The sequence below is a fragment of the Ailuropoda melanoleuca genome, chromosome 10, assembly GCF_002007445.2.
Source record: "Ailuropoda melanoleuca isolate Jingjing chromosome 10, ASM200744v2, whole genome shotgun sequence".
NCBI classification, from domain to species: Eukaryota; Metazoa; Chordata; class Mammalia; order Carnivora; family Ursidae; genus Ailuropoda; species Ailuropoda melanoleuca.
This window is the reverse complement of record NC_048227.1, coordinates 100817107-100889195: the sequence shown is the minus strand read 5'-3', so window position 1 is coordinate 100889195 and position 72089 is coordinate 100817107. Positions and strand designations below refer to the sequence as shown.

Below are 72089 nucleotides of genomic sequence, written 5' to 3'. Positions count from 1 at the left end.
ATTCTTCTCCTTGACCATCTCATTGATCCTCCACTCTTGTGCCCAGGTGCTGGCCTGAGGCCTACACATTAATCACCTGTGAGTAATCAAAGCACCTCCTCTCAGACTGAGATAGGTCCTACCTTTCTCCATTACTTCAAAACCTGCTTTTCTTCCCGTGTTTCTCTGAATCATCCAGATTTAAAATCTCCATCCATTTATTTAGCAAACATTTTTGTGCACCTGGTATGTGCCAGACGCTGTTCTAGACACTGGGAATGCAATTATGAACAGGCAAACCAATTACAGTGGGGGGAGAAAGATAGCAAAATCAGTTAACGAGAAGGTAGATGGTGATGTAATAAAGAGTGATTGGAGAGGCTACTTTGTTTAGGGGTGTCAGAATGGTCTTCAGAGCCCCCAAATCATATAACTTAGGTAGGCTGTGGGGAAGAACCTGCAAAATAATTGCAGTATTTATCTGGAAAAGTAAACTAACAGAAATAGCTAAAAAAAGTTTGAGGCAGAAGAGTAATGCTGTCAAAATATAAAACTACAGCATTTAAGACAGTGTGGTGGTAGTACAAGACAGAACAATGGAACGGAATAAACATCCTGGACACAAAACAAAAATGTGTGTATAAGTGTAGGCATACATATACATGTATTTATAAGGTAGAGACACAAAGTATTGGGAATAGGAAGTAGTACTCAATAAGTGGTGAAAAAAATGGTCTTCAGGAAGATTTCTGAATTAAAAAATAACTTCTATGTACCAGCAATAACTAACTAGAAATTTTAATTTAAAAAGAAGGTACTATTAGTACCAGTATTCAAAACCAAAGGTATCTAGAAATAGATCAAACCGAAGCTGTACAGTTCTCTAGGAAGAAAATTATAATGTTCTATTGAAACACATAACGGAAGACCCAAGTAAATGAAGAGATGCACCAAATTCATGGGTGGGAAGACTCAGTATCATAAAGGTGTCAGTTTTCCTCAATTCTACAAATTCAGTGCAATTCCAATTAAAATTGTATATGATTTTTCATCGAACTTGACATGCTGAACCTAAAATACGTATGGAAAGCAAAAGGACTAAGAATCAGTAAATCAGTTTAGAAAAAAAAATAAAATGAAGTCCCTTCCTCCCAGATATCAAAACTTAATATGAAGCTGTAATAATTAAGACTACTTAATTGTTAAGTGTTAATTGCTAGGATTGGTGCAGGGTTAGAAAAGTGGTCAGATGGAATAGAATGGAAAGCCTAGAAACACACCCACCTAAATATGGGAGCTTAGCATACCACTGAGTGGTATTCTAAAACAGGGGGAAGCATACTCTGTTCACTAAATGATGTTGAAATACGTGGTATCCATATAGAATAAAGACTACATTAGATTCCTGTTACTGTGCATTCACAACAGTGGCTTCCAGGTGGATTAAAGACTTCAGTGTGAACGACATCTATATAATATTAGAAAAATATATAGGAGGCTATATTGTTTCCAGGAAATATTTTTTTTCACCTAACATAAAATTTACCATTTTAGCCACTTTTAGGTGTATAGTTTGGTGGCATTTATGTTCTTGTGAAGCTATCACTACTGTCTCCAGAACTTTTTCATCACTCTGGAAAGGATTTCTTAGGTTACAAAAAACACATTGAGGGTGCTTTTGCACTGTTCCAGGTGAGAGATGGTGGTGATTTCAACTAGATGTGTAACGGTAAAGATGAAGAAAGGTAGATGGATTTGGGATATGTAGATGGCAGAGAGCAGGAATTGTTTTGACAATTGGTTTGAACAGGGTGAAGGGAAAAAAGGAATCAGAAGCAACATCCAGGTGTTGTGCTTGAGCTACAAAATAGATCAGTTATCATTTTTCACCAAAAACCGTTTGCCATTTAGTTGCAGTGGGGAGGATGAATGGAGGAAGACTTTAGGGAGAAAAAAAAGAGTTCTGATTTGGATAGTTAAGTTTGAAAGACCTGTTGGACATCCAAGTGGAAATGTTCCAGTAGCTGTTGGATAGATGAGTCTGGAAAGATTGTGGCTGAAGGTACAACTTCAGGATCACTGGCATATAGATAGTTAAAACTGTGATGTATTAGAGTTAGGTTTGGCTGCATTACAAAGAAAGTAGATGATAGTAATGGCTTAACGCTGCATATGATACCATAGGTAGGCAGGCCATAGCTGGTGTGGCAGCAGCTCCATGATCATCAGGGACTTGGGCTCCTCTTTCTTGCTGTTCTGCCTTCTTTAGCATGCTACCTCATGGTTGAGATGGTTGCTTTAATTCCAGCTGCCTCCTGCTCATAGCAAGAGGGAAAACAGAAGGGTAAAGAAAAGCACATACTCTTTTAAGGACACTTCTCAGAAGTTGCATGTGACACATCCACTTAGAGCCCATTTTAATCAGTGGTCACACTTAAATAGAGGGAAAGATAAGTAATGTAGTCTTTATTCAGTTATCTGTATGGCCAGCTACAATTCAGGTGTTTTATTAATAAGAATGAAGAGGAAATCATTTCAGTTTGGTTTCTTCTCCAACCAGGGCAATGAAGCTACCATTGTGAAAGCTTTGGTGACTTTCCTGTTGTGAAATTTAATGGAATTTTTGAGTATTTGTTTCACTTGGTATGCATAATCTCTCCCTTTTTACTTTCTATGTCCTCAGAATTTCTCCTCTCTTCTCTACTTAAAATTAGTATTTCATATTTAATGCAATCACAATCATAATCCCAAAAGCTCCGTAAAAGTAGAAATTGACAAGCTGACTTTAAAATTATATGAATGTGCCAAAGACCTGGAATAGTCAATCTTGAAAAGGAAGAACAAAACCAGAGAATTTGTACTACCTAGCTTAGAGATTTATTATAGAACTCTAGTAATGAAGACAGTTATGGTATTTATATAATAATAAACAAATAGATCAATGAAATGGAATAGAGTCCAGAGATATGCCCATACTTATATAGGCAATTGATTTTCAAACAAAGCACAAATCAGTTTAGTGAGGAAAGTAAAATGTTTTCCGCAAATAATTCTGGAACTATTAGATATCCATGTGGGGGAAAATGAATGCATTTCACCCAACACACAAAAATTAATTTGAGATGGATCAAAGACCTAAAAGTAACAGGTAAAACAAACTTACAGGAGAATTTCTGTGACTTTGAGGTAGGCAGCAATATCTGAGACAGGACACAGAATGCAATAACAATAAAAGAAAAAATTTGATAAAAGAGACATTATGAAAATAAAACTGTTCATCAAAAGGTACCTTTAACAAAGTGAGTAGATAAGTCACAGAAGAAGAGATGATATTTGCAGTATATATGTACATATATCTGATGAATTTGTTTCCAGAATAAAGAGCTGATAACTCATTTAAAACGCCAACAATCCAAATTAAAAATGAGTAAAAGAACAGACACTTCACACAAAAATAAACATAAATGGCTAACATGAATATGAAAAAGTGCTCAGCATTGTTAGTTTTCAGGGCATTGCAAATTTAAGACACAAGGAGATACTACCATGTACCCACTTAAATGCCTAAAACCAAAAAGGCTGACAGCATCAAATATTGGTGAGGATGTGGAACAACTGGAACTCTCATACTCCATCATTGGTTGCAGTGTAAAATGGTACAGTCATATCGGAAAAATATCTGGCAGTGTCTTATAAAATATTCCAAACCAGAAACCGAGAACCAGGGGCGCCTGGGTGGCGNCATTGCAAATTTAAGACACAAGGAGATACTACCATGTACCCACTTAAATGCCTAAAACCAAAAAGGCTGACAGCATCAAATATTGGTGAGGATGTGGAACAACTGGAACTCTCATACTCCATCATTGGTTGCAGTGTAAAATGGTACAGTCATATCGGAAAAATATCTGGCAGTGTCTTATAAAATATTCCAAACCAGAAACCGAGAACCATAACCATCTCCTCTCTGTGATTCATGACTCTCCACCTTTTTCAAATGGTTATTAGATTCTGTTCTTTTAATTGTACGTAAATCTGTTTCTTCATCATTCTCAGAGCCACTGCTTTAAATCGAGTACATGTTTCTTCTTGGTTATCATTAAAAGCCTCCCTAATAGTTTTTCCCACTGCTGCTTTGGCTTTCCTCCAACCTATTTTCAATCTTGTCAAGTTAAAAAAAAATTTTTTTTTTACCATGTTACTCCATTTCTTAAGGTTAATCTCCCAACAGCTTCCCATAACTCAAGGTAAACTTCAGACTCCTTAACTTAGCTACAAAAGACTTTGATGATCTGACTAGCCCCTGCCTTCAATACTCCTCTTTTAGTAATCAACAGAATGAGCTGACATAAAATCAGTAAGGAGAAAACCTGAAAAACACTATCAACCAATTTGACCTAATAGGCATATGTATAGCCCTTTGTCCAACAACAACAGAATATACATTCTTTTCAAGTGCATGTGGAATATTCACCAAGACAGACCATGTTCTGTGCCATAAAACAAACCAAGTTTTAAAAGAATTGAAAACATACAAAGCCTGTTCTCCAACCACAATGGAATTAAGCTAAAGATCAACAGATGTATCTGGAAATTACCAAAAATTTGGAAATTAACACTTCTAAATATTCTGTGGGTCAAAAAGGAAGTCACAATATAATTTAAAAATATAGTTTTTAAAGATTTTATTTATTTATTTATTTGATAGAGCGTGAGTGGGGGGAGGGATGAGGGAGAGGGTAAAGACAAGCAGACTCCCCTCTGAGTTGGGATTCCTAACATGGGGTTCGATCCCGGGACCCTGAGATCGTGACCTGAGCAAAGTCCAGATGCTCAACCGACCAAGCCACCCAGGCATCCCAGAAAATATTTCTAAGTGAATGAAGGAAGATAATAGTATATCCAAATTTGAAGGATGCAGCCAGAGCAGTACTTGGGAAATTTTTAGTGTTAAATACTGACAGAAAAGAAGAAACCTTAAATCAGTTATTTAAGCTTCAATTTTAAGAAGCTTGAGAAGGAAGAGTTATTTGAAATGAAAGCAAGCAGGGGGCAGAGACTAATAAAATAAAGGTAAGGGCACAAATCAAAGAGGTTGATAATAGAAAAACAACAAGGTAATTCAATGAAACTAAAAGCTGCATCTTTGAAATTATGAATAGAATTGATAAACCTTTAGCCACACAGGCTGAGAAAAAAGAAGACACAAATTGCCAAAATCAGGAATGAAAGAGAAGGCCTCACTTTAGATCCTAAGACCTTAAAAAGATAATACAGGAATATTACTTACAACCTTTTAAGGAACAAAGAATACCAGTTCTAGATAAACTTTTTCAGAATATAGAAGAAGATGGAATACTTGCTAACTTATTTTATAAGACCAGCATTACCCTGATGGGAAAACTAAAGATCTCACCAAAAAAACTAGAGATTAATATCTCTTATGAACATAGACACATAACTCCCTAACAAAATACTAGCAGATCAAATTAAAAATATCTAATATATCATGACTTCAATTTATTCTGGAAATATTAATGTAATGTATTAATAGACTACAGAAAAATCACATGTTCACCTTAATAGATGCACAAAATACTTTGTCAAAATTCAACAATTTGGGAACAGAAGGGAATGTCCTCAAACAGGTAAAGGACAGCTACAAAAAGTCTACAGCTACCATCATCCTTAACAATGAAAGACTGGGTGCTTTTCTCTTAAGATCAGGAACAGTATAAGGATAACTGTTCTCACTACTCCTGTTCAGTATTTTACTGGAGGTCCTACCCCATGAAATAAAGCAAGATTAAGAAATAGAAGGCATATAGATTGGAGAGGAAGAAATTGAACTGTTTCTATTCATAGGCAACATAATTGGGTATGTAGAAATCCTAAATAGTCACCCCCCCCCAAAAAAGTCCCAGAATTAATGAGTTTAGTTTAGAAAGGTCACAGGATATAAGGAAATACACAGAATCAATCATTTTCATATACTAGCAAAGAAAATTGGAATTTGAAATTAAAAAAAAAATTCCTGAAAGTATTATTTATAGTTGTACCAAAACCCAGGAAATACTTAGGTGTAAAATTTTTTAAATACCTGGCAATGTTTCTATGCTGGAAATTTCCAAACATAGGTGAAAAAAAATAAAAGATGATGAAACAAATAGAGAGGTAATCCATGTTCATGGATTGGAAGACTCAGTATGTATCACAAACTCAGGAGTTTTTTTTTTTTTAAGAGATAAACTGATTCTAAAATTTATATGGAAAGGCAAACAAACTAGCATAGCCAAAATAGCTTTGTTAAAGAACAACCAAATTCAGAGATATTACTTAATTTTAAGATTACTGTAAATCTACAATTATCAGGACAGTGTGGCATTGAAAAAGATTGTGTCAAATAGAGATTAATAGTATGTAGTAGTAGACACATATGCACATGGTCAATTATTTTTGGGGGGCAATTAAATGAGGAAATGGTAGTCTTTTCAACAAATGATTCTGAAACAATTGCATATTTGTATGCAAGAAAAGGAAAAAGAAAAAAAAAAAGGAACCCTGATCAATACTTTTCACCCTATACAAAACTTAACTTAGAATGAATCATAGATCTAAATGTAAAAACCTGAAACTAGAAATCTTGTAGAGAAAGATATAGAAAAATATCTTGGTGACTCTGGGTTAGGCAAGATTTCTGTTATACAACAGCGAAAGCATGATCCATAAAGTAAAATATCGATTAATTTGACTTCATCAAAATTGAGAACTTTTGCTTTTTTTTTATTTTTAAAGATTTTAGTCATTCGAGGGGCGCCTGGGTGGCACAGCAGTTAAGCATCTGCCTTCGGCCCAGGGCGTGATCCCGGGGTCCTGGTATTGAGTCCCACATCAGGCTCCTCTGCTATGAGCCTGCTTCTTCCTCCCCCACTCCCCCTGCTTGTGTTCCCTCTCTTGCTGGCTGTCTCTATCTCTGTCAAATAAATAAATAAAAATCTTAAAAAAAAAAAAAGATTTTAGTCATTCGAGAGCGTGGGAAACAGCACAAGTAGGGGGAGAGGCAGAGGGAGAGGGAGAAGCAGACTCCCCGCTGAGCTGGGAGCCTGATGTGGGACTTGATCCCAGGACCTGAAGATCATGACCTGAGCCGAAGGCAGACGCTTAACCATCTGAGCCACCCAGGCACCCCAGAGAACTTTTGCTTTCTAAAAACACAGTTAAGAAAATGAAAAGACAAGCCATAGATTGGAAGAAAATATTTGCAAATTATATATCTGACGAATATCTTTTACCCAGAATATATAAAGTATTCCCAAAACTCAGTAAGAAAACAAACAACCTTATTAAAAATAGACAAAAGATTTTAACAGACTCTTCACCAAAGAATAAATAGAGATGGCAGATATAAAATATGGAAAGAGCCCAGATGTCCATTGACAGATGAATGGATAAAGAAGATGTGGCACATACATGCAATGGAATATTACTCAGCCATCAGAAAAGAATGAAATCTTGCCATGTGCAACAAGGTGGATGGAATTAGAGAGTATAATGCTAAGCAAAATAAGTCAGAGAAAGACATGATTTCATTAATATGTAGAATTTAAGAAACAAACATATGAACATAGGGGAAGGGAAGGAAAAATAAAATAAAAACGGAGGCAACCCATAAGAGACCCTTAACTATAGGAAACAAACTGAGGGTTGCTGGAGGAGAGTTGGGTGAGGGGATGGAGTAATTGGGTGATGGGCATTAAGGAGGGCACTTGATGTAATGAGCACTGGGTGTAATATGCAACTGATGAATCACTAAATTCTAACCACGAAGCTAGTAATATACTATGTGTTAACTAAATTCAATTTAAGTAAAAATCTTTAAAAAAGGAAAAAATAGAGATGGCAGATAAACATATGAAAAGATGCTCAATATTATTGGTTATTGAGAGGATGTGAGTTAAATCTATAATGAACTATTACTACACACCTGTTAGAATGGGTAAAATAAAAGCAGCTGACTACATCAAGTATGAATTAAGTTGCAGAATAACTAGAACTCTAATAATTTACTGGTGGGAATATAAAATGGTATATACAGTTTGGAAAACTTTGGCAGTTTCTTACAAAGTTAAAATACATTTACCTTTTGACTCACATCTGGGTTATTACCCAAGTGAAATGAAAATTTATGTTCATATAGAAAACCGTGTGTGCAATGTATAATAGCTGAAACAACCCAAATATCCCTCAGCTGGGGAATGTATAAGCAAACTAGTAATGTCCATATAATAGAATAGTACTAGCCAATAAAAAGAATGGATTACTGATAACACAGATAATTTGCAATTGCCATTTACTAAGTGAAGGAAATCAGACTCAGGCTACATGCTATATGTTTTTATTTATATGAGATTCTTGCAAAGGTAAAACTAGGGTCAGGAAAACAAATCAGTGGTTTCCAAAACTGGTATGGAAGAGCTTTGACTACAAAAGGAGACAAAAATGTTTGGGTTGATAAAGAGTGTTAGATTTTGATTTGATCGCATTTGTCAAAACTTTGGAACTGTACATTTAAAAGGTAAATATTACCATATCTAAATCACCTTAAAATGAAAAAAAATGTGTATGAACAAAAATTTTTATCACTTTTTCCTCTGAAACTGAGAGATAATCTGTAGTACTCTTGATAACTTAGTGCCACTAATTTTCTAGAGACCAAAATTTTAAGAGATACTGATTTAGACAGCGGGGAATTAGTGAAAGATTTGAAGCAAGGGGAAAATGTGCTTAGATTTAAGAAGTTACTTTTACTTCCAGGCAGCACCCTTTGCTTCTTTCATATACATGAAAACTTTAGTTAAAATGTAATGGAAGAACTTGGAATTGTGAGAAGGAAGAGAAGAGGAAACTCAGATGAAAGTCATAGCACTGAGGGAAGGTTGAAGAATTTACAGGATTATCAGACACTGATGGAGAACTTAATTACTTGGACCTAACATGCATGTAGAGTTAAAGGCGATATCTAAAGGCATACACTGGGGCGCCTGGGTGGCTCAGTCGTTAAAGCATCTGCCTTCAGCTCAGGTCATGATCCCGGGGTCCTGGGATTGAGCCCCTCATCAGGCTCCCTGCTCAGCGGAAAGCCTGCTTCTCCCTCTCCCACTCCCCCTGCTTGTGCTCCCCCCCCCGCCCCGGTCAAATAAATAAATAAAACCTTAAAAAAAAAAAAAAAGCATATACCTTCAAGGAGATAGGGACTAGAAAATGTCTTCCCATTAGCTATAGAAATAACATTGGAAACTTCCTTTTTACCCGGAATATGAAGAGTGGAAATAGCAACTCTAATTCTACATGACTTATGCTTGTGAGGTTTGGATTGACAGTATCCTCATAGTGCTGGGAACCCAAGTTGAGGAAACTGTAAATTAGTAATACCTGTTATATTTTGGCTGAGAAAATTTGAAACCATGCTATAGCTCAGAGCATAGGAAATATTCCTACTGAAGATGAGCTCTTAATAGAAGATTACAAAGAACTTAAGCAAACAAACCACCAAGAAGGGTAACCAGCCCTAATTATCAGAACTAATGATTCCAACAGACAAACTTTAAATATGTTTAAAGCATAAGGGAAGGTTTAGAAACCATGTGTATCAGTTAGCTATTTGCTGCATTTTAAACTACCCCAAAGCCTAATAGCTAAAACAACCAGTTTATTATTGCTTACAAGGCTAAAGGTTAGACATTGGATTTTTAGGGTCAGCTAGGAGTGAATGAGTCTGGGATGCCTCAGTGCCTGGCCATTGATGCTGTCAGTTGGCACTGGTGGCTGGACTAATGGGGATTTTGGGCAACGTTTCTCTCGTCATCCAGCAAACTAACCTGGGCATCTTCACATGGTGGTCAAAGGTTCCCAAGAACAGCAAAGACAGAAACCTCCGTGCAAGTGCTTCTCAAGTCTCTGCTTGCATCATTTTTCTATGGTCTTATAGCCAAAGTCAGGTATAAGCCAGTCCAGAGTCAGTATGAGAGGGTACAACCAAAAAACATGGAAATAGGGAAAGGAATAACTTATGGCCATTTAAAAAACTTGAAGACAGAAACAGAATAGAGTGTCAAAAGAGCAGGCACATATGAAGGTGAGCCAATTAGAAATTTTAGAAATAAAAAGTTATTGAAATACTCAGTGGATAGATTGAATGGCAAGCTAAATACAGCTAAAAAACAAAGAATTGGTGAATTGGAAGATAGATTTGGGGCTCTTTCTTAATCCATAGTGCATGTCAGAGATATAGAAAAAGGAAGAAAACATAGAAGAAACTGAGATTTAGAGAACAGACTAAGAAAGTCTCACATACATATACTAGGAGGCCAGAAGGAAAAAATTGAAAGGGGGGGGGGTCAAAGTGATAACTTGTCACCAGTACTGCAGAATTGAAGAAAATTACGTGTTCTGAGATTGAAGGAACACACCAGATCTTGAGCAGGATATAAAAGCAAACCCGTACCCAGACATAAAGTAGAGTTTAAGAACGTCAAAATCAGATTGTAAAACTACCAGATGGAATATGATAATCATGATCATGATGAATAACATTTACTGAGCATTTATCTTGAAGTAGGCACTATTCTATGTGCTTTACATGTGTAACTCATATAATATTGATAACAACCTTTTCAAGTAGTCCTATAGGAAAGTGAGACACAGAGGTTAACTAGCCCTCAATACCTGGATATATTCTTGCTTTGTAGGTGTGGGGGAAGAAGTTGAGGGAGTTCCTAGTTTTAACTTTCTCAGTCAAATAAGAGACAAGATAATTTGGGTGGAGGCGGGAAGGAGGCTTAGAAGGGTATGTGGGTCATTTAGAGCCATCATTGTGGGGATGAGGAGAGAACTGATGAAGAACAGCAGAAACGATTCTGAGAGCCACTCCCAATTTGTCTTTTATTCTCCCTGAACCACTCCCTGAGCGTCTCCCCTGACCCCTCCTCTGCTCCCCATTTTAGGTGTCAGTGCGTAGGAACAAAGAAAGCACATGTTTCAGGTTAGGGTTACAGGCTACTAGAAAGAGGAGGGGTCTAGGGGCCCCTGGGTGGTGTAGTCCGTTGAAGCATCTGACTCTTGGTTTCTGCTCAGGTCTGATCTCAGGGTCATGGGATCAGGCCCACATCAGGCTTGGTGCTCAGTATGGAGTCTCCTTGAGTTTTGCTCTCTCTCTCTCAAATAAATAAATAAATCTTAAAAAAGAAAAGGAAGAGGAGGGGTCTAGTACTTTGAGAAAGGAGCCAGAGAATGATGTGTGGGGAGGGAAGGACAGCTACGAGCCTGGCTGGCTGCTCACTCCCAGACGAGTAAGGGATGGAAGGTTAGTTGGGGCTAGAGAGCAGAGAAATCATCAAGACTCTGAGGGAACTGAGAGAGTTAGAAATGGAGCAGGTTATTCTGCAAGAGAACTGCAAGGGCCAGTGATGTCATCTGAGGAAACCCAGAAGGAAATAAGATGAAGACATATTTCCAGTAGACTTAGATTTATTCCCAGGATTTAGTAGGAAGGAAGCCTGCTGGGGTGGGGGTGGTGGTGGGGTATGTTTAGGGTAACAATGTGAAGCTTTTTAGGCCAGGGAAGTAGTAGTAAAGAGTATTTGCATAATATTTTAGAGTTGATTGCTGTCAGAATTTCAGGATTGAAAGAAGCGATAGGTATTTTTCTCTGCATTTTTGTTTTACTTAAATTGTCATGTAGTAATTAAAATGCAAATCTGTACACAAACTCAAAATAATTTACATTGCATTCTGCCCTGGTTTTATGAGCATCTACTTCATTGCAGTCTTTATATAATTTTTATGGTGTCCTTATGTCTCAGTGAGGAAGTAGTAGCAACCCATTAAACAAGTGAGAAAATAAGAAACAATGATCTTTAAAATAGTGACCTTTACAAGTTTACCTCTTGCCTAAACCAGTTTGCTTAGTCATCAGTGGATGTGCTGGAATTACAAGAAAAAATGTAAAAGCTTTTTATTTTTGTGTTATCTCTATCTCTCTCTTTTTTTTTAAGTAGGCACCACACCCAATGTGGAGCCCAACGTGGGACTTGAACTCCCGACCCTGAGATACAGACTGAGCTGAGATCAAGAGTCGGATGCTTAACTGACTGAGCCACCCAGGTGCCCCTATTTTGTGCTCTCTCTAACAGATATTTCTTGCATGTATACACCAGATAATTTCCCCCTTATCCCTATAAAGCTGCTAGAACTTGTTGAAGCAAAAGACCTTTTCTCACATGAATCCCTCAATACGCTTTTCTTCTTTTCCTTTATAGCAAAAACAAAAGAAAAAAGCCTTTTCCAAAGACAATCTGATATGATTCTAGAATACTGAGTTGTTCTAGAAACCATTGCATCATATTTCTATCATCTTTACTCAGTCGATGAAGTAGTTGAGCAACAGTTCTCCTTCTTTGATAGGATGCCAACAGTTAACAAAGATCTTAAACCATGTTGGGTACCATCGTGAAGGAGCTAGAGGAGAGCTAAATACTTCCATGGGTTCTAAGTATGTCTTCCATTTTGAGCACGTTTCATTTCTGTAGGGCCTTCAGTCATCAAAGGTAAATATATCTATTTTTGTATGCATATATATATATATTTAAAAGATACTGAAAAATTTTAAAATTCGTATATTGACATTCTGATTAATAATCAGTGTTTTCTGCTTCCTAACAGTCATTGTTCACAGTTGGACTCAGGGTGAAGAAAAATAATCAAAGTACTAACAAAATTCTATTCTAGTATGTCTTTTTTAAGGATGAAATTTCTTTTTTAATGGAAAAGGTTTTTTCCTGGTCTTGAAAAATCTAACTCTATAGGCAAACCACTGTGATTGTGGCATATTCTTATAGTTAAATGTTTTTAATTAGCTGTCAAGTTAAATTTGTTTTAATTGTTCTAAATACACAGAATGTCCCTGGCTGCTTATTGTGTCATCTGTTGCAGAAGAATAAGAACCTTAACTCCTCTGCCCAAAAGTACCACATACTGGAGAGATATCAGTGAGTACAGTTTAAACAGTATTTCTTAAAGAAACATTGCTAGAATTGTGGCTGAGTTTTCCAGGTGGTCCACAAAAACTTTCTTTATCTATGATAAATCTCAGATTTGTTTCTGTCTTTTCTATATCATTGGTGCACCCCAAATTTGTAGACCCAGAGCCATGGGAATCTCTTGGGAATCTTTTTCCTCCCCCGTTTCCTGTCAGATTCAGACTCCTTTCAAACTCAAGTATCAATATGTTCTCGTTCGTTATTAAGTTTCTGCAAAACAGGGTGCCAGGCACAAGTATTAAGTTCTGGGAATCAGCAGTGGGCAAGGATGTTGTGCTTGCCCTATGGGAGTTTAGGATCTAGGGCTGGTCTACTGTCTTTATTTACCTTATTTATTACTAATCTTTATTTGTAAAAGAGAAGATAGGCCTAGATTATCTTTCATTCATTTGGCAAATTATTTATTTACTATCTACTATGTGCCAGGTACTATTCTAGGCCCTGAGGATACAATGTGGATTAAGACCAAGTCCCTGTTTTCATGGAGCTTCTGTTGTTAAGATAGATCTTTTTTTAAGGATAGATCCTTTTTATGTAGAAAATTCTGTGATTTTTATTTTAAATATAAAAAGAGGGGTTGGGACAGAGAAGGGAGCTTATCTTCTCTCATCATTCCTAAAGAACAAAGAGTAGTGAATTTACTTTAGAATTTACTTTAGAAATTAGAAATTTAGAATTTAGAAAATTTAGAAAAATCTGTGATTTTTATTTTAAATATAAAAAGAGGGGTTGGGACAGAGAAGGGAGCTTTTCTTCTCTCATCATTCCTAAAGAACAAAGAGTAGTGAATTTACTTTAGAATTTACTTTAGAAATTAGAAATTTAGAATTTAGAAAATTTAGAAAAATCTGTGATTTTTATTTTAAATATAAAAAGAGGGGTTGGGACAGAGAAGGGAGCTTTTCTTCTCTCATCATTCCTAAAGAACAAAGAGTAGTGAATTTACTTTAGAATTTACTTTAGAAATTAGAAATTTAGAATTTAGAAAATTTAGAAAAATCTGTGATTTTTATTTTAAATATAAAAAGAGGGGTTGGGACAGAGAAGGGAGCTTTTCTTCTCTCATCATTCCTAAAGAACAAAGAGTAGTGAATTTACTTTAGAATTTACTTTAGAAATTAGAAATTTAGAATTTAGAAAATTTAGAAAAATCTGTGATTTTTATTTTAAATATAAAAAGAGGGGTTGGGACAGAGAAGGGAGCTTTTCTTCTCTCATCATTCCTAAAGAACAAAGAGTAGTGAATTTACTTTAGGATGGGAGAAAGGCTGTGAGACTGTACTCTGTTCCCAGGACCCAGAGAAAAAGAAAGATAGCAGGTGGTACCAGTAGTGAAGGAAACAAGCTGTTCCCGGGGCCCACAGGGTTGGGCGGGGGGCTCGGGGGTGGGGAGGGCAGGAAGCCATCTTAGAATGAAAAACATCGTAGAGGAGTCCCACAGTCAGGAAGCTCTGTCACAACTTCTGATCTCATCGTTGCAGACCTCCTAGAACTGTCCCCTTCCCAGTTCTGGAACCACTACTAAGGTCTTGGACTTTGGGAGGAATGTCCATCTCCCTTGCCTGATGTCTAGAGAAGTTGGTCGAGGAGAGTTCTTTATCTCTCCGTGGGGAGAATGAATGTGTTCTCAGTAGCCTAAGTTGAAACTTTGACAACAGGCTACCTCTACACATCTAACAAATTAAAGTTTATGTAGGTTTTGCAGGCAGGTAGCAGTACCTGACGATTATGGGTAATGTATCTGTAAAGGTTGTGTTCAGTGCATGTAATAAAAACTTGACTGCAGTTGCTTAAGTTAGTAAAGTTTTCATTTTTCTTATATAACAGGGAGTCAAGATAGAGACAGTTCAGAGCAGGAACATGGTTTAGTAATCCTCCTGTCTTCCTGTTCCATTATCTTTATTGTCCTCACAGTCACAAGATGGTTGCTGAATCTCTTAGCAAGAAGGCAGAAAGGCCAAGAATCATCTTATGAAGCTTTGTCTTTTTATTTGGGGAGGGATCTCTACTTACAGACTTCCGTCTGTATCCGACGGGCTACAACTATGTTGCATGGCCAGCCCTAGCTGCAAGAGTCAGGAATTTGAATATTTCCAGATAGTAATTAGGTTGTGTTAGTAAGGATTAAGGGGCTTATGTGTATCAAATAGGTAGCTAGATGTGTCTTCCCCAGGAGATTTTTTTTATATTAAAAAAAAAGTTTTCCAAGTTCCAAACAAAAAATTTTATAAGTAAACTTGTAGGATGTAACCAGTATTTTTAATGGGGCTATATACATATGGCACTTAAGCATCAACTATACTGTAATTACTTTGGGGAAAGTCATTTTGTGTCCCTGCTTCACAAACATAATCCCCGCAGTATCATCCTAGTAGTGTTAGAGAGAATTCTCCCCGTTCCCTTATTTAATTGGTTGAGAACTGGAAGGAGTCAGATGGCACTTTAGCTTCAAGGCTGTCGCATTCAGTGGAAGCTCTGTAGGCCTGGCAGCCTTACTGGTGCAGTAGCGCTGGCGTCTCTGCTGATTTGCTGGAGATGATGGGATAAGAGCTACAAGAAGGGGAGAATAGTAGGAAGTGAGAATGAGTATGGAATACGGAGTATATTTTTGTACCCAGTGCTTATTGGTTCGTTTGTCTACACTGGCGATAGGAAGCCTTGTGTTGGTAGTAATTGATCATAATCATGGGAAAATATCAGTAAGTTCTTATCCAATTATATAATATAGGTAGAGACACTGTTGCCTATTTCCTGTCACATTTTAAAAATGAAACTCATCACATTTGCTTTTTTCCTTTCTTTTTGAAGGAAATTTAATAAAGTTTACTGGATCACTTATTTTAGGGTAAGTGTCAACTATGAAATATTAATTGGCTTCTTTATACTACTATTTGAAATCCCAATGGAAGTGATTTACGGTAGCATGGGGTGGCAGATAGGTATAGATTTTGGAATTTGGTGGATTAATCAGTGGTTTTTCCATTCAGTGTTGTCTCAATCCAGTTACTTAACTATCTGAGAAGTGTTTTATCTTAGGTCCAGGGGTACAATGGGGATGGTACCCACCAGGTACCATTGCTCTGAGGAAAGCCCTTGACCCATACAGAGCAGGCGCTCACTAATTAGCTTTCACGTATCTAAAATCACATCTTGTGTTGGGTTCTAAAGTGGGTCAGAAAGGTAAAAAATGACTGTAGCCAAAATTATTTTTGAAAACCCCTTAAACCACCATAGAGCACTCATGAAAGGGGATTGAGGCTGACTGAGAAAACCAGCAGCTTGACATCTTCCCTTCCATGCTCTTCAGAGGCGTGTGCTCAGTGAATGGAGTGACCTTCTTCCCTTTCTTTGGAATGGGGGTATATACGTTAATATGTGTCTANTAATATATGTCTAATACTGTTCTACTGTATTTGTTAATACTCTTTTTCACTATTATACATATGACATCATATGTATATACACACATATGTATGTATGTATATATGTGTATATACATATATAACTCTTAGATGCTGAAATGATAAAGGAGATGCATTTGGCATTTTATTCAAATACATACATTTCTCCATGACACTAATGTAAGACAAAAGGTAGTTAGATGACTTTTCCCTTTGAATCATTCCAGGGAAAAGATATAGTCACGTCTATTTGTCTGTTTCACAGTTATATTCAGGAATATAGTGAAAATTAATCACATAATTTCTAGTGAAGAATTTTATCTTTCATGGAAAGCACAGTAGAAGTATTGAATGCATTTGCTCTTTCTGGGTGCTCAGTTCTCGGAGAGGGGAGGATTCTTTGGAGCCTTCTATTTCTCTGGTGCTGGCTAGTGTCTGTCCCTTCTATCTTATCTGCTTTAACTTTGGGGTGTAAATCAAAGGTGAGGAGAATGCTTAGTATAACTGATGTAACTAAGTCCTGAATCCAGACGGGGCAGCCTTTGTGTCTGGATTTAGGGAGTGTGTAGGTCAGTCTGATCAGGAAAAAAACCCTTCGTTTTGAGAACATAACAACGTTGTATTTTACATCTAAAAATTGACTTTAGACGTAGCTCTGAGGAGAGGAGAAATATGCTGGTGATGATGGGAGTACAAATTGGCTAAACTTTTTAGAAAACAGTTTGGTAGTATCGAATAAAGTTGAATAGTATGTATACTGTCAGAAAGTCTGTAATTCTCCTTCTTAGATGAGTATCCTAGAGGAACATATACATGTGTGTACCGTGTAGATGTATAAGGTGTGTAACAGGATTGTTTGTAATAGGCTCAAACTAGAAATTACCTGAATACCCATCTGTGGTAGAATGGGTAAGTTGTGGTATATCCATGCAACCGCTGAGTCACATAGCATATGAAAATACCAGTGTATGAACTGATACATGCGGCATGAACGAATCTCACAAACGAGGCTGAGCAAGAGAATGCATACCGTGTGATTCCATCGCGGTGAAGTCCATAGACAGAACTAAGCTCGGTGGTGTAAGGATGCATGTATAGATGGCAGACTGTCAAGAGAGACAAGGACATTATTGTAATAAAAATCAAAATAATAATTAGCTATAGAGAGGAGAGAGGGTCAGGATCAGGAAGGGACACACTGTGGGGTCTGGGGTACTGTTAACGTTCTGTTTTTTGCCTGGATGTTGTTGTTGTTATTCGTTAAACGGAAATGTGTGCACGCATTTATACGTGTGTATATAAATAAAGCATATGTTATATGCGTACATTTTATTATATTATGTGTGTGTATATATTATGTTTCCCCGTAAGAAGAATGAAAGATTCCGTGACAAAAGGCTTCATAAAAAAGACTGGCTCAGTCAACAGGGTATATGTTGAGGAAATTTTTGTTCATTATGGAATGCAAATTGATAGTGTATATAAAACTTTTCGTTCAGAAAACATTTTATTTCACTCAGTGTTTACTAAGTACTTATTTTTCCCATCCTTTTTTTTGGGAAATTTTGCCCTTTAACCTTTTCTCACCTCTTGTAGGAAATATTAACTCTCGATCCATAGGCTCGAGAGCTCTGCCTTCGTATGGGTTGAGCCATTGAATTTATGTGATATTCAGTAATCTGATGAGCTCCATAACCAATATAATTCTGTTATTCTGTCATGTACAAAAAAAATAGTAGCTCTTGTGTTACCTTTAGATCATGTATTTATGATGAATTTTTTGTTTCTTTTTAAGCGGTTCTTTATTTCTTACATATGAAGTTCTGGCCCTGAAGAAATCTTTGACGTTAGATACTCAAGTAGTAGAAAAAGAAAAAATGAAGTCATATATATATGTGCACACGGTTTCTTTAGATAAAAGAGAAAATTATGGTAAGTTTATGGTAAAGTAATCCCATGTCTGTGAAAAATGAAAGCTAGTTATTAAATTGAGTATTTAAAACACAGTTAACAAGGCAGGTTCAGCTCATGCTAAAAGTCAACAAACCCTGTGAGAACCAAGTTCTTAAGTAATTGAAGACCAAATTTTGGACTACCATATTTAATTCAGGTTTGCAACTCTCCTGTAACTAAGTGAAGGGAAGACTAGCTGGCTATTTTTGTCTCAACTTGGAATTCCACACCTTAGTGATATGATTTTGTCACTTCGCTCAGATATATTTTTGCTTCAAGGGATTTATTCACGCAAACTAAAATCATGACATGGATTCATAAATCTGAATACCAACTTATTAACAGAGGGAGAAAAATCTGTCACAGAGACCGGAAAACCTGTCTTTACTAGTCAGAACATTCCTCTTCTCTATTTAGGTCACAGGGAAACCTAGTTAGTAACCAGACAGTTGCTTGATGAGCATGAACTTTTAGAGCAGAGGCGTATCTTTTCGTCAAGGTATGGGTAGCCTGGTGAGTCACTACCCTTGACTTACAGCTGCCTGTTCCTACACTGTTGGCCAGAGTGACCTTGCCTGTTACAACATGACGTTCTCTGAGTGGGGCAGGCTCTACTCTTCCCTTTCTACAGCTGTATGAATCCCCATCTGTCCTGTTTGTATTTATTGTCTCGCCTGGTGTGTTACAATTTCAATTACACAGATAATTTTTATAGTTTACGATTTATCCATATAGCAAAGCTTCATCTCCATAGTAAGGCATCTCCAAATTTCAGTTTGAGAAGGGCTGTTGTTCAGGGACATTCTGAATGTAGCTGATCCTGTGTTGCATATGAGGATTTTGTTAGCTTTAGTTAGATGGTATTTTTGTGTTTGTTTAGTTTTTTAATTTTTTCCTGATTTGGTGAGCAATCTTATTTTGGGATCTAGAGCTCTGTGTTCACATAATGGTTTTAGTTGTTTTGATAGTGACACTAAAAGAAAAAATGCTATTTTATGTTTTTTGAAAAAATTTAGAGTTCATATGTTTTTCTTTAAAGAAGTGGAGCATAGCGTTGAGAATATATACTTGGTTTTATCTAAATTTATAATCATCTTAGGAATCACCTACCAGGCAAGAAAAGAGCTTCACAAAGCATTAAGAAAAGTATTGGCAACATCAGCTAAAATACTGCGGGGCCCATTTGCTGGTAAGTATCACATATTTAACTTGGAGTCTTTATCAGTGATCTGAAAGTCATTTGATGATCAACTTGAGATCTTTTTTCCCCATTTCTTATACTGACATTTATTATAGCTATGGAAAATCGAGTGATATTATTCCTTGGGCTATATTTAATTTTAAGGGTGATTTTAATTTTGATGCCTTGGACAGTTTTCTTCCTTCCACTTTGTGGATGTATTGTTGTTAGATAGTTGTAAATAAATATTGAAACTAAATATACCCTTTTTTCATGGTGAATGTTTTAAAATTTAAAATTTGTTAGAAAATCACTCCCGTGCTTTCTCATAATGAAAATATTGCATCAATGATGTGGATTTAACAATCAAACAAATCTACAGTGTAGAGCTAGCTATGAAAGAGCTTACACGATCTCTTCAAAAAGTTGCCATCGTGAAAAAGAAAGATGAGAAAATTTTCAAGAATTAAAAAATACTAAAGAGACTTAATCAAATCCTGCTTTTAAAGAACAGCTCTGAAGGTATTTTTTGAACACTTGGAGAAATTTGAATATGGAGTTAGATTGGATTTTAGATGGTTGTAGAAGATTTTTGTTCGTGTTCGTGGGTGTTATAATGGCATTGTGTGTATGTAGGAGAATGCAGGCTTATTCTTAGGAGATGCAGGTTGACTAAGAAAGGGTCAAATGTTACATCTGCAACTTCCTTTCATGTGGTTTAGAAAAAAACACATATCCAGGGGCGCCTGGCTGGCTCAGATGCTTAAGCGTCTGCCTTCGGCTCAGGCCATGATCTCCAGGTCCTGAGATCGAGTCCCACATCAGGCTCCCAGCTCAGTGGCGAGTCTGCTTCTCCCTCTGCCTCCCCCCTGCTTGTGCTCTGTCTCTCTCTCAGATAAATAAATAAAACCTTCAAAAAAAAATACATAGCCATATAGATTAAGCAAATATGGAAAAATAATAAAATTTATTAAATATAGTTGTAAACAGGGGCGCCTGGGTGGCTCAGTCGTTATGCGTCTGCCTTCGGCTCAGGGCATGATCCCAGCGTTATGGGATCAAGCCCCACATCAGGCTCCTCCACTGGGAGCCTGCTTCTCCCTCTCGCACTCCCCCTGCTTGTGTTCCCTCTCTCGCTGTGTCTCTCTCTGTCAAATAAGTAAAAAAATCTTGAAAAAAATATATAGTTGTAAACATATGAATGTTGATGTATTATTCTTTTAATTCTTCCACATGATCGATATTTTTCATAGTGAAAAGTTTTTTAGGGGAAAGGAGCAACCAAAAAAAAGACCCTGTTGTGAAAGCAACATAGTATATAAAATAAAAGCACATGATAACATACATAATAAATATTAACAAAATAATATGACAGAACTAAGAACAAATCTATCAGTCATTACCAATACCTGGAAATGGATTTCAGTCTCTTATTGTAGATTTCAAGTACTTATAAATTACCATCTTAAATAAGTGGGAGGATAACGTGTTGTTTTAACTGTGCACACTGCTTATGTTGTCTTGTTCTTTTTTTCTTTTCGCAAAGACGCCTTTAGTACAGTTGATGTAGAGGATCACGAATGTGCTGTGTGGCTGCTCCTGAGGAAGAGCCGGTCGGGGCACAGAGCAGCACGACTGCAGGCCGTGCAGGAGATGTCGGAGACCCATCACTGGCAGGGTAATGCGGCCCTCGGAGCACCTGCCGTTCCGCCGGCTCGCTCCTGACTGCTGATAGCAAGGGGGGAGAGGAGATGTCAGGAAAGGAAAATAGTTCAGGAAATCTGAATATTAAAATTTTAAAAAAGAAACTCTACTGATAGAGAATGTAGAAAACTGCTGGCCTGGTAGCCAGATGTGTTTGATAAGAACGGGCTCAAACCTGAGGAAGATGTATTTGTGTAACTTTCTACCAGAACGAAGTTTTACTTATGAGAGAAACTCTTGGTGCTGATAGTGATAGCCTAATACCGTATTTGCATTTTCTTTTGGTTCCTGTTTAACGAAATACATTTTTAATTGCTTGCTGCACCATACAGTTAAACTTGTTCTCACTTTGACAATTTACTTGGCTCTAATACTGAGTCAAATGTACCTGATTTGTGTGTGTTTATTGTTTTTAAAGGAAGATTTAAAACATTTAATTGTATTTAAAAATTGCAAGTTCTACAGTAACAGTACATAAGCAAGAGTTCAGATCTACTGTGATTATAGTACAAGGACTGAAGTATACTTTATCAGTAAGTAGAGTCAACTTATAAAAAGGGAGAAAGAAAGAAGAATATTTTCAGAGAAAAGTATCAGAATAAGATCTCTGCCTCCATACAAGTTGATTGGTGGCTATAATTATAATAACTTATTATATATATATAGTTATATAACTTATAAGCTTGCTCACTGTGAGTGAAGACTTAGAATAAAAATCTTTTTTTTTAAATTTTTTTTATTTTATTTATTTTTTTGAGATAGAGACAGCCAGCGAGAGAGGGAACACAAGCAGGGGGAGTAGGAGAGGAAGAAGCAGGCTCACAGCAGAAGAGCCCGATGTGGGGCTCGATCCCAGAACGCCGGGATCACGCCCTGAGCTGAAGGCAGACGCCTAACCGCTGTGCCACCCAGGCGCCCCTAGAATAAAAATCTCTTAAAAAATCTACCTTCCAGGGGCGCCTGGGTGGTTCAGTCAGTTAAGCGTCTGCCTTCAGCTCAGGGCATGATCTCAGGGTCCTGGGATTGAGCCCTGCCTAGGGCTCCCTGCTCCGCGGGGAATCTGCTTCTCCCTCTCTCTCTCTGCCCCTCCCCCCACCGCTTCTGCACACACACACCCTGTCTCTCAAAATAAATAAATAAAATCTTGGAAAAAAAAAAAAATCTACCTTCCAGGACTCCATTTCAGACTTAGTATATCAGAAAAATCAGAGTTGGAGCCCAGGCATGTAGATTTTGGGAAAGTTCCCTACTTGATCTTAAAGAACTCACCCAGGTTATGAACTGCCATTATTAAAAATAATGTCTGCTTCGGTGGTTGTAATTTTATTTTTGATACATAGCTTAGTCCATTTGGGCTGCTATAACAGAATACTGCAGACTGGGTGGCTTATAAACAATAGAAATTTATTTCTTGCAGTTCTGTAGGCTGGGAAATCCAAGATCATAGTGCCGGCAGACTTAATGTCTGGTGAGGACCTACTTCCTGGTTCATAGATGACCAGCTTTTCACTGTGTGTCCTTGTGTGGCAGAGGGGACAAGGGATCTCTCTGGGTCTTGTTTGTAAGGACAATAATCCCAGTCACGGGGTTTCCAAAGTTTCCCATCTCCAGATACCATGATATCAGGAATTCGGTTTCAACATATGAATCTGGGGGGGTGGGCACAGTCATTCAGAGCAATACATAAAGGCTGGACTGGTTAAATCATGAAGGCTAAAACAAAGTACCACCATCTGGAACCTCAGATTATTCACAGACATCATGGGAAGCAAAGCACCACCTGGTACCAGGGACAGTAGATCTCAGTGCAACCTCAGGTTTTTTAAGTAGTGATCAAAACAATTTTTAAACACTAGAATTATTACAAAGAAAAGGAGAAGTTAAATTGGTTCTGACCTATCAATTTTCACATTTGAAGTTCAGTTCTTCAAATAGGTTGGTGAGACCATGATGTACCTGCATATATGTCGAGGAGAATTATGAGATCAGGCGTGGAAATGGATATCTGGTTTACCGGTATTGTAAAGGCAGTTGTAATTATGAAAAGAGACTTGGGAAATTTTGAATCACAAACTTGTAGTTTAAAAATTAAATTGTCCGTTTAATTCTTGAAACAGCTATAAGCTAATTTGGGTGCTAACAACATACTTTTACAATAGATTACCAGTATAGGATAATTGCTCAAGCCTGTGATCTGAGAACTCTCATTGGTTTGGCACGAAGCAAAGAGAGTGATCTTCGCTTTTTTCTTCCACCACCTCCTTTGCCATCTTTAAAAGAAGTAAGTAAATACAATAGTCCAGTGAGTGTAAAGTATATTAATACATCATCTTCACTGTGGGTACAAAGTAACCATTCAAAAAGCAGTCTGTTGGCTACTTTTCACAAGCAGGTAGACTAGATGTAAACCTGAAATTGTAGTTTCTATACAAAGATTTCTTGATTTATCAGGAGATGTTGTTTCTCTTGTGTTATTTTCCCCTTTTGGTCATTGGGAGTCTCTGTACAGCAGAGGGTAACTTCACAGCCAGTCAACATTGGTGAATTGGCCCCTAGTTCTAGTACTGCTGTAGATGAGTTTTTGTCAGCTCTCCTGACATTTTGGGCCAGATAATTCTTTGGTGTGGAAGGTTGTTCTGCACATTGTAGGATATCTAGCAGCATCCCTGGTGCACTCACTGGATGCCAGTAGCAGTCCCCTCAGTTGTAACAACCAAAACTATCTCCAGATACTGCCGAGTGTTTCTTGGGGTGCAAAAAGCCCCGGGAGAACCACTACGTGTGGATATTAATATATCCTTCTGCATAGGTTTTTACTAACCACTACACGTAGATATTAATGTGTTACTCCACGTAGATGTTAATCACCAACCACTGATAGGTATTAGGGTGTGCTTTTGAGCACCTTTCCGAGGCGCTCCTAGAAAATGAAAATCTGAAAACTTGGAATCAATTATTGAAAAATAGAAAAATGAATATGCTAGATGGAAGTTATTAGAGAAGATCAGATAGTAATGAGTTCTGGATTTATAGAAGCAAGATTTCATTAGAGTATAACAATCCATTTTGAGTCAAAGCCCTAAACTTTGCAATAGGGCTTTCAGACTGAGGTACGGAACTCAACAGTAAGTGCCTCTCTATGTATTTCAGTGGGCAACAGTTTTCAAGACTAAAAACACTGGTTTATCTTTGCTTTTTTGTTTTGGCCTTGATTCTTTGGGTACTTTTGTTGTACTCAGTTGTTGAGCTTAATTATGAAGAATTTATTTCCTTTTTATTACAGGATTCTTCCATTGAAGAGGAGCTCAGACAGTTGCTGGCTTCTTTACCTCAAACGGAGCTAGATGAGTGTATCCAGTATTTTACATCTTTGGCTCTGAGTGAAAGCAGTCAAAGTCTAGCTGCTCAGAAGGTTAGCTCATTTATTCATTCAGTAAATATTTTGGAGTCCCCGCCCACCCTTTCTAGGATACTGTGCCAGGGGCTAGCATGTGGAACCCTAGACTGGTCATCCGGGAACAGAATAAGCATGTTGGCTCCTTTTTGTGTGCCAGACACTGTTAGGGATGGGGGGAGACAGGTAAACAAAATCGCAGAATGTATAAGAGATATCGGTTACTCCGAGAGCCCTTCACTCTGCTTATGAGGTCATGTAAGGCTCCATGGAGGTAAGTCTGAAGTTACATCTTGAAGAATGAATAGATAGTAATTTACAAGGTTTTAAATATCATCTGTATGCTACTGACGCCTAAAGTGATGTCTCTAATCCTACATTCTAACCCAAGTCCTAGATTTGAGTATTCAACCTCCTACTTGTTGTTTCTTTCTTTCTTTTTTTTTTTTTTTAAGATTTTATTTATTCATTTGACAAAGAGAGAGACAGCCAATGAGAGAGGGAACACAAGCAGGGGGAGTGGGAGAGGAAGAAGCAGGCTCATAGCGGAGGAGCCTGATGTGGGGCTCGATCCCATAATGCCGGATCATGCCCTGAGCTGAAGGCAGACGCTTAATGACTGAGCCACCCAGGCACCCCCTACTTGTTGTTTCTGCTCGGATGTCTAATTGATGTCCTAAACTCAGCATGTTGACCCTACCCTTTCTCCACTAAGCTCTTCTTCCTTTAGCTTTTCCATCTCTGTAAATGGCACAGCATCCACCTAGTTGCTTAAGCTAACAGCTAGGAACTCTTGTTATTCTTTCCTTCTACATTCAGCCAGTCTGCAGTTCCTGCAAGCTGTCCCTTCAAATACAGCCTGAGTCCGTTTGCCTCACTATCTGCACTGTAACCACCTCGCCCTCGCTGCCATCATCTCTTTCTCATACTGTCCTGTTCTTTCATCTTGGCTCTGTTCTTGCTGTCACTTTTTGAATAATTTTTAAGTCTCTTTCATTGTCTTCTATTATTTCAGTTTATTGAGGTGTTAGTTACTGTTTGGAGTTGCATTGACTCTCTTATATTAGATTGTGGGTTAACGTGGCTTATGTATTTTTACTGTGAGTTTGCCGAACAGATCGTTTACTGTGGGAGTCCAAAGCACCCTGGATTGTAAATCTGTCCTCACAGAGCAGCTTTTGTATTTACCCCCAGGGGTCTCACTGTTACTGGACTAGTTTGATATTAATTCCCTGGTTTAGGATCTCTGTGGTACATAGGGAGTATACATTCAGACACATCTGTAGATGGCATAGTCTTAGGGTTGGTTTCTCATCCAAAGCCCCAAGCAGAAACAGGCTTTTCTCATTACTTTTGTGGGCTGGTGGGCAGAGTTTTCCAGACTCTGTTAGAGAGAGGGCAAACTTTCCAGGGCCTTGCCTTTATATAGGTATCTCAAATTTAATTCCCATTGAATGTGAGACTCAAAACCACATCGCTTGTGCTGAACAAGTGGTAAAATCCCATCCAAGGAGCCTGCGGGCATTTTACGTTAGCCGCCCCGTGCTCACCGCTTCTGCTGAAGGTTCTGTCTTCAGTTCTGTCACCTGAGGACTCTCCTTGATTTCTTCTTCCTGTTTTCTTTAGAACTTGGCTATGTTTTAAAATAGCTTGTATTACATTTCATTAGACATTTCTAGATGTTTGTAGATGGGGGGATTCACTAGAAGCCATGTTCACCATCTTGCTGGATCCAGAAAGCTTCCTTATCACATCTCCTCATCTCAGACACCACAGTAGCTTCCTTACTTGTCTCTCCAGTTGTATGCCTTCACAGCAGCCAGAGTGATTAAAAACAAACAAAAACATGAATTAGATCTGCTCATGCTCCTGCGTTAAGCCTTCCAAATGGCTTCCCATTACATGATAAGTCTGAGCCCTTCACTTTTTATGATCAAGGCATGGACTGGGCCATTGTTTATCAGGGTGGCTCCCCTTGGGATAGTGACGAAATTGACAGGAAGGCGCCAGTAGGCAGTTATAGGATGTAGTGGCAAATGGTGTGTGAACAAGGAGACCAAACACAGGTCAGAAGGTCATGGGTCAGCATGCCCAGGTGTATGCGTCGTCTTGTCAGAGCTCTCAAAGTGCTCTTCGGGGTGTTTCACACATGAAAGCCATTCTGATTGAGGCGTTTATGTTCCCTCCCCCTGCATCCCCTACTCCTGCTGCTTTAGCTGTGGGCCCACTCACTAGATGTAAATAACTGGCATACGTAGCAGAAGGCTTTATTCGAGTGAATCAGAGCATGGTGTCCTGAATGTAACATCCTAAACAGACTCCAACTCTGGCCCACCTGAGGGCAGTTACTGAATTCCATTATTCTTGCGGTATCATCTCAGCAAGTTCTTTGTCTTCATAAAATGTCTAAGACAAACCAAAACAAGTTACCGTCACCGTTACTGCAACAACTATATAATCTCAGTGAGAGGAAAGTATGTTATCAGTAAAGCAATTTATAGTATCGTATATTCTCTTGCCAATTTAATGATTTTTCTTTTTCTCAATTGAGACAGAAAGGAACAGGTTAGGGACACGTCAATAGATAGGATTTCTCTAGTAAACTTTATATAATTTCCCCAATTGGTCCATGTCTTGGAATCAGTTCAGTGAATTATCATCATTTTCTTTTTGATGCTCAGAATGCCACTGCCTGCCTGGCCACTAGAGCTCTTTGTTTAGCTCTTTGTTCAGTCCCCAAGGTGGCTATGAAAGCACCTTTGTTTTCTTTTTTCTTTCTTTTTTTTTTTTAAAGATTTTATTTATTTACTTGACAGAGATAGAGACAGCCAGCGAGAGAGGGAACACAAGCAGGGGGAGTGGGAGAGGAAGACAGGCCCACAGCGGAGGAGCCTGATGTGGGGCTCGATCCCACAACGCCGGGATCACGCCCTGAGCCGAAGGCAGACGCCCCAACTGCTGTGCCACCCAGGCGCCCCAGCACCTTTGTTTTCTGACAATAAGATGTCTCTGGCTTTTTTTTAACTTTCCCACCTTCCAACATGAATTGGTTGCTCCCCAAAGGAGATCTGGTTCTTCTTAGTGGAAAATAGCATTAGACTCCAAAACCCAGGCCTGAGGGGTACATATACTGTATCATTCTACACGAAGATAGACCCCAGAGCTCATAGCTCTAAGTAACAGAGCAGAGCAATGACCTTTTCTTAAATTTTCTTAAATACCATGATGATATTTCCAATTCAACCAGTTTTCTTTTTTTAAACTAACAGCTTTATTGAGATACAATTCACATTCTATAAAATTTGCCATTTAAAAATGTATAACTTACTGGTTTTAGTATACCCACAGAGTTGTGCGACCATCACCACTAATTCCAGAACATTTTCATCATCCCCAAGAGAAATCTGAACCCATTAGCAGTCACTCGTTATTCCCCCTGGCCTCAGCTACTAGCAGCCACTAATCTACTTAACTGAGCCTTCAGGTGCCCCCCCAACACCTGTTGTTTCTTGTGTTGTTGACTTTAGCCTTTCTGACAGGTGCGAGGTGATTATTTCCTTGTTGTTTTGATTTTCATTTCCCTGATGAGTGATATTGAGCATCTTTTCATTAGTCTGTTGGCCATTTGTATGTCTCTTTGGAAAAACGTCTGTTTATGTCTTCTGCCCATTTTTAATTGGATTATTTGTTTTTTGGGTGTTGAGTTTTATAAGTCTTTATATCTTTTGGCTACTAGCCTTTTATCAGATACATCATTTGCAAATATCTTCTCCCATTCCGTAGGTTGCCTTTTAGTTTTGTTGGTTGTTTCCTTTGCTGTGCAGAAGCTTTTTATTTTGATGAAGTCCCAAAAGTTTATTTTTGCTTTTGTTGCCCTTGCCTCGGCACACATATCTAATAAGAAGTTGCTATGGCTGATGTCAGAAAAGTTACTGGGTGTGTTCTCCTCTAGGATTTTAATGGTTTCATGTCTTACATTTAGGTCTTTAATCCATTTTGAATTCATTTTTGTGTATGGTGTAAGCGAGTGGTCCAGTTTCATTCTTTTGCATGTTGCTGTCCAGGTTCCCCAACACCATTTGTTGAAGAGACTTTTTCCCCATTGCATGTTCTTTCCCGCTTTGTAGAAAAATAATTGACTATATCGTTGTGAGTTCATTTCTGGGTTCTCTATTCTGTTCCACTGATCTGTCTATTTTTGTGCCAGTATCATACTGTCTTGATCACTACAGCTTTATAATAAAACTTGAAGTCTGGAATTGTGATGCCTCCAGCTTTTCTTTTTCAAGATTGCTTTGGCTGTTTAATGTCTTTGGTGGTTCCATACAAATTTTAGGATTGTTTGTTCTAGCTCTGTGAAAAATGCTGGTGGTATTTTGATAGGGATTGCATTAAGTGTGTAGATTGCTTTGGGTAATATAGAAATTTTAACAACATTTGTTCTTCCGATCCATGAGCATGCAATGTCTTTTCATTTCTTTGTGTTATCTTTAATTTCTTTCATCAGGGTTTTATAGTTTTCAGAGTATAGGTCTTTTACCTCTTTGGTTAAATTTATTTGGCAAGCAAGAAGTAAAACTCACTGTTTGCAGATGACCTGATATTTTATTATAGAAAATGCAGAAGACTCCACCAAAAAATTGCTAGAACTGATACACGAATTCAGTAAAGTTGCAGGACACAAAATCAACATACAGAAATCTGTTGCATTTCTGTACACCAATAATGAAGCAGCAGAAAGAGAAATTAGAGTCAATCCCATTTATAATTATACCCAAAGCAATAAGATACCTAGGAATAAACCTAACCAAAGAGGTGAACACCTTTTTTTTAAAAAAACAAAAGTAGCACATCTTTAATTAAACATTAAAAAAAGAATGTTTAACTTAGTTTCAGTTCTGAGGCCCCATCTCATCAGGCTAATAAGCAATTCCATTTTAGTTGTTCTCAACACCACCGCCCCCCCCCCCACTTAGTCAGGCTTCTCAGATTTTTTACTAACCAAGAAGCTGGGAATGAAGAGATAGGAGGGGTGTCCATCTGGTTTTTATTTTATTTTAATTTTTTTAATTTTTATTTTTATTTATTTATTTGACAGAGACAGCAAGAGAGGGAACACAAGCAGGGGGAGTGGGACAGGGAGAAGCAGGCTCCCAGCGGAGCAGGGAGCCCGATGCGGGACTTGATCCCAGGACCCTGGGATCATGACTTGAGTCTAAGGCAGACACTTAATTGACTGAGCCACCCAGGTGCCCCTCCATGGTTTTTAGATATATGCCAAAGCTGCCTTGTGAGAGTCTCCAAGCACCTTTCAGGGGCAATATGCTGCTGCTTCTATACAAAACTACTCCTCAAGGGGTTACTTAGCCTTGGCTGTTTGGTTTTAGAACAGGGCCTCTTAACCTTTGTATACCATGGACCTCTTTTGGTGATTTAGTGAAGTCTGTGAAGTCATTTCTAGATGCATAAAACACAATGCATAGGATTACAAAGGAAACCAAGTATATTGAAATACTGTTATCAAAAATAATTTTTGTTGCGTAATACATGTACTTCTTATTGATGCATTAATAATAATACATTTATTATTTTATTTTTAAAAATTTTATTTATTCATGAGAGACAGAGGCGCAGAGGGAGAAGCAGGCTCCCTGCAGAACAGGGAGCCCTATGCAGGACTCAATCCCTGGACCCTGGGATCATGACCTGAGCCAAGGCAGATGCTTAACTGACTGAGCCACCCAGGTGCCCAAATAACAGTACATTTAAAACAGGAAAGTTGAAGTTTATTTTTAAATATTTTAACTTTTTAAAAAAAATTAATTTATTTTAAGATTTTATTTATTTGACAGAGAGAGACACAGCAAGAGAGGGAACATAAGCAGGGGGAGTGGGAGTGGGAGAAGCAGACTTCCTGCTGATCAGGGTGCCCGATGCGGGGCTGCATCCCAGGACCCTGGGATCACACCCTGAGCCAAAGGCAGACGCCTAACAACTGAGCCACCCAGGCGCCCCTTAACTTTTTGTTTTGAAATAATTTCAAACCAGGAATTGCAGAAATAATACATTTCACCAAGATTCACCAATTATTACTATTTTGTCCCATTTGTTTTCTTTTTTTTTTTTTTTTTTTAAGATTTTATTTATTTATTTGACAGAGAGAGAGACAGCCAGCAAGAGAGGGAACACAGGCAGGGTGAGTGGGAGAGTAAGAAGCAGGCTCCCAGCAGAAGAGCCTGATGTGAGTCTCGATCCTAGGGCTCTGGGATCATGCCCTGAGCCGAAGGCAGACGCTTAACGACTGAGCCACCCAGGCGCCCCCATCCCATTTGTTTTCTGACCCCCCAATTTACTCCATATCTCTCTATAGACATATTTTATATGTCTGTTTACACACATTTACTGTTTTTCTCCCTGAACCATTTGAGATTTGGGGAGAACTGCAGTTTCGTGTGGTTCAATTCAATGTGTAAATTTTGCTTTTTAAAGACATCCGTGTGAATGCTGTTGTTGGTTGGTTGAATAAGTATATAAAACTAAGGACTAGTCTGTCCATGTGTGGGTCTCAAATAACTGCTGGTGACTGGACACTAGATGGCAGTGTCAATTCTGGGTCACCAGTAAGGAGATGCGCAGTTGGCATTCAAAGGAATGAAGGTCCTAGCATTATTTTCAGAAAGCTGCAGCAGATAAGATGTGATAGGAAAATATCTGCACTCTCTATTGCTGACAGAGTCACACAGATTGCTACTGTTACTGTAGTTTATTGTCTGTGTTTATAATTGAATGCAATGCAGAATTTCTATGAGGTGTCAGGAATAAAGACACAACGTTTTCCTGTACATGCATATGCCCTCCCTACCCTGAATCTATCTACCCCAGGCACTTAAGGATGACCCTGGGTTAGCAATTCCTGTTTTCGAATGAACACCATTTCGAAGCACAGTTGGTTTGCACAAATTGCAGTGTTCTGAGGTGGTAAATTTTTATGCAGAAACACCAGAGATTAGCTTTTACACACATTAAAACAAAGGGACCCACAATTAGAATCAGTATCAAGACTCTGTCCCCCTGCTCCCCACCCACTCTGGCAGTGATCTGCCTTCCCTCCTTTTGTTCCTTCTATTCATTGGGAGAACTGGGTCAGAGAGAGTAAAAGCACTTCCCAGTTTTGCTGTCACCTCCACAGCTACAACCTTGGCAGCCATCCAGTATCTGCCCCGGAAATTTGCTGGCTACAATCTGCTGAGAGTCTGGGGACAGGGAGGAGTGGTCCTTGGCCTTCCACCGTCCCAGATGTAACCATCAAGATCATTCCTTCTTGGGGCGCCTGGGTGGCCCAGTCGTTAAACATCTGTCTTTGGCTCAGGGCGTGGTCCCAGAGCTCTGGGATCGAGCCCCACATCAGGCTCCTCTGCTGAGAACCTGCTTCTTCCTCTCCCACTCCCCCTGCTTGTGTTCCCTCTCTCCCTGGCTGTCTCTCTCTCTGTCAAATAAATAAATAATCTTTAAAAAAAAAAAAAAAAAGATCGCTCCTTCTTTAGTGTCAGGATCCAGCTTTCAGTCTTGTTTTGTTTTTGTTACCATCTTGACACTTCCAGTCAGTCAGCCTCTCCCCAGTTTCAACCTTTCTTGGAGGTCTGTGACCCCGAGCCTAAGGAAGCAATCAGAGATGCCGAAGTTTGAACGTTATAGATTGTGCTTTCTTCTTCATCTAATATGACAAGCTGCCTGGAGTCAAGAGAACAGTGGATGTGGTGCACTGAAATGATTTCCCATCACAAAGCTTTTGTGGTCTTGGCTTAAGGACGGTCCAGCTGAAATTCTGCAGTACTAGTATTATCATTTGCCCCTGTAATTTCCTAGTCTCTCTGAAATCAGCTTAGGTATTAGGGTCTGAAGTCCTTGCATTAAGACACTGCTGACATCGATCTGGATGAGCATAGCAATGTGTTATGATTGAGAGACAGACACCAACAGACTTGGTTTAAGGATGGGAGATTTCTTTAACAATAGAGGACTTAGACACAGATGCTTACACTAAACAGGAGAGTGTGAAGCTTGCTTTCACATAGTTGGACAGGCTTCCTCAGTCCTGTAGTTCCCTGTGGTGCAGAGCTGTGCACATTGAGGTTTCTTTGTTGGCATGAACCCATCATTGTCATCTGCAGACTCCCTGTACCTTCCCTCCTCCCGACTTTGGTTGTGGGTAAATCTGCTGATCAGTGTAAGTAACAGAGAAGGCAAACACAGCTTATTTCTGAGTGTTTCTAGGAGAATGGATAATAAGATTCAGGTGTCACATCTCTTAGCAGCCCTTGGCTTCAGCTTACTGAATCTGTTTCTTCACTGCCTAACTGTCCCCTCCCTCATGCTCACTATGCCACAGCCACACTGGCCTTTGCTCTCCAGTCCTTGAACTTACGAAGTATTTATCTGCTGGTGTTCCCTCTGCCTGGGATTCTCTGTTACCAGCTTGTCAGATGGATGCCTCTTTGTCCTTCAGCTCTCAGCTTGTCAACTCCTCAGGGAGACCTTTCTCTTTATTTCAAATGTTCATTGCATTTATTGCCCTTTATAACATTTATCCCATTGTGTAATTATGCTTTATATTTATTTGTTTGCCTACTTAATTCTCTTACTCCCTTCCAGTAATCTATAATAATCTCCAAAGTACCAGATACAGCCTCCCACACAATATGTTCTCGATAAATATTTATGGAATAATGAATGCATGAATCACGACATTGTTAAAAGAGCCAGCTGTGCACAAACTTATACATACTTAAGTAACAACTGGCACATTTCTATTATGAATCAAAGTATTTTTGTATGACGGACAAAAATGGAGATATTGTTTAATTGGAGTGTAGGTTATATGGTAAGAAAATATCTATTATGTATTAAGTTATTTGGCTGTTATAAACTTATCGAGATGCATTTGAAAAATACCATGTTAATCCACAGTAATGTTGTGTCTCGAGTGAAGTATCATAATAAAAAAATTACACATAAAATGTTTTTGTTATACACATGATTAATATATAATATGGATACAAATTCTTTTGTAACTTCATTAGTTGACATTTCCTCTTATACTTTATTATTATTATGGCCTTCTAATTTTTATACCTTACCCTTATTACTGTTTTTAACATTGTCACTCTCTCTTTTTCCTCTACATTTCTTTGATCCTTAAGAAATTGTTTTTTTAGTTACACTTACAGAATTTGATGTGTGGCATTTCTTAAATTTTTACAAATTTATGTAATCTTGCTCTATCTTAATCCAGTGATAAAGCAGCAGTAACCTATGTGTATTTAATTTCATGTTAACAATTAGAATATAGGGGCACCTGGGTGGCTTAGTTGGGTAAAGTGTCTGCCTTTGGCTCAGATCATGATCCCGGAGTCCTGGGATCAAGCCCCACATTGGGCTCTTTGCTCACCAGGGAGCCTGCTTCTCCCTTTCCCTCTGCCCCCCTGCTTGTGCTTGCTTGCTCACTCTCTCTCAAATAAATTAAATCTTAAAAAAAAAAAATTAGAATATAATCTGTATGACCACACCATGATTTTGCACCTTTTTTATTCATTCCTTTTTGCTTGTGCTTTTTACTACCACACAATCTGCCAGTTCACAAATAACTTCGAAGCTTTGCCGATGAGGTTGGAAATGGAACTGTATTCTTATATCACACTTAGAAAATGATCCAGAAAAATGCAGAATCCTAGGCAGTTTTTTTTTTCCTTCTTCTTTTTCTTTCCTTGGAGCATTTAACTTAGAGGTCAGATGATTTAAGGGTGTGAGGTAGGAGAGGGATTTGGGGGAGGCAGGTTGTGGTGGTAGATCTTTAAGAAAAGTTCCCCATCCCCCAGAGCCCACCAGTTCGCTGTTTGCCCTTATGTATGCTAGAGGGAGAGCGACTCTTAGTGAGTTAGTCCCTTCCCAGACCTCTATTTAAAGAGCAAAAATGTTTGAAATTCAAGCATGTTTAAACTTGGAAAAACAGAATGTTACATCAGAGAGGATAGCATGAGTAAGAATTATAGAATGGCCAAACTTTTGAATGTCTCCTGGGTTTACTGAACCATGGGCCCTATAAATTAGCTGAAAATGCAGAAATTTACCGATTGTATTTCCTATAGGAAACACTGGGCTTTATACATTTTTGAAAAACATTACCTTGTAGTTGAGCTCTTTTACCAGCAGGTGGCCTGTATACACAGCTACGGCCCCGCCTTCAAATACAAGAGCTTCAAAGGAGATACAGTAGTAGTTAAGTCTTCCTTCCATCCCTTCCATCTCCCCCACCCCAGCACACGGACACAGACACACAAACACATTCATGTAGTTATACATACTCTTACACAAATTGTAGCATATGATACACTCTTCTGCCCCTTTTGCTCACTTGAGGGTTTATCTTGGAGATTGGTATATATATCAATATGAGGAGACTCAAAAATGTTCATGTTCACATAGCATTCCATTGTACAGTGGTCCCATCATGATTTAACCAACCCCGTGTTGATGGCAGTAAGTAGTTTCAGTCTTTCGTGCTTACAAACAATGCTGCAGTGAACAAACCTGTACTAGTATCACTTTGCCTTTGTGTGTCTCTGTAGGGTGAACTATTGGAGGGCACAGCTGCTTGCACTTTAGACAGCTGTCCCTGAGTTGTCCTCCGTAGAAGTAGCAGGGTGGTAGGAGTGCCTGCCTCCCCACCCTCTGACAAATGAAAACCGCTCTAATGTGGTGTCACCATGCATACCTCTCATTATGAGAAGTGTTGGGCATCATGTCGTAGATTTCCTTTCCGAGGATCTTTCTGTATATGACTGTTGCTCATTTTTCCATAGCATCTTTGGTATTTTTGTCACTGATTTGTAGAGGATTGTTGTATACTAGTGACATTAGCGTTTGATCTATAGTAAAAGTTGAAATTTTCTTTCTTTTTTTTAAAGATTTTATTTATTTATTTGACAGAGATAGAGACAGCCAGCGAGAGCGGGAACACAAGCAGGGGGAGTGGGAGAGGAAGAAGCAGGCTCATAGTGGAGGAGCCTGATGTGGGGCTCCATCTCATAACGCCGGGATCATGCCCTGAGCCGAAGGCAGATGCTTAACCGCTGTGCCACCTAGGCGCCCCAAAGTTGAAATTTTCTTTTCCCAGTTTATTCTTGTATTTTGCTATCTATTAGGGCTAGTACACACTCCTGTTCTGTCTCATGGTTTTCCTAGCTCCTCTGTTTACTCTTCCATATGAACTTGAATTTCAGTTTAGGAAGAACTAAAAGCTCTCTGATCATTATCATCATCGGTTATCTTCATTTAAAATTTTTCCAGTAATGCCTTTTCTCTTTATTATTATTTTGATTAATAGACTTCAAGTAGACTCTACTAGCATCATCTGACAGTAGAACATTATGGTCAACCCTGGGCTTTTCTTACTTGATAAAGAATTGTGTATTAGTCTTCAGACTTTCAGAGAAGAGGACACAGAGGAAAGAAGTTAGAAAGACATAAAGATTGCCTCTCCTAGAAATGATTCCATATGTTTTCTGTTCTAGTAAGCAACAATTTGCATAACTAGTTCCCTTTCAGCTTCCAAAATATGTTGTGTATAGCTCAGGGATTTTTTTATCAAACAAAAAATATGAGTCACTCTTTTCAGTAAACATTTTAATTATCTTTGAGGGTGGCTTATGGTGTTTTGGAGGAAATGGACTTCCTTATGCTGAAAGTTTTGGAGAAGTTCCTTCAGCTACAGTGGAAATGTTCTGTTTGGAAGCTTTGGTAAAACATTCTGAGGTAAGTTATATCTTCAAAATGTGGTTTAGTTTTTATGATCACAATGAAAAAATTGTACATGATTGCTCATTCAAGGGAAGTAATCCTCATTTTTTGTAAAAGAAGAAAAAGGTTTTTGCTTGTTTTAAAATTTCTGCTTTTTCCCCCATTTGCTTATTAGAATTGATAATCATAATTTAACACCAAAACACGTATTTCATTTTTGCCAAGTATTTCTAAAAATGTATTTAATCTTAATTGCACGTAAAGAAAGCAACCCATAGTCTAAATATGGCATTGACCTTTGATTTATGCTATCTTCTGCCTTTCTCAGATTATTTTTACAAATAATATGACCAGATAGTAATTTCCAGTAAACCATCTGGTAGAGATGTAACAGATGCAAAAAAAGTCAATATTTAGATGACCATACTCTTGAATTTTAACCAGAGCATATATTAGCGGTTTTTAAATTTTTTGGCATTTATGGCAACTTTTCTGTCGTGATCATAGTTTTATTTATTTATTTATATTTCTTTTAAAGGTTTTATTTATTTATTTATTTATTTATTTATTTATTTATTTTTAGAGAGAGCAAGAGAAGGGGGGAGCAGAGAGAGAGAGAGAGAATCACAAGCAGACTCCATGCTGAGAGTGGAGCTGGACACGGGGCTTGATCTCATGACCCTGAGATCATGACCTGAGCTGATAGTGCCCAACCGATGGAGCTGCCCAGGCCGCCCCTTGGTGCCTTCTTGATTTTAAAAAGAGAAAAGCAACAAACTGTGGTGCTTAAACATGAATGCATAAAAATCACTCAGGAAGCATGCTTAAAGCATTTCCTGACCACCTCTAGCAATTTTGATTTAGTAGATGTGGGCTTATGTCCAGAAATTTGCATTTGTAACAGGCATCCCTGGTGAGGCTGCTGGAAGTGGTTCATCCCACGTCATGAGAAACCCCATCCTAGAGATCTTAAACTCTCCGGTTCAATCTTGGGAGCCATTAGACACGGCTCAGAAGTATCTCTGGTCATCTCTAGTTCCCACCAGTGGAGTTAGGAATCGAGTACAAAGCAGAGGTATTAGCATTGTAGTTCAAAAGAGCACGTGGGAAAACGAGCTGGAGTTTTGGCAACTTGAAACTAGTTTCTGAAGCAATAGATGCATCTTCAGTGGAAAGCACAGTGCATGGAATACCTTTCCAGAAACCTCTCAAGTCATTACATATCTCACTGATATATGTCTAAAAGACATACTTTTAAATGCACTTAAAATGTGATAAAATTCAATAAAAATTTGGAGAATGGAAATTGTTGCATATATGTGATGTGTCAGTGTCAGTGAGTACAACTAGTGATGGGAAGAGGCCAAGGCCATGCCAATGACCTTGGCACACGGTGAGGACTTAAAATAGTATTACATATTTCTTTTGGCTTTCTTTTATCTCTTTTTTTCCATTAAAAATTCACATCCCTTTTTCTTTCTTTTTGATTTTCATCACTTGATCTTTCTCTTTAAAAAATTGACTCCTAAGTTTTAGGAGAGCCCCATAGCTGTGGGCTTGTGTGGGGTGGTGTGCGGGGCCACAGATGGTGCTCATGTCTGGGAGTTCTTGTATGCAGAAGCAAAGTCTGCTACTTATATGGAGTTTTTCTTCCTGTTATCAGATGGCAGGTTTCTCAAGCATAGAAAACCTTTTTAAGGTAGTTTCAAGCCAGCCAAAGTATCACTATAAATTGAAACAATTCTGTAGTAATGACATTGTCAGGTTACACATCCCACCAAGCGCTAAAGAGAATAAAGATAAAAATTTCTGAAGTCCTTGTGAGGTAAGCCTTAATTTTTTCAGTGATTTTGAGGCACCTCTCCCATAGGTAGGGGTGTGCGTGTTTGTTTAAGTTGAGACAAGAGTTTCAGGTAGGTCTCTGTCCTTGAGCAGGAGCCTCCGGGCTGTGCCGTCAGCATGCTGGGTCACCTGGTTAGTGAATTTGTGCAACATAAAGTGAGCTTTCATTATTTTATTGTGCCAGATACCTACACACTGTGATAAAATTGAAGCAAACGGAGGCTTGCAGCTACTTCAGAGGCTGTACCAACTTCACAAGGACTGTCCTAAGATACAGAGAAATATAATGCGTATCATTGGAAATATGGCTTTGAATGAACATCTTCATTCTACTATAGTTCGCTCAGGTAACACCTTTATGTACTGAATATTTTGGATGTGGTCTTTTGTTCTTCTCCCACCTCCACCCCTCACGATACATTAGTTTTTTAATAGACTTAAGACTTTGCTTAGGGTTACATATGGGTCCTTAGACCATGTCATTTTAGTAGGGGCACAGAATTGCTTGAGGTGTGGATAATCTGCATCTAAGATAATCGGTGTGTGGATAGTCACAGGAGAGCAGTTTTGCCATGATGACTAATTGTTTACATCATCTTTGATGTGATTTGGTTAACCAAGAGGTGTACTTGGAGTACAGTGATTTTCCCCCCTTGCAACTAGTAAACTGATGGTGGGGAGACACTTGAGACCGCGCAGCTACCCTGCTCCTCCTCTAGTCTTTAGCATGGTGGCTGCAAAACGGTCGTGTTCCACCTGCAGCATGCCTTCCTCGTGTGCTTTTCAGCATTTGGCATTTTCTCGTAAGCAAGAGCCCTTCCTTCTCTCCCCTTCCATCTGGCTCCCTCCTTTCTTCCTTCTTGTCCTTCCCTCCCTCCCTCCCCTCTCAGTATGGGCACATAGATTTCCTGGTTTTTTTTAATGGTTTGTAACTCATTACCTTACTTAACATTTGATGCCAGATTGCCTCAGTTTTGGTTAGTGGGAGCCCCACAGACTGGCTCGCTGTGTCCTTGCAATGTGCCTACCTCATTTTGGGAGGCATTCGTTACTGTCTGGAATAACAAGATGTTCCAGGCTCATCTCTCTGAGGAGAGATGCAGATAGATTTTAGTGCAGATTGATGGTAGAGATCAGGATCTGGGTGCTTGATGTGCTTATTGGTCCTGGAGCGTCTTTGCTTCTTGGCCCTTTCAGTGGAAAAAGCAAGGTGATATATACAAATACACACAGACAAACATGCGTACGTAGGTGCTCCTGTACATGCATATGTTCGTATTTATTAGAAACTGCGAATTTACATTTTTTCTTCTGTCTCTGCTTTTTTTTTTTTTTTTTTGGTTTACATTTAAGAGCGTTTTGATCAGTAGAAGTTTTTAACGAAGTCTCATTCAGGGATCAGCCAACTTTTTCTATAAAGGACTACTTTCTATGGGTTTTATTCTGCCTTTTTAGATTCTTAAGGTAGAAACTTAGATCACTGATTTTAACCTCTTTCCTTGTTTCAGTCATCTGTTGCTGTGTGTCTATCAAACACAAAATTCATTGGTTAAAATAGTGGTCATATATTTTCCTCATGAATCTGAAACGGGCAAGATTTGATAGTGAAGGCTTACATCACTCTGAGCAGCAGTAACCGGAGCAGCTCAGCCGTGGGGTGGAGGACACGCTTTCAAGATTGCTCGCTTTCCTGGCTTGCGAACTGCTACTGGCTCTCACCTGGGACTGGGGACATCGGCTCCTTTCCACATTTACCACTGCATGCAGCTTACCTTCCTTTAAGCACAATGGCTAGGTTTTAAGGGCAAACGTCCCCAGAGAGGGCCAGCTATAAGCTCTTTTCCTTTTATAATCAAGCACTGGAAGTCATTTCTGCCATGATTTATTGATTAGAAGCTAGTCACTGAGGCTGGCTCCTATTCAAGGGGAGGAGATTTGGAAGGGGCTTAGTCTTATCACGTCTTGTTTTTTTTTTAATAATTTTTTATTATGTTAGTCACCATACAGTATATCCTTAGTTTTTGATGTAGTGTTCCATGATTCATTATTTGCCTATAACGTCTTAATGGAGAATAGTGCCAAAGAATTTGAAGACAGGTTTTCAGATCACTACAATTTAGTATTTAAAGCGGTAAATTTCCTCTAACCTGCTTTAGATGCATCCTTCACATTTTGGATATATTGCATTTTTATTATTATTCCGCTTGACATTTTTCTAATTTTCTTGTGAATTTTTTGTCTCATGGGTTACCTAAAAGTGTGCTGCATAGTTTATAAATATTTTTCTCTAGATATCATATGCCTCTGATTTTTAATTTAGTATTTCATGTGTTCAGAGAACAGACCCTGTAAGATTTTAGTCTTTGGAAATTTACCGAGACGTACCTGATGGCCTGTTGTATGGTCTGTCGTGGTGAATGTTCTGTGTGCACTTAAAAAGAATGAGTGCTCTGTAGTTGTTAGGTGAAGTGTTCAATATATAACAAACCACATTGGCTGACAGTACTGCTCAAATCTTCTCAAGGTCTGCATTACGTTTTGTCTAGTTCTACGAATTACCGAGAGATGTGTGAAATTTTTCAATTGTGATTTTGACTTTATCTGTTTTTCCCTTTTAGTTCTGCCATGTTTTTCTTCCTGGTAAAATGATTCATTTTTTATTAATAAGTGATGTCTTTCCCACTGGGCATACTCCTTTTCCTTAAGTCTACTTCATCTGGTATTAAAATAGCCACACCAGTTTTTTCTTCTTAAAACATGTTTATTATTGAAGTATAATTGACATCCAATGTTATATTAGTTTCAGGTTTACAACATAATGATTTGACAATTCTGTACATTATGTAATGCTCACCATAGTGTAGTTATCATCTATCACCACACAGTATTGTATTATTGACCATATTCCCTATGCTGTACTCTTCATCCCTGTGACTTATTTATTTTGTACCTAGACGTTTTTACCTCTTAATCCCATCCACCTGTTTCACTCATCCTCCCTTCCCCCTTCCATCTGGCAACCACTAGTTCTCTCTGTGACTGTGTTTCTGGTTTTGTTTTTTAGATTCCATGTATAAGTGAAACATACGGTAATTGTGTTGTTCTTTCTGACCTCTTTCACTTAACATAATACCCTCTAGGTCTACCCATGTAATCACAAATGGAAAGATCTCATTCTTTCTTATGGCTGAGTGATAGTCTATTACACACATACACACACCCGTACACATCTTACCCATTTACCCACTGATATACACAGGTTGTTTCCGTTTCTTGGCTCTTGTAGATATGCTGCAATAAGCATAGGGGTGCTTGTATCTTTTTGAATTAGCTTTTTCATTTTCTTTGGGTAAATACCTAGTAGTGGAATTCCAGGATGTTTGCTATTTCTATTTCTAATTTTTTGAGGAAGCTTCATACTGTTTCCAACAGCAGCTGCACCAGTTTATGTTGTGTGTGCAGGGGCTCCCTTTTCTCCACATCCTCACTAACACTTGTTATGTCTTGTCGTTTCAATTCTAGCCATTCTGACTAATGTGAGGTGATAGCTCATTGTGGTTTTGATTTTCATTTCCCTGATGATCACGTTGTTTTTTTCTTATGCTTGCTGTTTGCATTACCGATCTTTTATCTTTTCCCCTTCTTTTGCTTTCATTTTTCTGTAACTTTAAAAATAAATACATCTTTTATAGACAGCATATAGGTGGATTTTGTTTTTAATCTAATTTGATCCTTTTAATCTGAGTGTTTTGTCTCTTTACCTCTAATGTAATTATGAATATTTTTTCTTTTTTCTCCTTTACTGACTTTTTTGGGTTACTTGAATATCTTTCACATTCTGTTCTTTCTCCTCTTTTGGCTTTTCATATAGTAGTATTTGTGTATTTTTTTATTGGTGGTATCCTTAATTTATCACAGTCTATCTTGAGTTATTATTATGCCACTTTATATGTAGTGTGAGATTCTTAAAACAGTGTAATTCACTTTCCACCCCTTGCCTTTGTGGTATTGTCATCATGTATTTTACTCCTGTGTATGTTATAGACTTTGTGATACATTGTTGTTATTCAGTCAAGTTATATTTAAAGACTATAAGAAAAAAAGAAAAGTCTTTTTATTTGCACATTTATAATACCCAGTGTTCTTCCTTCTGTTCTGTTTATCTATGTTTACATCTGATATCCTTTCCCTTCAGGCTGAAGACCTGGTCTGCTGGACAAATTCTCTCACCTTTCATTTTCTGAAAGTCTTTACTTTGCCTTTATTTGATTATCCCAGGAAAGAGATTTTCCATGGATAAAGAATTCTGTGTTGACAGCGTGTTATTTTTTCTGTCAGCACTTTAAAACTGTCATTCCATTCTCTCCTGACCACCGCTGTCTGATGAGAAGTCTTATTCCCACTTTTGTTCTCCTGTATGTACCTTGTTGTTGTTTCCTTGCTGGCTTCTTTTAAGGTTTTGATGTTTGGTTTTTAGCAATTTGACTATGAAGTGCTTGGTTCCATTTTTACATTTGTGTTGCTCAGGGTCTGCTGAGCAGACTGAATCAGTGGGTTGATGTTTTTGATCAAATTTGGAAGATTTCCAGCCAGTATATCTTAAAATACTTTTTCTTGTCTCCTTTTTGCTCTTTTCTCCTTTTGGGACCTCAGTCATGGATATTAGATCTCTTGATTCTGTTCCACGAGTCACTGAGACTCTCTTCATTTCTCTTCAAATACTTTTTTCTCTCTCTGTGTTTTACTTTGGATAATTTCTGTTGACTTATCTTCAGTTTCTTTAATGGGATAGAGCCTTGATCAAATTAGTGTTTTATTTAAAAAACCCATAAAACACTCTTCCCCAAACTGAACCCTGGCTCTTAGCCCAAGTCTTCCATCTTCTCGGGGATTTCAGTATCTAGTGGACAGCCCACTGAACACCTTGGTCTCTCAGTCCCTTGACCTTCTCATCTCCATTGACTTCCTTCTCTACTCCCGATTGTCTAGTACTCCACTCCCATGCCGCACCCGGATTTAGTCACGGCCTGAAACCATTTCACCTATAAAATCGGTAATTCACCTCTCAGGGCACATCCTTCTCTCAGCCTTGTTTTTGCACCTACTCCCACAGCGACCGGTTTTATTCTCTCCAGAAATTTATCTGCTGACCCTTTTTTCTCCCAAGTCCCTCAGTCCTCTTTATCCGCACTCCCCTCCTGACACTGTATATATATTCCATGGTCCCTCATTTCACTGACGTTCTCTTCAGTGCCCTCGAACGCCCTTTCTCTTCCATCCTCTGAGCACACCCTTGGTCAGACCCCAACACTAGAGAAAACCTACTATCTGCTGCTTCTGTGGCTGAGCGTAGAATCATTGCAGATTGGTTGTCACCTTTGGTATCAGCAGTCCTGTTTCTCCAGTCAGCTTGCCTTACTGTTCCTAGCAGAGACTATTCGAACCTCCTCCACATTCCTCAGACCTTCCACTGACTCCGTCCCTCTCCGCAAATGACCCCTCCTCCTCCAGTGAGACAGCTGAGACTCTGAAAGGGATTTCCTTCAGTTTCTCACTACCAAAACCAAACCGGACTTCTCCTTTTCTGCTCTTGATGATAGGAAAAAGGACATCTCTTAGGAGACCTCCAACTACATCTGGATCCTGGCTCCTTTCACTGTCTCAGAAATTGCCAGTCTTTTCTAATCTGCATACAGTGGCTTCTTCTCAACAGGAGCCTTTGATCGACAGATTAGGGGACGGTGTGAAAAACCACCGAATTCGTGACAGCACATCCCCCTGGTTTTTCACCCCCTCTTCTGCTTTTCAATTTTATGTCTAAACTTTTCAAAGTTATCTGTGCTTCTTTTTGCTCAGCTCCCATTATTTCTGAATATTTCAGTTTGAATTCTGCCTTACCTTGTTGTATTTTTTCTTTAGGTATCCTGTATCTTTATCTATATATCTAGGTACTGTACTATATATATATATCTTAATAATATCTTAATAGTATCAGATCTGTAACTTTTTACCATTCAGATTTACGAAAGTTAAAAAGATATTGGTAATATCCACTGCTGGTGAAGGTGGGTGAAACTGCTTCTCTCATGTATCATTGGTGAGGATGTAAATTGATTCAGTTTGATAGGCACTTAGTAGTGTCTATTGAAAGAATGTATATGCCATTTGACCTAGTAATAATACTACTAGGATTCTCTCCTACCTAAGTACTCATGGGTGTTCTTAAAGATTTGTATATAAAAATGCTTACTGGACTGGTGTTTGCAGTATGGAAAAAATAGAAACAACCTAAATGTTTGCCAGTAGGAATAATGTTAAATAAACAACGGAATACTTAAACTGAGTTAAATGCTATAATTAAAAAGAGAAGTATGTGGAGAGCATTCCAAGACACAATAGTGAAAGTACCAGATCCAGTCACAGAACAGTAGGAATAGTACTATTCCATTTAGGAAAAAAAAGAAAAAAAAATTGTATATAGAGCTATAGTGTGTATGTAGAAGTTATGGGTATGTGACTGAATTTTTAAAAAGGTTTGGAAGGGTCACCACCAAACTTTTAACTCTAGTTACTTTCGAGGATATAAATGGAATTGGTAAATGATGGGAGTGCTAAAGTGGGATTTTGATTATTAAGTACTATTTTTTTTAAAGATTTTATTTTTTTATTTATTTATTCGACAGAGATAGAGACAGCCAGCTAGAGAGGGAACACAAGCAGGGGGAGTGGGAGAGGAAGAAGCAGGCTCATAGCAGAGGAGCCTGATGTGGGGCTTGATCCCATAACGCCGGGATCACGCCCTGAGCCGAAGGCAGACGCTTAACCGCTGTGCCACCCAGGCGCCCCTATTAAGTACTATTTTTTAATTGTTTTTATAATTATCATGTATTCAGATGTACATAATTTAAAAACACTGAATCTTAAAGAGACACATTTTCCAAGGGGCATTTGATGTTTTGTAAAAGGTAAAGCATCTCAGGCATTGTGAAAATAGTTTGTCAACTAAAAAAAGCCATAAAAATGTCTTGTGCCATGATTTCTCTTGTATTTCCTTTCTTGAGACTCCTTTAAAAATAAAGCCATATTTTTGTATGTATACCAGTAATATACCTGTATATCTCTATAGGTAGAATTTTAAATCATTCTTATATTGTTATTATAAAGCTGTCTTTAACACATTTGGAAGGGGCATTTTTTTGGTATTACAAATTTGAATATTGTTAAAGAATTATTGAGCCTGAGACTTCTTTTGGATTATCATTACACTGATGTTCAACACTTTGGCTACAAAGCAAGGAAGGAGGACATGGGGATAGCTGCTTTGTACTGAGTGCCTGCTGGACTTGGTAAGGGCAGTTTTTGTATGGATTAGTTTATTAGAACCTTCTTCCAGCCCCAGGAACCAAGTAACTTGACCGAAGTTCCACAGTAAGTAGAGGACAGAAATTTTGAGCCCAAGTCTCTGCCCACAAGGCCCATGTTGTGTTATTTTAAGTTCTATAAATAATATGGGAATAGATTCTCATGGTAAATACTTGAGAGAACATAGAGCAAAAAAGTTAAACCCATCTTTCTTTCTTTTTCTCTTTCTTTCTTTCTTTCTTTCTTTCTTTCTTTCTTTCTTTCTCTCTCTCTCTCTTTCTTTCCTTCTCTTTCTTTTTTCTTTTCTTTCCTTTTTTTTTTTTCTTTCACAGAGAGAGCACAAGCAGGGGGAGTGACAGACAGAGATCCGAGGACCCTGGGATCATGACCTGAGCTAAAGGCTTAACCAACTGAGCCACTCAGGCACCCTCTTTTTTATTTGTTTTTAAGACTTTAATATTCTCTAGATCCATCCATGTTGTTACAAATGGCAAGATTCCATTCTTTTTTAAGGCTGGGCAATATTCCACTACATACACGTACCACGTCTTTATCCATTCATCTGTGGGTGGACACTTAGGTTGTTTCCATATCTTGCTCTTCCATATTGTAAATAATGCTGCAGTAAACATAGGGGTGCATGTATCTTTTTGAATTAGTGTTTTCCTTTTTTTTTTTTTTTTAAAGATTTTATTTATTTATTTGACAGAGAGAGAAACAGCCAGCGAGAGAGGGAACACAAGCAGGGGGAGGGGAGAGGAAGAAGCAGGCTCCCAGCAGAGGAGCCTGATGTGGGGCTCAATCCTAGAACACCGGGATCACGTCCTGAGCCGAAGGCAGACGCTTAACTACTGAGCCACCCAGGCGCCCCTAGTATTTTCCTTTCTTTCTTTCATTTTCTCCCTGTAGGGGAATTACTAGATTGTATGGTAATTCTATTTTTAATCTTTTGAGGAACCTCCATACTGTTTTCCACAGTGACTGTACGAGCTTACATTCCGACCAGCAGTTCCTCTTTTTCCACATCCTCACCAATACTTGTTATTTCTAAGCAAGCTCATTATTAAGAAATCATTTCTTATGTGCATTAAAGTCTGCTAATGTGTCTAACAATCAGGATGAAATAACTAGTCTTAAAACTTACTGAGTTTAGGGGCGCCTGGGTGGCACAGCGGTTAAGCGTCTGCCTTCGGCTCAGGGCGTGATCCCGGTGTTCTGGGATCGAGCCCCACATCAGGCTCCTCCACTATGAGCCTGCTTCTTCCTCTCCCACTCCCCCTGCTTGTGTTCCCTCTCTCGCTGGCTGTCTCTATCTCTTGTCAAATAAATAAATAAAATCTTTAAAAACAAAACAAAACAAAAAAAACTTACTGAGTTTAGTAATTCTCACTAAAAGCAGAATATCATATTATTGATGACATCTTTAGTAATTGCAACTTTTAGCTAGATTTTGTAAATAAAGGAAATGGTTCTTAAACCCCTCCTACTTTCTTTGAGACCCCTATACAGGGTACCGTCTTGGGACATCATGTGCTGTGGGATGTGGAGGCCCTTAGGAAAGAATGGAGTTGAAGTATTCTTTCTTTTCTGTGAGGCAGACACTGGTGTCTGCCTTTCTCCCGCCATTTTCAGTCAGAAACCGCTCACAGTCTCAGACGGAGTAGTGTGGGTATTGAGTGGGTTTGTTCTCTTCACCAGGCTGGGTTTCCATACTGGCAGAGGCAGTGAAGTCTCACCGCATCATGGAGGCCTCACATGCCGCCAGAACCCTGGCTAATCTAGACCGAGAGACTATGCAAGAAAAATACCAGGATGGCGTGTACGTGCTACACCCCCAGTATCGCACAAGGTAAGAGACAGTCACTTTGTCTCCTGTGGGGACGTAAAGCCTAGGGGGCTTATCATTTTACTTTATTTCTGCATAATTCAGATGTTAAATACCTTAAAAATAATCCTGAGAACCTTATTTGCTGACGCAATTTGTAATAACCTCAGAAGAATCGCAGGCTGTCATGAAAGTATGGAACTAGCTAAATTATCGGCGTGATTTTACACCGAGGGCTGACCTTCAGTAAGATCGCATTCACCTCTAGTAATGTGGCCCCCCTTAAACTTTGTAATGCATTGTTCTTTGTTTCACTACTTGTTTCCTGTAGATCTGAGTTAATAGCTGATTTGGATTGTAGAGGTTGGTCTGGATGGGAGGAGATAGGACATCCTATGCAGGCAACCATCTATTAGCCTGGGTCTAGAATTCAGAAGGACTGGACAAAATTTATGCAGTGTATAAAATCGTGCACTGGAAGGAGTAAGTTGTAATAAATTTGACTCATGCTCCTTAAGATTATTTCTGTTGTATCATTGCTGAGATAATAAATATAGGAAGGACCACAATGAAAAAATTACATATTTCTTGGGTTTTTCACAGGTACTCTAAAATAATACCTCAGAAAATAGCAAAATCATTTAATTGAAAAATGGATTGCGTGGTTAATTCCAATTTATAAACAAAATAATATGGAAATGTATTTTATATGTTGCATAACTGTGCGTGTACTATAAATAGCTTACAAGTCATATGCTACCTACAGTTTTTAAAAGTGTCATAACTAGGAACATCTGGGTGGCAGCTCAGGTGGTTAAGCATCTGACTCTTGATTTCAGCTCAGGTCATGATCTCAGGGTCATGAGATTGAGCCCTATGTCAGGTTCTGCACTGGTCACGGAGCCTCCTTAAGGATTCTCTCTTTCCCTCTCCCTCTACCCCTGCCCTCCTATTAAAAAAAAAAAAGTCATATCTAAAGACTATGAAATACTTTAAAATCTCATTTTTTTAAAGATTTATTTATTTGAGGGGCGCCTGGGTGGCACAGCGGTTAAGCGTCTGCCTTTGGCTCAGGGCGTGATCCCGGCGTTATGGGATCAAGCCCCACGTCAGGCTCCTCTGCTATGAGCCTGCTTCTTCCTCTCCCACTCCCCCTGCTTGTGTTCCCTCTCTTGCTGGCTGTCTCTCTCTAATAAATAAATAAAATCTTTAAAAAAAATTTTATTTATTTGAGAGAGTGAGTGAGTGAGTCGGGGGTGGGGGGAGGAGAAGGGAGAAAGAGAATCTCAAGCAGAATCCCTGCTGAGCATGGAGCCCTACATGGGGCTTAATCCCTCAACCCTAAGATCATGACCAGAGCTGAAATCAAGAGTCAGACGCTTAACTGATTGAGCTATCCAGGGCCCCTAAAATCTCATTTCTGATAAACATTTATTTCCTTGATAAGTTTTATTTTAAAGATTTTATTTATTTATTTGACAGAGACAGCCAGCGAGAGAGGGAACACAAGCAGGGGGAGAGGGAGAAGCAGGCTCCCAGCGGAGCAGGGAGCCTGATGCGGGGCTCGATCCCAGGACCTGGGATCACGCCCTGAGCTGAAGGCAGACGCTTAATGACTGAGCCACCCAGGTGCCCCCCTTGATAAGTTTTAAAAAATCTCTCATGCATACTCAATTTGAAACTACGGTAGCATATTCTTATTTAATTTCTTAAATACTTTTATTGATTTGTGGAATATTCTCAAATTCTTTGGAGGGCGGTCTATGACATATGTCACTTTATTGGTTATTAAACTTGTCACAGTTGATTCTGGTTGGTCTGCCTAGCTAGGGCTGGCTCTGTCTCCGTTTTCATAGAGCAGTGAGCACACTCCATGTATGTCTTTGCCACACCTGTGCTTATACAGCTTGCCTTCCTGGTTTTATTTTCTGTATGTGAACTTGCTAAGCACCAGCCGCAGAGTGCTAGGTAGACTCTTTCTTACCAAAGCAGTAATGCATTTATTCTGCTTCTTTTTAAAACTCTCTCCCCCATCAGTCAGCCCATTAAAGCAGATGTCCTTTTTATTCATGGCCTTATGGGAGCAGCATTCAAAACGTGGCGCCAGCAGGACAGTGAGCAGGTTTTAACGGAAAAGATTTTAGAGGATGAAGCCAGCTATACGACGTGTTGGCCCAAGGTAAGGAAGTGCCACCTCTGATAGGCCACTTTCTCCGTGACGTGCTGTGGCGTCTCTGGCTATTGAGGCCCGCATTCGGATTTGCTTATTTTTCTCTTTTTCCTGGGATTTTTCTACCATGCAGTTTTTTTGTCCTTTAGGGACTCTTGTAGTATATTCACGAACAGCTGGGCTTGTCACCCTGCCTTCTTTTGTGTCCTTTCTGGTTAGGGTGTGGGCTAGAACTCTAAAAGAATAGTTCATTGAGGAAAAAACGGGCAACGACCAGTATTAGTTCACTCCTGTTAAAAATATAACAAATAATACATTCATAATGGTTAGCTAGTTCTATGATTTTAATAATTATAGAAATAGAAATACTTTGAAGAAATCATTCTACTTTGGATTTCCTTGGCGGTATTTCTTCTGAGAGCCTTAAGTCTGGGATGAACGGATGGCACGCAGGATAGCTAAAGCTCAGTGAAGACGGAAATTCGTGTCGTTTCCAGGGCTTTGTCCCGCCGTAGCTTCTCACCTTCACGGAGGCGAATGATTTGCACTTGGGCAACACTGATGTATGGAGAGGACAACTGGCCCTGGGTCCACAGACAGAACTGTGACCGTAATTCGTATCTCTGCATTCTCAGCTCAAATCTCCAACTGTCACACTGTACTGTCTGTCCTGAGACCATAACTTTCTGTTAAATGCTTTCTAAAAGCCAATTTGATCTGGACTCGAAAAACTCCTTCCTTTTGGCTATAGCACATTAAAACTGAGAATATTCTCTTGAAACTCCCATTGGCTTTCTGCTATAAATATTGATGCCTCTTTGTGACCAGAGACATAAAAAGATAAAATGCCAGAACTGGTTTTCTAGTCACCTTTTAACTTTATTGTAATGCTATATTTTACAGTCGTCAGTCTACAGTGGCCTTTAGTTACAGGTGTCATTAGCAAACTGGAGCAGGGGAAATTCATGTGTGTTCTTCTGTACCTTATATTTTGCGTAGACATGGTTGGCAAGAGACTGTCCTGCTCTCCGAATTATATCTGTGGAATATGACACCAGCCTTAGCGACTGGAGAACGAGGTGTCCTATGGAGAGGTACCAGAGGACTGGGAGGAAGGGTCGGGGTCCAGGCCACAAGTGAACCCTCAGGGATAGAGGGGAGCTTTATCTTTTGATGCCACAGACAGAATTTTATTATGAAAAACCTAACCTTTTTTTTTCTTCTTTCTAGAAGGAGATAGTAAGATATAAACAATGAAATAGTGTAAGGCTAAGATACAGTGTCAGTGTTGGGTTCCTACAGGGGTTCATTTATAACTCTTCCAGTAGTAAGGACCATGGATTCTATAGCAAAATTTCCTTTACTCCCAGAAGTAAACGCAAGGCTTTTTGCTTTTGTGTTCGCAAGTGTATCGGCTACAGGAAGCAAAGGAAAAGACGGTGAGCAGCGTAGGCTCACCACTTCTGTGAGACTCTGTCACTTCTGTGTCCTATGTGCTGATTGTATATATGGGAGGAGGAGCACTGGACCTCTGGGCCCTAGATGGTAGCTGCTTCTACCTTTGACCCACTGTGTGATCTCAGGTCCTCTAACTTGTCTGGGAAGCATGGTCTGCAAATTGAGAGCGTTGGTCTGAGTCACTGTTACTAAGCTGAGCGCCGTCTCTGAATGGCCCCCGTGTAGGTGCCAGAGGAGGTGTTCTGAGGGTCAGCAGGCAAGAGCTCAGGGGTCTTTCCCCATTGCACCAGGAGGAGCTCTGACAAACCTTTATTGCAAGGAAAGGTTTTTATAGATAAACAGTTTGAAACTACCAGAGTAGATAATTTTGAAGTTCCCTTTTAGCTTGAAAATCACTTTGAATTTTCTGATTCTAATAGCTTTCTGGTATTTCTAAATAAACCAAAATGATGAAAGCTTAATGTCTGCAGCATAAATACAAGTAGAACAAAGTGGAATGGCAGCTGACCATGTAGGTGAGCTCAGAGGACATAACACAGCATTATTTTCAGGCCACATCATCACAGGGACACACATCCTAAGTTGTGGGGGCAGTCAGTGTGAGATCCAACTTGTAAAAATTGCCAGATGCATATTAGATGCTCAAACCCTGCTTGTTTAGTAAGTGAATGGCTTGGTCTGGGCCTCGATATTGCCAGTTATGCCAGTGTGACTAAGTTAGAAATGGGGAATGAGCATTTGTAGAGAGAGAGAATAGGGGTATTCCTGACCCCAAAATGTAGTATTGTAATATTGGCCCAATGACAGTTCTTGCCTTAAAAACTTGGATAGTAAAATTTGGATGGGGGGAGGGTGTGAAATCAATAGCCTCATATCACGCCTGCTGTTTTCATTTTGTTCAGAAAGTCCATTGCATTCAGGAGCAACGAACTTCTAAGGAAGCTCAGAGCTGCTGGTGTTGGGGATAGGCCAGTCATTTGGGTATCACACAGCATGGGAGGTAAGTATGTTTCATTTTCGTGAAGCCAGCGCGTGAGGTTATTGTCAGCTGGTGGGGCTAACCTGTTACCACAGCTCCCTGTTTCACTTACTGCTGGCCCCTTTTCCCTCTAAATTAATGTTTTTGGCCATAGCTAAGAGTTTTTAAGTTACTACTTTCCTTCCATCCTAATTGTTTTTCTACAAGGGGACCACTAGTAACCTTATCAAAGGAACATGCATTCGGCAACGTAATGCTTTCATGTAGCAATAATCAGTAAACATCAGAAGCAGTCCGTGGCTTCTATAAGCCTGATTTGTGAATATCCCTCAGCGTTCCTGGCTAGTCCCTGTGCTCCCCTTTCTTCCCTGCACCCCCAAGCATCACAGAGCCCACAGGCCCAGCCTTGAGCCTGCTGAGCAGGGGGACGTGTGAAGGCAGATGTCTGCTCTTTGGGTCCTGGTGTGCGCTTGCTAAGTGTCATCTGCTCCTCTCAGCTCACACGAGTTGTCACCACCCACCTTGGAGAGGGCCTTGCTACAGCCTCTGGCCTAGTTTATCTGATGAAACGCTCAGGATTGCAGACTCTGAGTTGGGGCTTTTTGCTGAGACAGAGGTAGATGTAGCCCTTTGTGTCCACAGACATCCACAGTTACCATCTAAGTGACCTTTGTGTTGCATTATCAGCTTCAAGCTCAGGGTGCGGGGATGGAAGCAGTGGTGCCTTCCCAGGTGCATTTTCCTACAGAAAAGTTGTTTTCCATGGTGGAGAAGCTTTATGGGGCTCTTTTTTGAATATTAGTACTGTCCTAATGGTGTGGTCACTAGTGGGCCACTGGGGGGAGGATGGGGAGACATGGTACTGCATATTTACTTCATTGATGGACACCCAACATGGCAATGCCTAGTACTTCTGTGGGATAGTGTATCCTGTGATTGATAGAAGATCTGCCTTTGAGGTGAGTTTCTAGAATCTTACCTGTTTGTAGGCTTGTGTTACGTACAGTTGACCCTGGAACAGCATGGGGTTTAGGGGCACTGACTACCCTGTGCAGTCAGAAATCTGCGTAGAACTTTTGCCTCCCCCAAAACTTAGCTACTAATTGCCTACTGCGGACCAGAAGCTTTACTGATAACAATCAGTTAACCCATGTTTTATGTATGTATTCTATATGTATTCTTACAATAAAGAAAATCATAAGATACGTTAATAGTACTGTATGAAATCCATGTGTGTAAGTGCACCTGTACCATTCAAACCATGCTCTTCAGGGGTCAGCGGGATTCTAGATCAGCAGTATTACCGAGTGTTAGTATTTTAAGGCCCTGTCTGTTGGACTCTAGAGAATTATTTAAACTTTAAAGAAAACATCTCTTTTTGTGTTATTTGTTCCACACCCCCTCTTGTTTTAGGATAATGGAGGGAAAAAAAACAGCTTATGCATTGTTTTTCTTTGTGTGGCTAGGTCTTCTTGTAAAAAAGATGCTGTTGGAAGCCTCTAAGAAGCCAGAAATGAGTACTGTTATAAATAATACCAGAGGAATAATTTTTTATAGTGTCCCTCATCATGGATCCCATCTGGCTGAATACTCTGTCAATATTCGCTATCTTCTTTTTCCCTCTTTGGAAGTCAAGGAACTCAGCAAAGGTAATATTTACGTTCTGTCATGAAGGGGAATTGGGATTGTATTAATATCAGTTATACAGGAGAAGGAGAAAAAGAAGATGGTTTCTAACTTGGCTATATTATCCATCCCATTTTATTACTTGTATACAAATTGTGTTTTAGACTCTCATGGAAAATTTTTAGTTTGGGCTTGATTTTTCTTTGATACCTTTCCTTAAGCCATTATTTGCTCAAATATAACAATTTTATATAACTTAAAATTTTAAATATTTAAGATAGTATTAATGTTTTAAGGATTATTCCATGCTTTTTTCCATGAGTTTGGAAAATCAACTGTTAAACAAACTTAAGATTTTCAGGATATTGATTAGATTATAACATACTTATTTTGATTAATAAACGTTTTCTTTGTTTCTGGAACCCCTGTTAATCAATTTGGAGGCCAGTTGTCTTTTTGTTCATATTTTCTCTGTCTTCTGCTTTATGGAGAGTTACTTAACTTTTTCTAAACCTTTTACTGAACTTTATTTTTTGCAGTCAAGTTTTATATTCCAGAAGCTTTCTTGTTTTCTGATTCTTTTGAAATCATTCTAACCATACTAATTAGAGTTTTTTCTTAAAGTTCCTTTATGTTTCTTCACTGAGTTCTGTGTCTTCTGTGCCCAGGTGTTTTGTTTGCTCACTGGGTCTCTTTTAGGTTATAAGCTATCCTCTAGGGTCTGGTATGTCTTGGTTGCCTTTTCCTAGTTGAGGACGGGGGACAGGCACTCTGTGATTATAGACAGGGCTCACTGATGGGAAGCTGTGCTTTAGGGTGAAGGTGCCAGCCAGCACACTGAGGGATCCCAGTCCCACATATCACATTGCCCCCCATGCTTCTGGTCAGCCGGTAACATGTGGAACCTCTCCCTCGGCTGCTGGCCTCTGTCCGTTCGTGTGTGGCTTTAGCTCTGCTCTCATCTTAATGACTTCTTAGGAAGGAGAGAAAATCAACAAGTTACTATCTTGACTCAGAACCCTAATTTTCTCTTTACGTAATTCATAATAAATGTACTAAACAGAATTTTCACAATCTTGTTTTCTGTAATTTTACAGATTCTCCTGCACTTAAAACACTACACGATGACTTTCTGGAGTTTGCTAAAGACAAAAATTTCCAGGTGCTGAATTTTGTAGAAACACTGCCAACTTACATTGGTAGCATGATTAAACTGCATGTGGTACCCGTGGAATCAGCAGGTATTCCTTCTTTTGAAATCTGGTTGCTATTAGATGCCTGGTTGGTGGTACTTATATTTAATTATAAACAACCCATTTTTATACTCAGCTTCTCAGTTTTAGGAGACAGTTATATGAAGATCTAGATTCTATTATTCTTTTCAGCTATAGATTAAAATTTCTCTGCCAGTATACAACCTTGGCATTACCCCTTCCTCCCGTCATTTTGCTGACAGGGGTTAATTGGTTGCCCCAGTGAGCTCTGTTCTATTAAGGTAGGAATTCAAAGTCCTTCTATCAGCTACAATGAAAGGGGCATTTACCAGCCTGATAATTGACTTGTTAAAGCTTTCTCCATGCAGCTAAAGGTGTGGAAGCTTTAATAAATGAAAGATTTTTTTTTTTTTAACATTTGGGGAATAGTCAAGCAGGATTATAAAATTTCTTTTATAATCCTGGTTTTGAAGGAAATAACCAGTACCTATTACTGTGGTGTATTATAGTTATTACAGGCTCATTGAGGTAGGGCCCAAATCTTAATTCTCTATACTGATTCCTATATTACTCAGTATGTAGTGGATAACCCACACATTTCCCTCCTTGAAATGCTTTTCTCTCATCTGGCCAACCTGGTGACCTCTGAGGCAGGGTTAGGTGCTGTGTTAGTGGCACTTGGCCATACTGAGAGCTCTCAGGGACAGGGGGAGTCTGGAGTGCCTGCCAGATGGTTCTTCAGCCTGTAGAGCAAGTTTTGTCCGAACTCCGTTATGTATTATCTAAATAAAATGGACGACTCAGTACTCTAGGAGAACCTGAAGAGGCTTTACCATGAAGTATACGTTGTACAGGGAGGAGCTACTATTTAGTGGTTGAAGAACAAAAGGAGTTTGGCAGCTTGAAGCAAAAGTAAAGGTAATACTGTGGACCAACTGTTTGTAGCGATAGAGCCTTGTCAATCTGCCCTTTCTTTGGGGTCACAAGGAGGTTTGTCTTCCTTCATAACCAGCACCTGCATTCCTTACCTGGCAGTCCTCACCAGGACTTCTTGCCACTTCCATCTACGTGTGCTTTTTTAGGCTGAAACATCAGAAACTCAACTAGATCTCTCAAGCACTAAGTCATCCTCCCCCTGGCAGAGTGAAGAATGGATCCTATGTGAGACATTCCCATTCTTGTCATCAGGACAGGGGAGCTCATTACGAAGTATAATAATATAAACTCTAGAAAAAGTAGCATGCATGCGCATAAAGGGTGTGATGATACCGCTCAGGTTCTGCTCACTATTAAATGCCGCAGGCCAGAACACACACAATTTATGAAAAGCTTAAAATTATACCTACTGAGAATCCATTCTCGTGTGATTAGTCACATGTAGTTGGTCAAACTTCCAGTTTCTGTATCTAATTTTTAGAGTTCCTTATCACAACCAAATCACCATTTAGAACTACCCATTCATCATCTTTCCATATTAACAGGGGACGTCTAGATTCTTACTTAGATTTTATTGACATTTTTGTTTTCTTCAGATTTAGGCATTGGAGATCTAATTCCTGTGGATGTTGACCATTTGAACATTTGTAAGCCAAAGAAAAAGGATGCTTTTTTATACCAGCGTACCTTACAGTTCATCTGTGAAACTTTAGCCAAAGACCTTGAAAACTGAGTTAATCTTCTTCCATTTTGCAAGAAACTTGGTGTTCCGTTTCTTTTTTTAAGCTCTGAGCCATCATGCGGACATAGTCACTGTGGCGTCGACGTGGTCTGGAGGGTGTTGCAGGCAACAGAATGTGGTTCTCAGTTCAAGCACTGTAAAGCACCAACACAGAGTGGCAATCAAAGAATGAAGGGCTATAAGAAATTCCATGTGTGCCAGCTTATGTTTTGCAGTGTTGTCCCTGGTGCAGGGAACAAGCTGCTAGGGATAGAAAATGCCTTTTGTCATCGGTGACTGTTTCCAGCCCACGCTAGGAGGAACATGGATGGTTTCTAAAGAGAGAACAATCCTCACCTTCCATAAAAATACCATTTGGAAGGTACCTAGACTAGAGAGGAGACGGAACTAGAATATAAAAACTTTTTGTTCTGGGTTTCCATGTGCTGTAAATTAAAAAAAATATATATCCGTGTAAACCTTCGTCTCATATGTTAACTTTCTCAGACCTGTTGTCATCCATGGGTCAGTTCCTTATAAATTTTTATTTTCATATTGCTGAAAACAAATATTTCTCTTTTTAAGAGAATTATAGCCTATAGTAATTCTTTCCAGACTGTAGCTGCCTATACTTCTAATTTTTCCCAGATAAGGATAAAGTAGCTAATCCATTATTGACCAGAGTATGAAATAAAACTATTGTAAACCATTATATATACTAACAATACTTAGTATCAAGGTTCTCTTTAGCTAAATAACGTATACCTTTCTTTCATGCTCATTAGAAAGTTGCTTCAGTTGACCTTGAGCATGTGAGAAATAGGAAATCATGTAGTGCGTGGCTCAGTCCGTAGAGCATGTGACTCTTGATCTCGGGGTCGTGAGTTCTAGCCCCACATTGGGTGTAGAGATTGCTTAAAAATAAAATCTGTAAAAAAAGAAAATAAATAGGAAATCATGTTGACTTTTTATTTTTAAATAACAGCATTATTAAGATAGAAATCACATACTCTAAAATTCACCCTTTTAAATATACAGTGTTGTACAACCCTCCCCACTAATTTCAGAGTATTTCATCATCCCCAGAATTAACTCTATACACATTAGCAATCATTCCTCACCTCTTTTACCCTCAGCTCCTGGCAAACATTAATCTACTTCCTCTCTATGGGTCTGTCCTATTATGGACATTTCATATAAATGGAATCATACAATGTGTGGCCTTTTGTGTCTGGCTTCTTTTTTTTAACCTGTTTTCAGGGTTCATTTATGATGTATCAGTACTTTATTCCTTTTTATGGTTGAATAGTCAGTTGTGCGGAGATATACCACATTTGTTAATGTGTTCTTCGGCTGATGGATATTTAGGTGCTGTTTTTGGCTGTTAAGAATACAACTGAAACGTTTATGTACAAGTTTTTATGTGCACATATGTTTTCCATTCTTTTGGATATATACTAAGAATGGAATGGCTGGGTCCTGTCTTTAGCATTTTGAAGATGGTAGACGTTTGTAGATTGGGAGAGTCAAAGCTAAAACTGGAGTATAGCATCTGAAGGTAAACTGAAGTCATCAACATTAATTATGTACCAACCTATAAAGTGACTTAACCACTTGTTTTATTATGTAGATACAGTGAATGTAACCATTAGCTAACAATAGTAAGTTAGCTAACAATAAGTACTAGCTAATGTATGCCTATTTGCATATCTTAAAAGCTGCCCCCTAAGGCTCAGGTTTCTAATTTAGCGCTCACGTGTAGAGACTGATTGTGATACTCCATGGAGACTGGAGAGGTGGAAGGGAGCCATATCTGCATTCTCCTCCTGGCCCATTTCAGGTCACCGGTACCTCCCTGGAAGAACTTTCTGCATTTCTGGTGCCCTGGCTTTTGTGGCTGCTACCCAGGGAATACACCCCTTGATCGCCTGGCTCTGGTGGCCAGCAGAACTTGTGTTTGCAGGTCCCTCAGGACTGTCGCAAACAAACCATTCAGGGCTCAGCACAGAGATAGAAACACCCATCTCCCAGTCTTTCCTTGAAAGAAGTCTATTTACATACTTTAAAAGAATAGCTTCCAATCAGCCTGCTTCTAGGTACTGACAGATCCTCCTCCCCTTTGGAACACTGACAGGTTTCGGCAGACCTTCAACTGGTGGCAGACCCTAAGAACAAAGAAGGCAGCTTGGGAAGGTTTGAGAGAGAACCCTGAGCTCAGCAGGAGATGGAGAAACTTGAATGACAAGTTTCATCGCCTAAATAAGCCCACTCTGTCAAGATTGGGAGAAGTGGCTGTTTTACATGATGCACAGAAATCAACAGAAAGTGTTGAGGAAAATGATTAAACAGCAATATAGAAGATAAACTTGAGAAACAGACCTTAATGATAGGGAGATAAGTGACCTGATAGAGTTCAGAATAATAAAGTTTTTCACCAAAGTCAGAAGAATAATCATTGAGCAAAGTGAGAATTTCAACAAAGACCTAGAAAATATAAGCAAATACCAAACAAATTATAAAGCTGGAAAATAAACTGAAAAATCCAATAGAGTGTTTCAATGACGGACTAGATTGTGTGGAAGAAAGGATCAGCAAATTCAAAGGATGGCAGTGGAATTTATCCAATCAGGACCAAAAAGAAAAAAGAATGAAAAAGAGTGACGATAGCTTAAGGGACTTATGGGATGCCATCAAGCCAATCAATATTTGCATTATAGGACTCATGGAAGGAAAAGAGAAAGGGGCAGAAAGCTTACTCAAATAAATAATGGCTGAATTCTTCCCCAAACAGAAGTCCAGAGAATACCAAGTAAGATGAATCCAAACATATCCACACCAAGACAAATTACAGTTAAATTGCCAAAAGTTAAAGATCAGAGAATCTGAAGAGTAGCAAGAGAAAAACAAATGGTTATGTACGAGAAAACCCCATAATGCTATCGGCAGATTTTTCAGCAGAAACTGTAGGCCAGAAAATGGCCTAATACAGTCAAAGTGCTGAAAGAAAAAAATTGGCAATCAAGAATAATCTACCTGGCAAAGTTCTTCAGAATTGAAGAAGAGATAAAGAGTTTTCCAGACAGGTAAAAGCTGAAGGAGTTCAACCCCACTAGACCAGCCTTACACAAAATGTTCAGGGCAATCCTTCAGGCTGAAATGAAATGATGCCAATTAATAACAGGAAAACATATGAAAATATAAATCTCACAGGTAAGGGTAAATATATAATTAAGAACATGCTAATGTAATAGTGGTGGGTAAATCACTTATAAATCTAGTATGAGGGTTAAAAGAAAGTACTAAAAACAACTATAACTACAATTTGTTAATGGATATACAACGTAAAAATATGTAATTTGTGACATCAAAAACAAATGGGAGGGGTAAAAACAGCTTTAGTAGGCATTTGAACTTAAATTGTTAGTTTTGAAATGATTTATAAATATGTTGTATGTAAGCTCCATGGTAACCTCGATGCAAAAACTTACAGCAAATACACGAAAGAGAAAGGAAAACAATTAGACATGGCCTTACTATTGCCATTTTATTAACCATTGCTGTAAGTGGACTGAATTCTCTAATTCAAAAACAGAATCACTGAGTGGATTTAAAAAACCAAACAATATGCCACCTGTAAGACACTCACTTCAGCTTTAAGGACACACACAGACTGCAAGTGAAGAGATGGAAGAGATATTCCATGCAAATGGAAACAGAAAGCTGGGGTAGCTGTATTTATATCAGACAAATTAGACTTAAAGCCAAAGACTGTAATAAGGGACCAAGAAGGTTATTATATGATGATAAAAGGGTCAATACATCAAGAGAATAGAACATTTATAAATATTTACACACCCAACATAGCACTTAAATATATGAAACAAATATTAACACACCTGAAGAGTAAAGTACCCAGCAATATACTAGCAGGGACTTCAATCTACTTTTCAACAATGTATATATCATCCAGGCAGAACTCAGTAAACATTGGACTTAAATGACATATTAGACCTGATAGACTTAATAGAGAACTACAGAACCTTCCATCCAACAGTAGCAGAATACACATTGTTCTCAAGTGCACACAGAACATTCTCCAGAATAAGTCCTACATTAGGCCACAAGTCTGAAACCTATCAAGCATCTTTACTGACCACAGTGGTGTGAAACTAGAAATCAATGAAAAGAAAACTAGAAAATTCACAAATATGTGGAGATTAAACATGCAACTGAATAATGGGTCAAAGAAGAAATCAGAAGAAATAAAAAATACCTTGAGACCAATCAAAATGGAAATACAACATACCAAAACTTAAGGGATGTAGCAAAAGCAGTTCTAAGAGGGAAGTTTATAGCAGCAAATGCCTACATTAAGAAAAATTTTCAAACAACCTGACTTTGTATCTTAAGGAACTAGGAAAAACAAACTAAACTCAAAGTTAGTAGAAGGAAAGAAATAAAGATCAGCATGGAAATAAATAGATTATTAAAAGATTAAAGAGGGGCGCCTGGGTGGCTCAGTTGTTTAAGTGTCTGACTCTTGATATCAGCTTGGGTCTTGATCTCAGGGTCATGAGTTCAAGCCCCACATTGGGGTCCATGATAGCCGTGGAGCCTACTTCAACAACAACAACAAAACAATAGAAAAGATCAATGACACTAAGAGCTGGCTTTTGAAAAGATAAGCAAAATAGACAAAACTTTAGCTACTCATGCCAAGAAAAAAGAGGGAGGACAAGTAAAATTAGAAATGAAAGAGGAGGCCCTTCCTCCAGGGGAGCTATTGAAGAGCAGCAGCCATGGCTCCACTGCTACCTTACGGCCATGGGCCTCAACAAGGTCCACAAAGTGAACGTGAGCAAGCAGAGGCACAGCTGCTGCTGCAGGTGCCTCACCAAGCACATCAAGTTCGTGTGGACCATGATCCGAGAGGTATGTGGGGTCACCACATATGAGTGGCATCCTATGGAGCTGCTCAAGGTCTCCAAGGATAAGTGCACCCTCAAGTTCATTAAGGACAGGGTGGGAACATACATCCATGCCAAGAGGAAGAGAGAGGAGCTGAGCAACGTCCTGGAAGCTATGAGAAAAGTGGCAGCCAGGAAGGACTGAACCCCTCCCCTCTAAGTAATAAAGCCTTTTTGGAACTTAAAAAAGAAGAAGAGACTTACAACTTACACATACTGAGAATTTTAAGAGACTAATAGGAACAATTATTTGCCAATAAAATGGGCAACTCAGAAGAAATGGAGAAAATCCTAGACATACAACCTACCAAAACTGAATTGTGAAGAAACAGAAAATCTGCACAGTCCAATTATTAGTAAGGAGATTGAATCAATAGTCAAAAAAATCCAACAAAGTCTCAGAGGACATCATTTCACTCGTGAATTCTACCAAATATTTAAAGAAGAATTAATACTAATCCTTCTCAAACTCTTCCAAAAAGTAGAAGAGAAGGGAATACTTCAAAACTCATTTTATGAGGCCAGCATTACCCTGAAATAAAACCTGACAAGGACACAAAAGATGAAATAGATGTAAACATGGTCAGCAAAATAACAGCCAACTGAATTCAACAGCACATTAGAAAGATCATACACCACGATCAAGTGGGATTTATTCTAGGGATTCAAGATGGTTCAACACCCGCAAATCAATCAATGTGATACACCACATTAACAGAAGGAAGAAAAAGCATTTGACAAAATTAAACATTAATTCATGATAAAAACTCAACAAAGTGGATATAGAAGGAATGTACTGCAATTTAATATGACAAGCCCATAGCTAACAACATCTGAAGAGATGAAAAACTAAAAGCATTTCCTCTAAGATCAGGAACAAGAGTACCCACACTCGCGCTCCCCCCCACCCTTTTTTTGCCACTTTTTATTGAGCATAGTACTGGACAGCCTAACCAGAGCAATTAAGCAAGAAAAAGAACACTCATCCAATTGTAAAGGAAGTAAAACTGTTTCTATTGGCAGACTACATTTTATTTAGAAAACTAAGGACGCCACCAAAAAAACTTTTAGAATAAATGAATTCAGTAAAGTTGCAGGATACAAAATCAATATACAAAAATCAATTAGGTTTCTACACACTAACAACAAACTATTAGAAATAAGAAAACAATCCCATTTACAATTGCATCAAAGAATATCTAGGACTAAATTTAAACGAGGTGAAGGATCTGTACACTAAAACTATAAGACATTGATGAAAGAAATAGATACAAATAAGTGGAAAGATATTCCACGCTTATGGGCTGGAAGACTTAATATTGTTAAAATGTCCGTATTACCCAAAGCAATCTATAGATTCAATGCAGTTCCTATCAAAACTTAAATGGCATTTATTCTCAGAAAGAGAAGAAACAATCCTAAAATTCTTGTGGAACCAGAAAAGACCCCAGAGAGCCAAAGTGATTTTGGAGAAAGAAAAACAAGGCAGCACACTTCCTGATTTCAGACTATATTACAAAGCTACAGTAACCAAAATAGTATGATATTGGCATAAAAAGACAATAATCAATGGAACAGAATAGAGAGCCCAGAAATAAACCAGTACATATATGGTCAGTTTATGAAAAAGAATATATTGTTGGGAAAGGATAGTCTCGTCAATGAATGGTGTTTGGGAAAACTGGACAGCCCCATGCAAAAGAATGGAAATGACCTTCTATCTGTACTATACAGAAAAATCAAGTCAAAATAAAGACTTGAATGTAAGACCTTAAACCATAAAACTCCTAGAAGGAAACATAGCTATAAGCATCTTGACATTGGTCTTGGCAATGATTTTTTGGATGTGACACCAAAAACAAAGGCAACAGAGACAAAAAAATAAAATAAAAATTGGAACATTATTAAACTAAAAAGCTTCTGCACAGCAAAGGAACCACTGACTAAAAAGGCAGCCTACTGAATGGTAGGAAATATTTGCAAATCATCTATTTGATGTGGGATTAATATCCAAAATATATAAAGAATACATACAACTTAATAGTAAATATCAAAGGATTTGATTTTAAAATGGGTGTTTTTCCAAGGAAGACATACAAATGACTAACACGTACATGAAAAGGTACTCAATATCACTAATCATCAGTTCAAATCAAATTCAAATCAAAACCATAATAAGATATCCTTTCATGTCTACTAGAATGGTTATCATCAAGAGATGAGTGATAAGTGTTGGCAAGCATGTGGAGGGAAGGGAACACTTGTGCACTGTTGGTGGGAACGTAAATTGGTGTGGCCACTACATAAGACAGTATGGAGATTCCTAAAAAAAATCTAAAATTACCATATGATACAGCAATCTCATTTCTGTGTAAATACCCAAAGGAAATGAAAACAGGATATCGAAGAGATATCTGCACTCCCATGTCCATTACAGCATTACTCACAATAGCCAAGATAAGGAGACAACCTAAGTGTCTATTAATAGATGAATGGATAGAGAAGATTTGATATGTACATACAATGGAATATTATTCAGCCATGAGAAAAGAGGAAATCCTGCCATTTTTGACAACATGGATGGAACTTGAGGGCGTTATGCTAAGTGAAGTAAACCAGACAGGGAAAGACATATAGCATATGGTTTCACTTATATGTAGAATCTTAAAAAAAAAAAAAAAAAAAAGTCAAACTCCTAGAGACAGTAAAAAAGTGGTTTGCCAGAGGCTGAAGGGAGGAGGAAATAGGGAAAGGTCGGTAAAAAGGTACAAACTTTCAGCTCTAAGATGAGTAAGGCCTGAGGATCTACTGTAAAACATCGTGACTACAATTGACAACACTATAATGTATAATTCAAATTTGCTAAGAGAGTAAAACTTGGATGTTCACACACACACACACACAAAAATAGGTGATGAACGTGTTAAATTAACTAGATGGGGGAATCTTTTCACCATATGTATTTGTATCAAATCACCACAAGTATACTTTAAATCTTAGTTTTATATGTCATTTATACCCCAATAAAGCTGAAATTAATTTTTTTCATTAAAAGAATTTTAAACATTCACTGAAAGCTTTAAGAACTACATATTCTGTATATGCTCAGGTCCATTTCTTCTGTTTCTATTTCAGATAATCTATTATATTCCTTCAAGCAGTACTCTTTCCTATTGTTTTGACTTCTCTTTCCTACATGTGATTAAGTAACAAATGCTATCTAGTCTACTCAAAAGGACCAGAATCCCTTTCCATTTCTACTGCCACAGTCTCCAGTTCAGGTTTCCACATTTGGCTTGGGATATAATAAACTCCTAGTCGGCTTCTCATTTTAATAATAAAATAGAACTGTAATTCAGTAAATAGTTACTGAGTTTCTGTGTACCAAGTGTTGCTTTACATAAGAATATGAGGTAGGGGTGCCTGGGTGGCGCGGCGGTTAAGCGGCTGCCTTCGGCTCAGGGCGTGATCCCGGCGTTATGGGATCGAGCCCCACATCAGGCTCTTCTGCTATGAGCCTGCTTCTTCCTCTCCCACTCCCCCTGCTTGTGTTCCCTCTCTCGCTGGCTGTCTCTATCTCTGTCGAATAAATAAATAAATAAAATCTTTAAAAAAAAAAAAAAGAATATGAGGTAGATTTAATCCAATCCCTATCAAAATTCCAATAGCATATTTTTCAGAACTAGAAAAAAAATTGTAACATTTATAGGAACCACAAAAGATCCTGACCAGCCAGAGGAATCCTGAGAAAGAACAAAGCTGGAGTTATTACACTCCCTGTTTTCAAACTATATTACAAAGGTATTCAAAACAGTATGGTGCAGGCACGAAAACACACACAGATCAATGGAACAGAACTGAGAGCCCAGAAACAGACCCACACATATACGGACAGTTAATTTATAACAATGGAGCCAAGCATATACAATGGAGGAAGGACGGTCTCTTCAATAAATGAGTTTTGGAAAACTGATCAGCTGCACACAAAAGAACGAAACTTGACTACTATCTTAGACCATGCACAAAAATCAACTAAAATGGATTAAATACTTGAATATAAGACCTGAAAGCATAGACTTCCTACAAGAAAACAGGTGGTAACCTCCTTGCCATTGGTCTTAACAGTGCTTTTGTGGGTCGGACACCAAAACCAAAGGAAACAGAAGCAAAAATAAACAAATGGGACCACATCAATCTAAGAAGCTTCTGCACAGTGAAGGAAATCAGCATCAAAATGAACAGGCAACCTACTGAGTGGGAGATAGTAACTGCAGTCGTACACCTGATAGGGGTTAATATTCAAAACAAAGAACTGATACAACTCAACAACAAAACCAATTAAAAAATGGGCAGAGGATCTGAATAGACATTTTTCCAAAGAAGACATATAGATGGACACAGGCATATGAAAAAATGTTCGACATAACTAATTATTAGGGGAATGCAAATCAAAATCACAATGAGATTTTCACCTCATACCTGCAGGAATGGCTATTATCAAAAAGATGGGATGCCTGGCTGGCTCAGTCAGAAGAGTATGCATCTCTTGACCTTGGGGTTGTGAGTTCAAGCCCCATGTTGGGTGTAGAGATTACTTAAATAAACTTAAAAAAAAAAAGATATAACAGGTGTTGGAGAGGATGTGGAAGAAAAGAACACTTGTACACTGTTGGCAGGATTGTAAATTGGTGCAACCACTGTGGAAACAGTATGGAGATTCCTCAAAAAATTAAGAATTGAGCTAACATATAGCTCATCCACTACTGGGTATTTATCTGAAGAATGAGATGACTCTAATTCAAAACGATATATGTACCTCTTTGTTCCTTGCAGCATTATTTACAATAGGCAACATATGGAAGCAACCAGTGTCCACTGACAGAAGAATGGATAAAGCAGATGTGCGCACACACACGCACACTGGATTACTACTCAGCCATAAAAAAGAATGAAACCTTGCTATCTGCAACAGCATGGTTGGACCTAGTGGGTATTATACTAAGTGAAATTAGAAGAAGAAAGACAAATACCTTATGATTTCACTCATATGTGAAATCTAAAAAAAAGAAACTGAAAACAAACTCAGATACAGAGAACAGTTGGTAGTTTCTAAAGGGGAAGTGTGTTAAGGGGTGGGTGGATGAAAGGGGTAAATTGTAGGATGATGAATGGTAACTAGACTTTTGGGTGTATCACTGTTGGGTGTATTTTACACACACACACAGAAACACCTTCATTAGCCATATTTTAGAGATAGGAAAACTAAGCATTAAAAAAAATTATAAAACTGGTACAAAGTCTCAAAACTATCGAGAGCAAAGGTTAAACCCAGTTTTGATTTTAAAATCTATACATGTTTGTTGCAATATCTTCATAAAACTTTTCACACATCATTAGCTTTAAAAACTGACAAAGTCACAACAGCAAATTTCTCTCCCCCAGTACCTAACTAAAGGGAGAAAAAAATAGGAAAAAAAAAAAGAGGAAAAATTGGAAAAAATTATTCAGCAGCAAACAAAAAAATGAAAGAACTAAAAGCTCATGCCATTAACTTTGAAAAGCAGTGGTTAAGAAAAATAAGTGATATTCGGAAAGAAGGTTAATCAATATAATCTTGAGAATTTTGATGATAGGTCTGTATTTTGTGGAAAAAGAGAGGAACAAGGTGCTGAGCAAAGTTAAAGAAAAAGCCTTGAGGTTGGAAACCTCATCTGTCATTGAAAATGTTAAAACACTCAAAAACCAATATAATAAGTCTTTGTTTTCTGAAGCCCTCATGGGAATAAGATACAATCACTCTAAGTGAAGTGGACTCTAGTCTAGTAACAAATCCTCAAACGAGGGACAAGTGGCCCCGTCTCCTAACAAAGATAGTATAGGACTCAGCCCAGCCGTGCTGTTGGGGCAACTCTTGCCCCCCCCCCACCTTCAGATAAAGGAAGAGAGAATGAGTGGTAATGTGAAACACAGACGGCCAAAAGCAGCCTCAGATAAAGAGGGAGGGTTTGTCAGAAGAGTTCACCCTCCATTTATTAGGTCAAATGGGTCCAGATGACATTTATTATGCACGAGGAAGATGAAAAGAAATTACATGACACTTAAACAACATAATGAAGCAAAACAAAACAAGTATATAAAGATGGCTGAAGGTTCAATTCTAAAAGGAAACATAATCCCTGAACAACAACAGCAAAAAGTGACACACAGGGAAAAAGGCGGAGATATGGAAGCAAAATGAAAACCAAATCAGTACAATTATAGAATAAAGCAGAGACCATGTTACCATGTTAAAGAATAAAAGACATGGATGAAAATCCTCTCAACAGAGTAATGGCTAATGGGTGCAGAACCACAGCAGATACCGAAGGAAAATAATTAGAATAGATAAAAAGTCATCATTCAACTGTAAAGGGTAAAGACTTACATTGCCAATATAAACCCAGGCAATAGGGACCCATGTGCCCCTTCTGACAAATTTGCTTACTGGTTAAACCCAGGCTTACAAAGGAAAAAAAGGATGAAAATAGTGTACTTTAAAATGCAAACAAATATCCTAAAAACAAAGCCTCCCTGTGTTAAAAAAACAGTAAGGTTGGCCAGAAAGAATTCTGTACTCAGCTAAATTGTGCCTGAATGGCTACAGAGGTAATGGATCAGCATGCTTAAGCCTGAGGAACTCAGGGAACATTGTTAGTCAGTTCTTGCAGTTTGATCCTCTTCGGTTAATTTCAGATAAATTAAGTTTATTACTATTATACAATGACATAGTGTGATGTTAAAATATTAATCATCTGATATGTTACTGTACATTACACAGAGAAAAAATTCTAGAATGACAAATAATGTTAATGATCATTATTTCTGGGTAGATTTTGGGTGAATTTTTAGCCTTTCATACTTTTCTATAATGCTGAATTTTTATAAGTATGTTATGTTGATACACTATTCTAAAAATTAGGCTTTACAGAAGTCAAAATTCAAATCCTAGCCATTATTAGTCAAGTTATTGCAATGTACATAAGCTAGAGTAAATCTTAGAAGAACAAAGATAAGTTAAAATACCAATGAAAAGGGGAATTTTGAATACTGGGACTTCATCAAGATAAAAAGGTTTTGCACAGAAAAGGAAACAGTCAACAAAACTAAAAGGCAACCTATGGAATGGGAGAAGATATTTGCAAATGTCTTATCAGATAAAGGGCTAGTATCCAAAATTTATAAAGAACTTACCAAACTCAACACCCCAAAGTCAAAAAATCCAGTCAAGAAATGGGCAGAAGACATGAACAAATATTTCTCCAAAGAAAACATACAAACAACCAACAGACGCATGAAAAGATGCCCCACATCACCCAGCATCAGGGAGACACACATCATAGCAACAGTGAGACACCCCCTCACCCCTGTCAGGATGGCTGAAATGAACAACTCAGGGAACAACAGGTGTTGGCAAGGATGCGGAGAAAGGGGAATCCTCTTGCACTGTTGGTCGGAATGCAAACTGGTACAGCCACTCTGAAAAACAGTATGGAGTTTCCTCAAAAAGTTGAAAATAGAGCTACCCTATGACCCAGCAATTGCACTCCTGGGTATTTATCCAAAGGATACAAACATAGTGATTTAAAGGGGCATGTGCACCCCAATGTTTATAGCAGCGGTATCCACAGTAGTCAAAGTATGGAAAGGGCCCAGATGTCCACTGACAGATGAATGGATAAAGAAGATGTGGTGTATATACACAATGGAATACTACTCAGCCATCAAAAAGAATGAAATCTTGCCATTTGCAATGATGTGGATGCAACTACAGGGTATTAAGCTAAGCAAAGTAAGTCAGAGAAAGACAAATACCATATGATTTCACTCATGTGGAAATAAGAAACAAACAGATGAACATCGGGGAAGGGAAGGAAAAATAAGATGAAAATTGAGAGGGAGGCCAATCATAAGAGACACTGAACTCTAGGAAGCAAACTGAGGGGTGCTGGAGGGGAGGTGGGTGGGGGGAAGGGATAACTGGGTGATGGGCATTAAGGAGGGCACTTGATGTAATAAGCACTGGGTTTATACACAACTGCTGAATCACTAAATTCCACCTCTGAAACTAATTTTTAAAAATGACTCCTGAATAGTGATTCTATTCTTACAGATTTTTGCTCTGTAAATGAGATTACCCCAAATAGAAACATTTACAAAGTTAAAAAAAATTAACTATAAACTTCTGCTTCAGTAATAGCAGGCTAGATGATTTGGAACCACCTTCCATTGAGGAGAACCAACAAATCTGGATGAAATGTTTTTAACTTATCAAAGTGCTAGCAAAAAAACTATTGACAAAAATGTAGGAAAAGGCAAGAAACCAGAGAGGAAACCAGCAGTTGAAACTACTTTTGCTTGAGGCAAGGATGCCACTGGCATATCTGGCAGCCCCTCTGCCCGTAGTTACAAAAAAATGTTCCCTACAGCCAGATAATTTTTAAAAGGCCCTTCTTCCTCCAGCACATGGCTTGTGACATAGGGCGGGGTTATATTTCTGATCCCACTTACCCACCTTAGCTGGGCATCTTTGTGCAAGGCCCCACTCTGTAGTCATTTCTAGAGCCAAAACAAACCAGTGAGAGACTGAGTTGTGGTTTTGGCAAATTTGCAAGGTGAAGGGGACAGAAGTCAAAGACTAGGGAATCTGATAACCCAACACATTCATTAAGCTGGGACTGCAAAGGGCTATATATATGAAATAAGGGTGACCTGGAAGTAAACATCCTGTGTTCGTGACTCCTGAGTGGTCCAGGGAATTGCAAGCCGACAATTTGAATCAAAGGATCCCATACTGGTAGTGTCCCCAGACATCTGAGAAAGGAGGAAGACACGTTCATACCAGCCCTTAAATTATTCCTACGAATACTTTTCCAAATGGCATAATCACTAAAGAAAGATAACTGGCATACAAGGAAATAAGATACCACAAATGGGAACAAATAGAAAAATCCCCTCCTCCAAAAAGTTTTGAGATATTGGAACTATCAGAGATAGATGATAAAATAACTATGCTTACTATTTAAAGAATGCAAGGTTGAAAGTTTTCTAGAAACAGGAAACTATATAGTGACTTAGATTTTAGAAAGTACCAAAAGCAGCTTCTAAAAAAGAAAGCTGAAATTACATTAGATACAACCAAAGAAAATTTGTGAACTGGAAGAGAAGTCAGAAAAATTATTCAGAATTCAGCAGAGACAAGAAGATGGAAAATACAGAAGAGAGGCTAAGGATATAGGCAAATAAAAAGATAACAAGTTCCATCAGATGTTTCATGAGCGTCCCAGAAAGAAGGGAGAAAAAGAATGTCCCAGAGGCAGTATTTGAAGAGAAAATGGTTGAAAAGTTCCCAGAACTAATGAAAGACACCAACCCACCCACAGATTCTAGAAGTTCAACAATTCCAAAGTAGAGTGAATAAAAATAAATCCACATCTATACACCGTACAGTGAAGCTTCAGAAAAGCCAAGACAAGAGGACAAAAGTTTAAAGGAACAACACTGAAGATTGCTGTTAAATCATCAGCCAATGGAAGCCTGAAGACATTGCGATGGTATTGTCAGTGTGCTGAAAGAAAACCACTCCCACCCTTGAATTATACATTCAGTAAAAATGATGACATTTAAAATATTAAGATGAAATGGACATTTTATATAAATTAACAATTTACCACCAGCTGACTTTCAGTAATGGAAATATTAAGGGATGTACTTCAGATAGAAGATACATAAATGATCAGCCAGAGGTGCTGAGATTCAAGAAGAAATGCAGAACAAAGAGAGAGGCAACTATATGGATAAACCGAATGAAAATTGATTGTACATAACAATAATGACTTGAGTGTTAAAATATATAAAATTAAAATACACAGCAACTATATTTGTGATGGTATATACAGAGTTAAAGTACTCCAAGGTCACTGCCTTATTCAAGAGGAAGGTAAAGCAATGGTTAACATTAGACTTGGAGAATTTAATGGCACACGCTGTAATTTCTAAGATAGCCAATAAAAACGTAATCAACAAAAATAGGACACAAGGACAAATTAGAAGAAAAAGAGGCATGATAAAAATCCAAAAGGCGGCAGGGGAAAAGAAACAAAGAACAGATAGTACAGGGAGACAGTATAGACAACACAGTAAAATTTAAACCCAAATATAGCAATTCTTACATCAAATGTAAATGGACTAAATATCCCAGTTAAAAGATAAATGTGTCAGGCTAGATAAGAAAACAACATTCAATTATATGCCATTTATAATAGACCCATCTGAAGCATGACACACAGAGAGGTTCAAAATTTAAAAGATGGAAAAAGACATGTCTGCAAATACCAAAAGCAAGATGATGTAGCTATATCATATAAAGCATACTTTAGGACAAGAATTATTAGAGAAAAAGAGGGTCATTTCATAGTTACGAAAGATTAAATTCACAAGGAAAATAAT

At 38.5% G+C, this 72089-nt stretch overlaps 2 protein-coding genes across 4 annotated transcripts; both read left to right on the top strand.

Moving 5' to 3' along the window:
- Positions 1–12080: 12080 nt before the first annotated feature.
- Positions 12081–57853, top strand: SERAC1 (serine active site containing 1). 3 transcript variants are annotated; one of them, XM_019795111.2, is made up of 18 exons: positions 12081–12141; positions 12442–12584; positions 12934–13025; positions 15885–15921; positions 18273–18409; positions 19530–19619; positions 21157–21288; positions 23474–23595; positions 24598–24726; positions 36406–36519; positions 38531–38693; positions 47407–47557; positions 49571–49712; positions 50703–50797; positions 52064–52161; positions 53607–53789; positions 54864–55007; positions 56513–57853. In XM_019795111.2, the coding sequence occupies exons 2-18, from the start codon at positions 12532–12534 to the stop codon at positions 56647–56649; spliced, it is 2019 nt and encodes a 672-aa protein (XP_019650670.1). In that variant the 5' UTR covers positions 12081–12141; positions 12442–12531; the 3' UTR covers positions 56650–57853. The 3 variants fall into 3 exon arrangements, with proteins under 3 accessions (XP_019650670.1, XP_011217869.1, XP_034525276.1); XM_034669385.1 differs by having other exon boundaries at positions 12082–12141; positions 12297–12584; XM_011219567.3 differs by lacking the exon at positions 12442–12584.
- Positions 57854–61396: 3543 nt separating this feature from the next.
- Positions 61397–62123, top strand: LOC100483242 (60S ribosomal protein L36-like). Its single transcript, XM_034669386.1, has one exon. It carries the CDS (start codon positions 61462–61464, stop codon positions 61747–61749), a length of 288 nt encoding a protein of 95 aa, XP_034525277.1. The 5' UTR covers positions 61397–61461; the 3' UTR covers positions 61750–62123.
- Positions 62124–72089: the final 9966 nt, after the last annotated feature.

Bases quoted from the DNA above. Each gene is read 5' to 3' on its own strand.
- SERAC1 (XM_019795111.2), top strand. From the start codon at position 12,532: ATGTCTTCCATTTTGAGCACGTTTCATTTCTGTAGGGCCTTCAGTCAT. The intron at 15,922-18,272 runs GTAAGTGTCAAC...TTTCTTTTTAAG, and splicing joins ACTGGATCACTTATTTTAGG to CGGTTCTTTATTTCTTACAT. The intron at 47,558-49,570 runs GTAAGAGACAGT...CTCCCCCATCAG, and splicing joins CACCCCCAGTATCGCACAAG to TCAGCCCATTAAAGCAGATG.
- LOC100483242 (XM_034669386.1), top strand. From the start codon at position 61,462: ATGGGCCTCAACAAGGTCCACAAAGTGAACGTGAGCAAGCAGAGGCAC.